Genomic DNA, 72089 nt, shown 5'->3' with positions numbered 1-72089 from the left:
AAAGTCCTTCTTGTGGCGAAGCCCAAGTGTGCAGCTGGTGCAGTCCTTCAGAGTGCAGGATCCAGGTGCAGGCCAGGGGTCCAGCAGGGCAGTCCTTCTTCTCCAGTGGTTCTTCCTTGTTGGAATCTGATGGTGATCTGAGGCGTGGGTGCAGGTCTGCCAGTTTTATCCCTGCTCCTGGGTGAAAAACAGGGGGTCCTGGCTCTCCAATCAGGTGCAGGGTCCTTCCCCCTGTGATGACCACTTCCTGGGAAGTGTGTCAAAAATCAATCCCAGGAGGCAACATTCCTCAAAAATCCATCATGGATGAAAGTGATTTTTGGAGGTTACATCTGGCTGAGCCCACCCACTGGGGTGGCTAAAAATCCTAAACACACCCCTCTCCTTCCCTTTCCTAATCCAATCAAGGGGGCACCTAACTGTCTGGCTTTGCAGGATGTGGGGGTGTTGCTTGGTTGCTCCAAATGTCCTTCTCTGCCTTTGGATACCAGTTTGGCAGCCCTCCCCCTTCCTGCCTCACCATCTGCTGAGGGGAGATCTCCTCCTACAGGCACATCTCTTTGTGTGAAGCCAGGCCACTTCACACCTCATCAAGGCAGCCTGGCCAGGCTGCAAGAGGCTGGCCAATCAGAGCACAGCAGCAAAAACACTGCAGGGCTGAAGTTGGCAACTTTTCAGGTAAAGTTTAAAACTCTTTAACTGAACTAGTTATATTAAATATAACAACTGGAAGTTGTGGCAGTTATTATAACAATTAATTTGATACCAAACTCTTTGTATCTGTTACTTGAGGGGAATTTTAAAATTAAAATAAAGTCTCCCCATTATAGCCTATGGAAGCCGTTCATTACAATGAGGGAAAAACGGATTTGGCCATTTTACCTCACCAGGGCTTATAAAACTATAAGGCCTCTGCTTATAGTTACATGGCACCCAGCCCTATGTGACTTATATGTAAAAATAAGGTAGTTTAAGACTTTGCAACTACTTTTAATTCCAATGTCAAAATTTCATATAACTTTAATTTAAAAGCAGCCAGGAAGGCAGGCCTGCCTTAAAAATGACACTGGGCACCTCAGCAGTGCACCTATGGGTGCACTACCTATGCTGGGGTCCCTAAACCTACATGCCCTACCATATACTAGGGACTTATAGGTAGGTTAACTTTGCCAATTAAAATTAGCCTAATTTGCATATCCACTTTACACAGAGCACTGGCCCTGGGACTGGTAAGAAGTACCCAGGGCACAGCCAAGAGTCAGTAACCACCAGTACCTGTCCAAAAAGTGTGGGGTGACCAAGGCAAAAAGGAGGACTTTCCTACATACTAATACAGTAAAAAGTGTCTTGAACAGGAACTGACAAGGTGCTCTGTTGGAAATCACACTGCGGGTTGAGAAACTGGTATATAGTCTTGAGGAAGCTGATACTCAGTCCTGCTTACTGCTATAAAAGGATTAGTGTGTACCAAGTACTTAGCCTAGTTCTTCTACTTCTCAGATTTTCAGCAAAATTCTTGAGGCCTTGATCAGGGAGTAACAGGGGAAATGGAGTAGCTGTGCAGGAGGTGGAAATGAAGGAGGAGTTTTGGGAGATGGGCCCATGGGAATCACCATTCAACTTGGACTGCAGAAGACCAGAGAGCTGCTCTGGCTGATTCTTCAGGTTTGTGGGAATGGTGAAGCTTGTTCTGCAGGGAGCTTATGTCAAGCAAGGACCTTGGGTTTGGGACTGGTATATATACACCATGTTAAGGGTCCAACAGATGTACCTGTTCAAGTGGGGCATGTGAAGAATGTGGCGGCATGATAGGTTCCCAAAGACTCCTGAAGCAAAAACAGATTACTACACTGGTTTTGATCTTACAAGAATGGCAGTTTCAAATTAAGGGTTGGAACCAATCAACCAGGAATCAAAGGTATCTCTGAAGCTCAAGTGTGAACAAAGGAAACCAACTCCGAGATCCTAGTAGCAGTGGCTACAAGGTAATCATTGGTTTATGGGCTCTGGGGGACACTTGCTGTGACTCAAGAGCAATGGAATCCCAGGTTTTTGGGAACAAAGGTTGTGAAATCATAAGTGCCATACCATGCCACAGAGGTACTACAATACACTTGAGTGTAAAGGAAGCTGAATAATCATCAGGCATGCTATATTAGCACACCATTAAGTGCCACAGAGTAACAAAGCATGAACCCTTTGCGCTAGGCCCACTACACAGAGGGTGCATGAGGGGGTACTCTCAGAAGGCACAAAAAATATAGCAACAGCTCATCTGGTCATAACAAGATGACGTATGCCATCTGAGAGTTGCATGAGGGGGTATTGAAAATGAACTAGGAGCCTGTCTTACATATGCGGCTCACAGTACAGTCTATAAGATGTCCTGTGAGTGGAAACAGAGAGGAATATAATGGGCAGGACCACACAGTGCAGAGCAGAATGTGTTTTCAAGCACATAGCAAGAATTGTAATGTATCTAACACAACACTTTAAAATGTTACCTTTTGACCTGTGCAGGTGCTCTTTTGGCTACCTCGGGCCTATGTAGGCACACTTGCTCCATGAGTCAAGGCTGCAACTGTTATATGCAGGAATGGCTGTGACCATAATGGTGCACCTTACTGATAACCTAAATATGCTGTTAGCCCTGGTGCTCCATCTATGTGTGCTGCTGCACACAGGACACAAATAAATGGTAAATAAAAATATTATGTTAAAGTCGAAATACTTGTCATATCACTCTGGTGAAGGAAGAAGTCACTGACGCATTGCAGGTTTGCCTGGTGTCATCTGTCAGTAAACGCACATATTAGCATCTGATGTGAATCGCTGCCAACATGCAAAATTCAAGGAATCCCACTCTGGTGCGGAGTAATGCAATGCAGGAAATTGCTATATATGTAGTGCCACTCAGGATCCATCACATTTGTCTGGCCTATTCAAGCTGGACTCAAGAAGCTCCAACTCTAGCCAAACACATTTAGCAAAGACATTTTCCAAGGTGCATGGTGCATGAACCACACATATTGACTCAGACACAAAGCCCTGACATTAGGGCCCTCATTACAACCTTGGCAAGGTTGAACCGCCGGACGGACGCCAATGCGGCCGCACTCCCGCAGTGTCTATTATGAGATCCTCGCTGGGTTTCCGCCCTCCTGCCCAGCGGGGATCTCGGCTGCAACACGGGAGCAGGCTCCAAATGGAGCGGCTGCGCATAGCATACAGTGAAAAGCTCCATGGGGTTGTGGTAGGGGGCCCCTGCAAGGGCAGTGCAGGGACCCCCAGGGGCCCCATGACTCCACTTTCCGCCATGAAAAGGCTGGCGGGAGGGGGACTCGTAATCCCCTGGGCAGCACTGCAAGCAGCGCTGCTCTAGGGAATTTAAACCGCCGGGACCAATGTGGCGGGAAACACCCACGGTCGTAATTCCCCTGGAAGCACCGCCAGCCTGTTGGCAGTGCTTCCTCCAAAACAGCCCTGGCGGTTGAAGACCGCCAGGGTTGCAGTGACCCCCTAGGTCTGTCTTTACCACGACATTCCATGGTAGAAGTTGGCTAGTTTAGTGTGCTAATTGATGTCTGCCCAATAATCACAGATGTCATATTGGCCTCAGACCATACCCATCCTAGCTATAAAGTTAGCGTCACATGTACAAAGCATTGTTCTAGTTGTAAACGGGCCGATTTGCAGAATCAGCCCGTTTGCGACTAGAAAAATGCTATTTGGGATGTACAAAGCCCAAACTGCACTTTGGTAACTTGTTACTGAATCACAATTTTGGTTTTGTGATTCGGTATTAGGAAGTGGCGTGTCCAGGGCGTCCCTTCCTAATACCAAATCTAAATGGTATATATGATTGTTTTGTGACCGTGAATGCGGTCACAAAACGATCTCAGTTAGCACCAATTTCAAATTTGTGCTAACCCATAACGGAACCCTTCCCCTTTGTGAATGTGTGTGCAAATGTTTTTCAAGAGCAGGCAGTGGTCCCTCAGACCAGTGCCTACTCTTAAAAAATGAAACTGAATCATTTCATTTTTTTTCTTCTTTTAACGCAGCCCGTTGTCCTTTCAGGAAAACGGGCTGCACTTAAAAAAATGATTGCTTTATTTAAAAGCAATCACAGACATGGCGGTCTGCTAACACTAGCAGGCCACCATCCCTGTGATTTTTGCGATTCCCTGTGGGTCGCAAATTGCAACCTACCTCATTAATATTAATGAGGATGGTCTATTTGCGACCCGCTGGGAATCTTACATTTGGAATTGCAATTTTCTAATTGCGATTCGAATGAAATCGAAAATATGAAATCGCAATTCCAAAGATTCATACTTGTGGCCCTTAATTGATAAATAGGCCAGATCCAGCCAGTCTCTGTGCTTCCCTGAGTGTGTATTGCACTCACACATTTGAAAATATAAGGGCCTGTCAGGTCAGACAAGAGGAGCGAGGAAAGTGAGCCCAAGGTGTGTTCACCAGCATTGTACAATTCACTACAGTATATCACTCAGAAGGCCAATTGCGTAGGTCAGAACCCACGCATTTACCCATTTGTGCATCACAGTGCAAGCATTGTGTTGGTACTAAGCTGTGCATCTGCAACAATGCGTTGAAAAAGCATTCTGGCTAATGTGTTGTGCATTAATCACTAATTGGCCATGCCAGTATGATGCATCAGAAAAAATTATTCATTTGTAAAAAACGGGTAGGATACAGCCAGGAAATTATGCATTGGTGTGGTAGTCTGCAAACTAGGAAGTGTGAAGGTGCTTTCACTTTCACTTGCTCTCTGTTAGTCTGCGCATGGTGAAGGAGGTTGTTTGAGAGTATCTGAGAGTAAAAAATGCCTTTTGGTATTGTCAGTCTGTGTCGTGTTCATATTTTGTCCCTGTCCCATACATATATTGTCCTGTGTCATTGTTTTGTATTGTTATTTTTCACTGCACTGTCGAGAGTAGGCCTAGTTTGGGGTTGTCTGTTGGGTTAGTTTGTTTGTGGGGGGTTAAATTTAGGATAGATTTTTGTTATTTTAGGGTAGGGTTGGGAATATGTCTGGGATGGAACACAATTTTTCACAGTCTGAGTTGGGAGGGCTCATATGGCTCATTGCTCACTACCTACTTCTGATGTTTTTGGCTGGTTTGCAGGGTGATCCAGGTCTGCCCTGCTCATGACAAGAAGATCAGATGGGAACGGTTGCACAATGAGCAATCCTTCCAGGTGGCATAGACAACTCACCCAAATAAAACACCGAAGGGTGGACGTCATCTACAGGGATGCTGATGTGACTGCGTTCCTGGGACTGGAGATTCCATTATCCAGAAGGCAAAACAGAACCATGGTTTGTATTTAATTTCTGTTTTTCAACAATATATTGATGCACGACATGTATATCAGCATTGATATATATGAGGAGATGCTATAAAGTAAGGGAACTTAGGGCCTAGGTGATGTGGATTTGGCTTAGACTCGCACAGCAAGTAGCTTTGCTTCACTGCCCGACGCCTAAGTGCAAGGGCAGAAATGCATAGTTTTCATCCTAGATCATGCATTCATGTCCCTTCACCTTCCACTGGCACTGTTTTACAGACTAGAGTCATTACACACACCCTTGCACCATGGCACAAGGATGCCTGTGTTGTTGCAAGGAATATTTTTTGCTGTAAGGAAAAACTACCTGCACCAATGCAATCCGGCGGCCCTTTCTCCTCTTTCTATGTGTATTTCAGAATGCAGCACAAATGTAAAGAGGAGATAACAAGGCAAAATCAAGTGATATCTTCTCATTGTACCTACCCTGGGGATCCATAAGGTCTTTGTGCATTTCCATGTCTACATGGTTTGGATAATTCTTGGGAAGCGTAAATATTCATGGGTGTTGCATGGAAACAGCCAACACAAGGCCCATGTAATGCCTCCCTAGCACAGAGTAAAGCAACACAGCTCTTTGTGCTGCCTTGCCTTGCTCTGTATCTATGAGGCCACACTAAGCCACCAAAAGTGGCTTAGTGTGCCCTAATATAAATGATTTTGTACTTAGCACCACTGGAGCATCACTAAAAGTGATGCTAGTGCAGTGCAAAATGGTCATTATTATGTTCTGTAATTACTTGTAGGGTCAGTCATGTCACCCATTTGTCATAGTACACTATACTCTGCAAGTATACTGACCAGCAATACTTAATCATGATGCTTCAAGCATGTTATGTTGGGTACATCTGAAGTCCAACCTGCTTAGGCCTGCAAACAAACTAGATGTGTACAATGAGCTGATTGGAGCATATTGCCATGTGGGTGTTTCTGATGTTGTGAACTTCTGACTACAGGGATATAATAGCTTAGTTAAGAAAAATTATAAAATGTGCGAAAGCAAAATTTACAATGCTATGTCCTCTTTCATGTCTCGTAGGTGGACATCTTCCATTCTTTTTGGGAGAGGTGCAATCGTTCCAGGACTCTAAAGCTACCAGTAAATGTCATTTGTACATGTATTAACCTCTTTACCTGTTTTTTGCCTTAAAAAGCCACATTTCAGAGTGCGTGACAAGCAGTAAATGTAATTTGTACATGTGTTTACCTGTTTACCTGTTTTGTGCCTTAAAAAAGCCACATTTCAGAGTGCACGACCAGCAGTATTTCAGTTTTTGTTTTTAAACAATCTCTCCCTTACCTGGAAAGTAGACTCTGCTAACTTGGAAGTGTGGATTTAGCCTGTCTCTATCCAAGGAGATTCTGAATAGAGCAGCAGCTGCCTCCTCCCTTCCCACAGGGACTGGGCTTCAGTTAACTTGCCCCTTATATAAGTTTTATTGGTTGTTGCATATGCGTGACAAGTAGTAAATGTAATTTGTACATGTTTACCTGTTTACCTGTTTTTTGCCTTAAAAAAGCCACATTTCAGAGTGCGCAAGAAGCAGTATTTCAGTAGGGCTGAGATTCTGATTGGTTCCTGGTTTTAGGGCTGGTCTTGTGATTGGTAGTAGGGCTGAGATTCTGATTCGTTCCTGTTTTTTTGGGCTTGGCTTGTGAGTGATCGTAGGGCTGAGATTCTGATTGGTTCCTGGTTCTAGGGCTGGGCTTGTGATTGGTAGTAGGGCTGAGATTCTGATTGGCTCCTGGTTCTAGGGCTGGGCTTGTGATTGGTAGTAGGGCTGAGATTCTGATTGGTTCCTGGTTCTAGGGCTGGGCTTGTGATTGGTAGTAGGGCTGAGATTCTGATTAGTTCCTGGTTCTAGGGTTGGGGTTGTGATTGGTTGAAGGGGGTTAGGGGTATGACTGGTGATTAGGGCTGGGTCTCCCATTGATTGTGAGATTTAGGCTACAAATTTGATTGGCTAGGGTTAGCACTATGTTTCTATTGGCCAGAAGGGCTATTTAAGCCTAGGGCTCAGGGCGTCAAGGGCATTTGACTGTTTGGGCCTGTTCGGGTCTGGTACGGCCTAGGGCCAGAATTGCTGCTCAAATTACCATTTATCAGAAATTACTTTACATCCTACACGTACATTAACATGCAAACACATTATCTGCAAAGACATCCATCTCCTGCATCACAAACTGACCGCAGTCGGGTTGCAATGTCCCATCATCCAACACGATACCCCTTATACAACACATATACACATATCCACCACAACTACAACAGTCAAACTCCTTCATTCTCACAGCAAACACTACCCTATCCACTCCCAGTAACATAACCTGCCATCACCCACACAACACAAACCTCACTCTACATTACTTTCAGCCTTCCAGATACACACTCCCTGTTCATACAAACCAACAACACTATCCTCTATTTACTCCACACAGACCACCTTTCATCATAACAATTCCCAAACCCAGCCTTCCAACACACCATCTACAAACGCCCTTCCCCTCTCTTCACCAATTACACACAACCATACAATCCTCACACTCTGCTCCAACACACATATTACCTTTTCTAGTCATCACAACTAACACAAACTCCACTGGCACACATCCATCCCTCTTTCACCTCATACATTCATCTCCAAAACACATCAAGACCCCCTGTAAGACTTTTCTTCTACTCACCAGCACTAACTCACACACAAATCCCTCACTGAAAACAACTACAGTAATATCCTCTCACTATTCCACAAAATCAATACAGACCACACACATCAGCACATCAAATCAATACAAACTTTCATTATACTTATCATCACACCCACTCCCACCCTCATGACTACACAAAGAATACAAATCCCATCCTGTATTTACCCCTACATTCTCACTCTTCACAAACACCTACCAGAAGCACCCCAGCCCAGCAACTTTCATTCACCCGCCTCTCCTCCATTGCACAATTTAGAGCCTTACATCATGATCCAGGTGCTCCTCAACCACCCCTAACCCATACTCCATATACACTCAGCAGACACAATCAAAATAAACAACATGCCACTCTTAGCAACTTCGCATCCCCTTGTCTGTTACATAAGAAGGCTACCCTACATAAAACAGTACACTCTTCATGTCTCTCTCAGCTATCAAGTCCACCACCCACACACACAGACCCAACAAAATGCCTCCTAAACCTGCTGGAAGAGGAACACTATATTGAAAAACAAGACTATTGTGACCCTCACACAGTTATCACAATTAACAACACACCTGCTACAAGCTCAAATTATACTGCTTACCCTTCTCCTAAGCAAAACAACACTGCCAATAACACACTTTTTCCAAACTGCCAGCTCAGAAATGCTCGGTCACGTTAAAAAAACAAACACCACATCTACGACCTGCTCACAGACACACAACCTGACTTACTATTCATAACGGAATCATGGTTGGGAGATGACATGGCCCCAGTGTTGCACGAATCCCTTCCTCCGGACTATCAAACCATCACACAAAACCTTATAGGCAGGAGAGGAGGCGGACTAGCTATTATATTCAAACAGGCAATACATTTCAGTAAAAAAGACAACATTTCCAAACAAGGATGTGAAGCCTTCCTCACCAGATGCCACCCTACTGAATTGGCACTCATAGCAATCTGAGATGATCTTGAAAACACAGTCGACCACAATAGAGTTGCTGCACTACTTCTTTTGGACCTCTCGGCTGCCTTTAATACGGTTGACCATGACACCCTAATTTAAAGACTTCACGAAGCTGGCATAGAAGGGACTTCTCTCGACTGGATTACATTTTACCTTGAAAAAAGAACTAATATCATCTGTTCATCCCCCTTCTCATCCAATCCCTACCTCACAAAAGCAGGGGTCCCCAAAGGATCAATCATCTCACCTTTGCTTTTCAACATCTACATGATATAATTACCAGAACTGATCAATGATTTTAATCCCTCATGCTACAACTATGCAGATGACACACAAATACTACCTAAATTAGAATGCCCCAAAAACTTTGAAAACTCAGAAATCTTCAGATGCCTCAGAGCCGTTGATCAGTGGATGACTTAGAGCCATCTCAAACTAAATGCCTCCAAAACAGAAATACTCATATATGGTGACTGGAAAAATTATGACCCACTGTGTGCCTGGCCTGATGATCTCTGACCACCTCCTCAATTATCCAAGGAAGTTAAAAACCTTGGAATCATCATGGACTCCAAGTTACCTATGAATGCCCAAGTGGACAAATTAGCCTGAACAAGCTTCATCACCTTGAATACTCAATGATGCATCTTCCACCACCTCGGATTTCCAAACAAGGTGCAAACTACTATCTTGCTTGTACTATCCAAACTGGATTATGCCAATGGCCTCTACCATGGATCATCTTTATCTATTATGAAAAAACTACAACGTATTCAGAACTCCGCCGCCAGGCTACTATTACATGTAAAGCCACAATCCCACATCTCCCCTGCCTTGAGAGCACAACACTGGTTACCCTTTGCCAGAAGATGCACCTTCAAGCTGCTTTGTATCACCCACAAAGCTATACATGGAACAGGGCCACTTTTTATCAGAAACAAAATAACCAAATACATTCCACAAAGAAACCTCTACTCAAGATTGGCAGCCCGCCTTAGAACACCACCATACAAGAAAAAGACTATAGGTGGTACATCTTTCTCCGTTTAAGCAGCCAAACTATGGAATTCATTACCCCCAACTACAAGAGCCACTGATAACTATCTTGTCTTCAGAAAACTACTCAAGAGTTGGCTCTTTCCTTCATAACCACCATATTCAAACAGCTATGGACTGCATATGCCTATGTTGATAAATATTTTTTATCTGATAATGTGTGTATTCTAATTATATATAGTTCTTTAGAAAATATGTATCGCTATTATGTCATAATAATAAACTACACAAGAGTTGGCTCTTTCCTTCATAACCACCATATTCAAACAGCTATGGACTGCATATGCTTATGTTGATAAATATTTTTTTATCTGATAATGTGTATATTCTAATTATATAAAGTTCTTTAGAAAATATGTATCGCTATTATGTCATAATAATAAACTACACACATACTCTTTAAACCTGTTTAACTAATGTATATTTACTCATGGTTTAAATATGTATAGGTATGTACATATATGTGTGCATATGTGTGTGTATTCATGTGTGTATGTATGTGTGTGTGTATATACATATCTCTCTCTCTCTCTCTATATATATATATATATATATAGATATATATATATGTATGTTATTCTATGCTTAACATGTTCATAGGTCATTGCATAACTCCTAGATAAGTTGTTATACTGGAGACTTATGAATCCCTGCTCTCATTTTATATCACACTTTGTCTACACATCACCATATGTCATGTTTCTATCAATCTATCCCCCATTCCCACTCTGACTCATCCCAAATTCATTCTACTACTTTCATCTCCTAAATAACCCTGCATAAGCTCTTCCCTGCTCTTCCACATTTAACTCACCCAAAACTCACATTACTACAATGATCTCCCAAACAACCCTACTAAATTCTCCCTCATTTATCTCACCCTGCTACTACGATCTCTCTAACCCTTCCCACAGACTCATCCCTCCTCCATCCCCCCTTACTCATCCCAAGCCTAAATCCTATTACCATAAACTCCCAATTACCACTTCTGGATTCCTCCCTCCTCTACCCCTCCATTACTCCGGTCATTCCAACTAACAAACTCACATATCTGTGCCTCAAATTAACTCATGATAATACTAAAACTGCACTCATATTTCTCTATACTAATCCACCACTAATTCCTTTTGGGTTCTGAAGTAGTGTGCTACTCAACGAAAAGCGCTTCGACTCCTCGTCAGGCGTAGTAAGCGCTATATAAATACTATTACAATACCATACAATTATAATATCTGTGTTTGATCTTTGTGGAAATGATCATGTGTGATGCAAGGTTTGTTTAGGAGAACTCATGGACTAAGGCCCTCATTTATGGGATTTTGGCGTAGGACAGCAAAGCAAGTCACCAAACTGAAAGTCAGGTATGCACCATATTTATGCAGTATGGTGCATTCCTGTCCTTTCTCCATGTGCTGGTGCCATTTTGGCATCCTAGCACCAACGTAGGCACCACTGGTGCCTGCCATATATGGATGTGTTGCCATACACATGGGTGCCTGCCACTTACGCAGTCACCATTGCTCCATTGTACTGGTAGGTCACTGTTGTTTGCTGGTTAATATCCATGAACGTGGCCCCAACTTGCCTGGAAAGGTCAATCATTCTTGGCATTGATTGCATGCTATGTGTGGCACTTCCTGCATGTCAGTGTGTGCAACTACTTGCTAAGTTGGTAAACCGTGACTCTCCCACTTCCTCTAACCCTAAAGATGTGTAGCTTGGTCCCTGGGTCTGTGATCTTGCTCCTAAGAATTGATATGTGTTTATGCTGTGCAACTGATGTCATATATGGTTACACTCACACTCAGGTGGTAATTTTGACTTTGGCGGTCTTTACCGAAGACCGCTGTGTAAGCGGATGCCGAAAGACTGGCAGTGATGGTGGTCTGAAGAACACCATATTACGAGTCACTAACACAACACCACCAAAAAAACACCAAAAAACAGACACCGTCGGCCTGAACAACGGCATGAAAGAGGCGTCTTCACCATCAACACAGCCACACCAACAAAATCCCGCCCTCCAAATTACGAATCACAAATCAGCACCACAGTCTTAGCATGGCGACAATCCATTGGCAGTCCGAACTGTCACAGAAAATAAAGCACCTCCAGCAGAACACTGCACCACATTGGACAGTACGATTACCCCATACCCGATACACATACACACACCACACACACCTGACCACAGCACTACAAAACACCCCCCACACATAGCCAGAATCCTTTGCACCCAGAAAGCCTGACATAGCGAGGCAAGAGCACACTGACAGAAGGCACTGCACCTAGATATCACAGGCACATCATACTGAACACACATAACACAACACACAAAATCAAGAGCAACACAACATGCACATCACCACTGCGCACAAACACCACAAACCACATGCACATCCTATCACTGAAACTCACACCAACAAACAGCACACCCAGCATCCCTGCACATCCCACACCCCACCACCCACAACACAACAATTCACAGACGAGGAGCTGAGGGTCATGGTCGATGAAAATGGTCAGAGTGGAGGTGTAACTGTTTGGAGCACAGCTTCAGCAGACATCCATAGCCCGGAAAATTGACTTATGGCAGAGGATCATCTCCAGGGTGAACGCAGTGGGAAACCATCCATGTACAAGGGACGACATTAGGAAGAGGTTGAAGGACCTACGGGGGAAGGTACGGGCCATGGCATCACAACACCAAATCGCCGGCATGAAGACTGGTGGTGGGCACCCACCACCTCCCCCAGAATTATCATTGTGGGAGGAGAAGGTCTTGGCCCTCCTACATCCAGAGGGGCTGACGGGAATACCTAGTGGACTGGGCACTGATAAGTCAACTACACCCACCAGCCAACATGTACCCCTGCACAGCATATACCCCCTCGCACCCCCAACACCATGCTAATGTGCACAAACTCACCATGGACCCAATATTCACCCTTGCATGCCACAGCCTACTAACACGATTCCCTCACAGGCCCACCTAGTGCATGTATTCTCCACACTGCAGCAAGTACTACAACAACCACAATGCAACACTCCCTACCCTTGCATGACTGCTAAATCCACTTCATATCTATGCACCTACATACAAAACCATTTCACCCCCCCCTTCACAAACAAGAAATTAGAATGCACATCAGTACCTGGCAATGACAGAAGCACAACCAATTTCAACTATTGATCAAAATAGGACCATTGCAACATTCTACTGATGCAAACACAAGCAGTAGTCTAGTGACTGTTAATGCCATTACAGCTCTGCGAAGCCAGACAATGATGGCATACAACCATGTGTACCACTTGTATAGTACCATCATGTAACACAATAGCTCTCATTCCACAGGTCTCCCAAGTACTGCCACATTGCAGAAGATGCCAGTGACAGAAAGCCCAGCCCTGGAAGCAGGTCCAATAGAGGAGGAATCCACTGGATGTCTGGATAGGGATGACGTACCTGGCTCATCAGGCATGAGTGATCAGTTTACCACCACCAGCCTCACCCTGCCCACAAATGAATCCACCTTCCCTGTGGCATCCATTGTGCAGCAGAGCCCACCTTCCCAAACCTGTGTCCCAAGGTCACATCAAACAACAGTGTGCCCCACAGTACAGGGGCATGAGTCAGCATTGAAATCCCAAGACAATGACGGTCCTGCTGTCAGTGGGTGGGGCACACTGCACCAGGGGCACAGGCACAGGCGTCAAGGGCCAGTGGGAGGGCAATCATGGGCCGAAGGACAAGCCTGCAACAGGACACGATTGTCCAGGAGGCCATCTCCAGAGTCCTGGGAGCCTACCAGCAATCCCAGGACAAGATGGGCCAAATACTCACCACCTTGCAGGAAGCCCAAAGGCTGCAGGGGGAATATCACCTGGAGGCCATGCAGCAGTGGCAGGTATTCAATGCCACCATGGTCTCCATGTGAGGGGAGTTCAAAGAACTCAACACCATCCTGCACACGTCATCCACCCCAACAGCAGGCCCCATCCAGTAGTCACACAACACCTCTGCCCTCTACATCAGCACCTGCTACTAGAATGGAGACCCAGCAGGAGGACCCACAGGCCACCAGAACCCCTACCCCTGCAGCTGAGGGACCCCCTGTAAAAGAGGTCAGTCATCCAGACATCCTGCAGGACCTGAGGCAAAGAGCAATCCCCCCACCAGGAAGTGATCCCTCTCCTAAAGTGTCACCCTTTTGTGCCACTGTTACAGCCTGTTGGCTGTCCAATGCCAAGTTCCCATCATCCCAAGTCTAATGGATACAGGACCTGTGAAACATACAGCTGGACCACCCACTCTGATCATCACCTGAAACATGTCCCCGCTCCTCTGGACTGTGATGTGAAACACTCAATAAACACCAATTAGCACAAGTCATAGTGCATGTGTCTTCATTGTTTAAAGTGGCATTTCTGTTTACAAGCAACAATCAAATTCACATATGGGGACTACAAGAATGTAAAAGTGAAAGATGTAGTAGGAATCTCCAGTAGGTGTGTAAGTACATCCATATTGTAGTAACATCCAGTGGCAAAGGTACCAACAGGCACATCAGTAATCAGCTTGCAAACAGACATGTGACCTGAAGAGGGAAAATGACGTGGAATAAGGCTCAATGTTGTAAGGCATGTAGGCCATATCCATACATCAACAGCAGTAGAACAAAAACACAGGATGATTGCCCGAGCAGCTATGATACCACATATGTAAGGGCCTGCCTTGTCAGGGTCAGAAACCAAGATGGAATGCCGTAGTCTCCACACACACCTTGATGCATGCAAAATTCTAGTACAGACTAGCTTTTCCAATACATATTCCAAGTGCATATAACATCCAAATCACACATGCTTGTTAATCATCAAAAGTAGTGACGAATCAGGTCAGTCCTGTTGTCGTGTCTCATCTTTATCTGCCTCCTCCTCAGTCGCTGAGTCACCGACCTCAATCACTACTCCAGCATCAATGTTCCCCTCCTCCAACAGTGGGATGTGCCTTCTGAGGGCCAGATTATGGAGAATGCAGCATGCAACAAAGGTCTTACTGACTTTCTCTGGTCGGTATTGTAGGGCGCCACCGGACACATGGAGGCAACAAAATCTATCTTTCAAGACTCCGAAAGTCTTCTCAATCACCCACCTCATCCGGCCATGTGCCTCATTGTACCTGTTCTCCCCTCCTGTAGTTGGTTGTCTAACAGGTGTCAGGAGCCAGGGCAGGTTGGGGTATCTGGAGTCACCTGTGTGAAAAAGGAGATATGACGACAGGTAACAATGCTAGGCATAGTGCAGACTGTGAGGGAGGGATATCAAACGTCTGACATAGACAGCAAGACACATACCTATTAGCCAGGCCCTTTCTCCCTGTAGCTGTAAGATCAATACAGGGACACTGCTGTTCCTCAGGACGTAGGAATCATGTACTGAACCAGGGAATTTTGCTGTTACATGTGTTACGTACTCGTCTGCAAGAAACATCACATGTACATTGAGTGAATCTGTACTCTTCCGGTTTCTGTGGACCTGTTCAATGGCCCTCGGAGGTACCAAGATGATATGAGTCTCATCAACGACCCCTTTTACCTACGGGACATGTGATATATTGTAGAATGCTGCTTTAACAGTGGGCAATTCAGCACGCTGTAGGAACCTTATGCACCTGTTCACATGCTTGAGTAGGGCACCCAGCACATCCTGTTACACCTTACTGACCTTGGGCTATGACATCCCTGCAGCCAGTCCCACAGTCACCTAAAAGGAGCCACTGACCAGAAAATGCAGGAATGCCAACACCTGGACTGTTGTCGGGATGGCATGGGGATTTCTCAAAGCCGGCAGGAGGTCTGGCTCCAACTGGGTGACCAATTCCCTGATTGACACACGGTTCAGTTAATAGTTCATGATGATGTGGCGTTCTTCCATTGTTTCAAGATCTACTAGGGGCAGGTAAACTGGTGCATTCCTCATCACTCTATTTTGGGGGTATATAGGCAGGGAGACAAACAACAATCTGGGCACATCTCACAATGTTGTGAACCATGTATGACATACAACAATCATGAAGTATTGGTTATATAAGTTGGCTGTCATGTTGTGGAAAGACACATTGCTCCACACTCCATTCCTACCCAGACAATGCCACATAATGCCATACCTGTGACAAGGGATGCGTACAGGACATGTACTGATGTACAAACTAAGACTTTCCATGTGTTCTCCATACGGATTGTCAATACAAACATATGTAGTGACAAGTGTGGTGATGTCGCCTGACACCCACTGCATATGTGATTGTTCACAAAGTATAACCTGCATGAATCAATTTGTAACAATATGCAGGTAACATTGTGAACCCAGGACAGTCATGTAACATACTAAAATGGCATCCACCTGTCCTGCATGCATAAGAGAGATGGAAGGGACCTCATTCCGCTGACGGCAGTCTTCATGGCAGAAGGTGGTCGGAACCACCGTACAACTCCTAATTGGTTAACATTGACATCTATGGGAAACTGGGACCAGTGACGATCACCGCCGGCGCTAACGGTCATGACTGCTGCGGTCATGACCACCATTTTGTATGGCCAAGCTCACTTGCCTCGTGGCACTCTGGCAAAGAAGACCTCCACTTTGTGTGCTGCTGTGTCCTGAATATTTGAGCCACAATGGTGCGCACTGCAGAGGATAGGGCCCCAGCCTTCACAGCTAAGGAGCTCGAGAAACTGGTGGAAGGGGTCCTTCCCCTGTATGGGAATTTGTATGGGGCTCCAGGGATACAGGTAAGTACAACATCCTTTGTCCTACATTTTGGGTGGTGTTTGATGGCGAATATGTGTGCACCTTGACATGTGATGACTGATTTGGGGTTTTACATGCACATGATTTGTGTAGTGTTTGGTGTATTGGCAATGTGCATTGGCTGTGTATGTTGTGTGTCGCCAAAGGTTGCAGTTGTATTGGTGTAATTTACATCATGTCATCCATTTTCTCAGTGTTTCCCATGTAGGTCAGCGCCCACCAGAAAAAAGGGTTGTTGAGAACCATCGCCAAGGAAGTGAGGACCCTGGGGGTCCTTAGCCTGTGGAGCACCCACAGCAGGAAGTAGTGGGAGGACCTGAGAGGCTGAGCCTAGAATAACGCAGAAAGCCTATTTTGGGACAGCCTCCCAATGTGGAAGTTGTGCCCGTCGGACCCTGACCCCCCTAATGGCCGACATACTGGAGGTGGCCTACCCAGAGTTGGATGGGCACTTGAGGGCAGCACAGCAGCCACAGTGGTGTAAGTGTAGACTGTTAGGTGACTTCTGCATGGTTGTCTACTGTGACCCTCACTGGAATTGGGATTTACAAGATCAGATGAAATTTGGGGAGTGTACAGTCCTGGTTGTCACACCAATCATGTTGCAGTGTGATACGTTATCTGTGTAAAGCCATGCAGGAACAGAAGTGGTGGTACTGTACCATACATTCTACTGTACATATGAGTTACTCAAGTGTTCAGGCATTTTAGTGGCTTCATACTCCATCTATGCATTTACTGTAGTAGTCCAAAGTGATCTTATTGGCACTGTATTTGGGTATTGACAAGTATGTTTAGTTTACATTGCAATTGATATAATTTGCAATTTCAATGAACATCTGTAATAAATGTAATCAACACATACCTGTCATTTAGTTTGTGTGCACAGTATCTCTGAGGTCAGATTTGTTTCATCCTATCATAACTGACATGTAGTTGGGTATAATCATGGATTAGGTTGTTGAATTAGTCAGTTGACAAGCATGTAGGCGTTTTCAATCAGGTTTCTAGGCTGCAGGGATGAGGTAATCAGTGATCAGTTTGAATATGGCTTGCAGGACTCCATCATTCATGACTGCATTATGGGCTCTTGTTTTCCTGACAGGTGCAAATGTGTGTATTGTTTGTATGTGAAGTGGATGTGTAGGTTTTCACCATTTCCTACTTTTCGTTTGCTCCCACCCTCCCTCTCTGTCCACCACTGTCTATGTGTGCATTAGCATCATCTGGCGGAGGAGGAAGGGCACCGGTGAGTGGGGATATAACAGTCCACAGGACCCAGGAGGCTGGCACCAGGAAAGCCTAGGGGACAAGTGGGATGGAGGGAGAGGGGAGAACCACAGGGGAGACTGGAGATCCCACAACATCTGATTTAGATTCCTCCTCCGACATCGGCTCCCTGGCGATGGCGGACCCATCTGGGACCACCCCAGCACAATCCTTGTCTGCCACCCCCCTTACCAGCAGCGCCCTCCCTGTAGCTCCCCACCCAGTTGCCCGTGCCCGCTTACCCAGGAGGGTGGGCATCTATGCCGCAGGTACCTCTGTCCCTGCCCTATTCAGCCCTGCTGACCACAATGAGTAGGCTATTGACCTTCTCTGTAGGGCAGACAACCATGTGAATGCCAATCAAGGGACTGGCATCCAAGATGCAGCAGTCCAATGCTCACCTGGAAGGCTTTCATTGTGCTTTGTCTGGCCTACAGAGATCGTTTCAGGCTCTGGCCTCCTCATAGACGGCAGCCAGTGTTGCTTCATCTTCCATCACCCCTCCAGCTTCCTGTTTCCAATCCACAACCCCTCTCCCTTCACCCATCCAGGGCACACTTACAGACCAGCATGCACCCTCTACAACAGACAAGGTGCGCAAAGACAAACATAAGCACCACCAACTAATCCACAGGCATGCACACACAAAAACCATCTTGATACACAACAACAGACACTTCCCACATCACCAGTCACACCTGCCAGCACTACATCATCACACAATGGTCCTGCCAGCATTCCTGTCAAACTTTCAATCACCACAACAGCAGACTCACAGACACCCATCCCACACACCACTTCTGCACTCACCACAGCCAGCTTCTCAACCACCTGCAGCACATCCACCTCACTTGCACATATCACCCCAACATTCACTCCCTTGTCTTCCATTCCCTCTTCGTGCATCTCCCACTCACCCACCCAACATACACCCAGCACACACATGCACACATGGCACACACTAGAATCCATATACATCACACTAACATGCCACACGAGCACTCCTTCTACCTCCACTCCCACCCCGCATTCATGTGACAGCCCCAGTGTACCTAAAAAGTCTTCCTTGCCGCCCTTGACCTCTTCCCTACTCCTGTCCCACCGTGTGTTACCCCTAAACATCATGTCCCCCTGTCCCTTCCAGGCTCTTCTCCCTCCCATTACTCTAGTCCCCCCTCTGGAGTTTCCCCTGCTCCTCCACCCAGCAAAAAGTCCACCCCTCCCATAAGCAAATTCCCTCCTCCCAAGCACAAACAGAGACACCCTTCTTCCAAATCTAGCCACCTGCACCACCAACCCCCAAATCCTGAGGTGCCTGCATGTCCAATTGATGCCCCTATAACATGGAAGCCTATTTGCTTTCAGGAGTCAAGTTGGGGCCATGGTATGTGGACTATGTGTTATGTGTAGTTCTGCACGTTGGACTTGCCATTTGGCATTCTCTGTATATAGTTCATTTTTAATGTTATGTTTTCTATTACATCTGCACACATTACAGTGATTGGGAAGATGAGATGCTTGTCCTGGTTTCATTCTACATGGTGGTGTGACATCTGTGTGCAACAGTGTGTGAGGTTTGTATATGGGTTGTGCCTTTGTTGTTGCATTTGCTGGGTAGATGGGTTATACCATGTGCATGTTGTAATGTGTCTGACTGCTTGCTTGTGGAATTGTATGGGATGTCGTATGCATCCATGTGTATGGGGCTGCATCTGTTGATTCCTTTCTATGTTAGTTGTATGTGACGTCTCACCTGTGTCATTGTTCGGATGTGTGTTTACTGATATTGATTGTGTGTCATTGCTACATACAGCTTTTTGTGTTTGTGGATGTGTGGCGTTTTACAACGTGCCTGTCTATGACTGCATTGAAGTGTTTGTCATCTAGCTGTTGTGTGATTATGGATGTGTATGACTGTGTTGGTGGTGTTTGTGTGCATTGTGCTGTGTGTTTGGCACATGTCTGCTTAGCTTTGTGTGTGTAGTGGGTACTTGGCTTTTTCGTATTTTGTGTGTGCATATTTATCTGTAGATGTGTGTGCTGGTACGCTACGTTTGTATGCATGTGTGTGTGGCCTTCCCTGACTGTGCCGGGAGTGTGTGTTATATGTGGGTGTGTATCACTGCCATTTCCTCCACCATGTGCTTGGCGTACTTACGGTTGCCATCTTTGTAGTTGTCGCTGCCCCTGAAAGTGTATGGCAAGATATAATGCTGGAAGGACTTGCAGATTGTTTGCCATGGTGGCCGCGGGCGCATCTATGTACCTGGAGGTGAGTGCCTCCTTTTGTACTTTCTGTTTCCGCCAAGATTTTCATTGAGTTTGGCCCGCCCCCATATCTTGGCGGTCTGGTGACTCGTAATATGGTGGGCAGGACATTGGTTCCCGCCATCCTGAAGATGGCTACCACCACCAGCTGCTGCTCATCGGCGGTGGCAGTACTGGCGGTAAGTTGTCTGTGTTGTGTTTGGTTCACCACATTACTCGTTATATGGCGATCTCACCACCACCGCTGGCGTGGCAGTCCAGTTACCACCAAACTTGTAAATGACCACCTCAATGTATGTGAGGACTCTCAGGGGCAGATGAATTCATTGACCCTACATATATCAGTGTGCCTTACAACAACATTTATCAGTTGACAGAGGACCCCAAATACTTACTCACACTTACTGACATACAAGGTGTAGCACTGAACTTCTACATCCTTCAGTAGCATTGGAATGATATCTGAATGGGTCTGGCCATTAGTATCTGCATGTTTTCAGTGAAAGCATTAATATAGTACTTATGTTGTATCTTCTATGTAAGCATTGAGGCTGATATTTTTGCATGATGACGTTCTGATAATTGAGCAACATATCTGTGGATGTGTGAAAATGTGTCAGTGGATCACATGCCTCACTGGACACAATTTGTGCAGATATGCAAATATGTGAATATTTGGGTGTTTTCACTGTGTGCAACACAAATGAATGATGCATATGGTCACACCATGATGTTACATCATTCAAAGAGACTTTCCACAAGATGCCATGGCAGTAAAGGTACATGATGCTTGGCCATGTCCAACCAGAGCATGTGGTAGGGAGTGTTGAACAATTACCTTGAGATGCTGAGAAGTGTAGCCCATCCCCCATGGTCTAATTATACCTATTTATCTGCAACAGACATAGAACACACAGGTTCATAGTAGTACATTTATTTACAGATGTGCAAATGAGCAATTTTGTAAGTAGCAGTTATTGCAACAACAACCCCAACATTGTTTGAGAGCAAAATGATGTCAAGGCAGAGTCCATGGGCATGTCAAGGAGGGGTGTATTCCAGATAAGAGGAGGGCCAAATTGCCATTATGGAAGGTAGACCACATCCACAATCCACAAATGGATCCAATTAACAGGTGGCCATACAAAAAGGGGACAGTACCAGGTGACATGATGAGACACACAGGTCCAATGAGGAACTGGCCAAGAGACACAGACCAATGTTACTGGGCAATTCTCTACCAGAAAGTGGTGGAGTCCACATATACATCCTCTGATGTATGTTGTACCTCCCCTAAGAGTGATGGTGTTTGTGCAGGAGGCATCTGAGACACACACACATCAGGGGCAGAAGATGTGTCTTCCCTGTCCCTGGTTACAGTTGTCTATGCCAGCAAGGAAGGCAGCACAGCACTGACAAGAGCCTGATGGAATGCCAACCATCCAACAAGGTTGTTGTGTAGGGCACCCATGGTTGCAATATAGAAGTGTGTGCTTCATAGATCTGAGTATAGTGCGTTTGATCCCTAGCTGTGTGGCAACCTCACTTGTGTCACAATGCCTCTGCAATGTAACCTATGCTAGATGTTGGAATGAGAAATGTTGCTGACATACAGAATTTATTCTCATGAACTTTCAATTCTACATTGATGTGTAAGACATATGTTACTAGTAGTAAAAAAGGCAAAGTTGCACTTTAGTTGCCTTTCAATGGCAATATATTTCCATTGTTAACACAACTACTGTGGGACAAGTGTGAATGTTTGTATCCTAACACCCATAGCAACAGGTTGCTGGCCTGCCCTGCCTGTGAGGGTGAGTTGAAGTACATTGTACATCTGTCTTGTGGACTATCCTTTTTTTACATGTAGGCTATATTCATTATTGTTTCACTTCTTGACACCAATACTGTGCAAATTGCACAAAGTCAGCAGGGTGCCTGCTTCCCCTTTAGCCATTACCTCAGCCCACATCACCAGAGACAGTGTTGTCCGTTTGTTCTTACATTTGATTTTATTCTGCAGACTGCCTTCCACACTGTACACCTTCCTAGTCTGCCATATTGTACTGTGTACAAGCGGCACACATCCATGCAACTCTACCCAGCTATCAACCGGGCTACAGTGCAGGTATGTCTAACAGTATGTACATGCAATAGATTTACCTAAATGTAAAAACATTACACATACAGTTGTCATCATAGCTCAGAAGAGTAGGCACTGTGCCACAACTCTGAGAAGATAAACCCAGTCAATCTGAGAAAATTTCAAACACTGACACTCAACCAGTTTTGTCTTTGCAAGAGTTGGTTATCTGAAGAGTATCATACATCCCTTAACTCAGGCCTGCTCACTTGTACCTGTGCATGCATCCTCTGACACTTCTAATTTAGAGGACTCAACTTACTGTCAGGAGATATTTGAGGAAGAACGAAGGTGGAACTTTATTCTTACAAGGACCTACAAATAAGTATGTGGGAATGGGTGGCTGCTTTGCCTCAGAAACTGGAAAGTAAACATCTTCATAAACTACTGCCATCGCTTGTCATATGTTCAAATGACTGTCTCCTACCTCCACAGACAACAGTACATCTGCCCTTTTTTGACATTAACAGACTAAAGCAGCAACACAAACAGACTAAAGATTCAGCACATTTTTGTGAGCTGCAGTGGCGGCTGGTGGCATTTGAAAGTGGAGGGGCGTAAAAAAGTGCAGGATGAGTGCCCTGTGGTGAAAAAGCATAGCGATCGAGCCTTGCTGCTGTAAGTGGGTTTGTGGGGGTGGGTTTATTACCCTTGTTACTGTCAGTCATACTTATTTGTAGGTCCTTGTAAGAATAAAGTTCCACCTTCTTTCTTCCTCAAATATCTCCGGAGCTCCTTTAGTCACCAAGGTGATACAACAGTGCCTAAAATGCTGGCTCTAGCAGGGGACTTAAAAAATACTGCAGATGCAACAGAAGTCACGTCGAACAAGCGCACTGCACCATGCAGAGCTCCAGTGCCACGGCAGCTCAGTTGGTTCAACGATCGCTGCAGAGCCAAATCTAACCTGCGCCTTTCATCTCTGTGAAGGATGGAAGAAGTGCAGCTTTAACCCTACTCAGTCATTCACAGAAAGATCAAAACAGTGCTACTCTGTCAGTTTCCAAAAACCTACCTGTTAATAAAACACAAAGGGGCATAATTAAAAACCCCTAGTGCCACCTTAGAGCTACCATAGCATCATTTTTGTGACGCTAAGGTGGCACTAGAGTGGCATTTTACAAGCACCATATTTACAAAGAGGCGCAATACATGTATTGCACCACTTTGTAAACCCATGCGCCCCATTATGCCTCTGCCAGGCATAATGTATGCAAGGGAGGCGTTCCCCCATTAGTTGGCCTGAAAAAATGGAGCAAGGGAATCTAAGAGATTTCCTTGTGCCAGTTTTTAGCACTTTTAACGCCTGCTCAGAGCAGACGTTAAAAGGGGGCACACTATTATCTATAATGGGTCCCTATGTTCTCTGCAGGAGTGTAACAGTGTAACCTTCAACATCTGCGCTCCTTGGATAAATATGAAATTTCACTGGCTTTATGAATAAATATAGTTTTGTGATACCTCAGTAGCACCCACTCCCGGCTCCAAAGAACACACACTGACCCTTTTTGCACCAGTTAAAGTCGTCCAGAATTTGCACCTCCATTCCCATGTTTAAAAGAAAATCGCATCCTGTTAGTATTTTACTTAGCGGCTCAGGCTGTGAATATTTCTGGATTACATCATCTCAGTGGTGGTGCGAAACACCAGCTGGAAACACAGAAAACACGAACCTGACACTACAAAACATGCACACACATTATATACACTGCGCAGCAGACAAAAAAAAAATACACAAGCCTGTGTCTGAAGCATTGTAACCTCTGAGCCAGTCTTCCGCAAAACAGGTTTCTAAATTCCAACAGGACACACAATAGAGTTTTCAGTTTGCATCCGTGAATAGGTCAAGTCCAGTTTTTATAGTTTGCATTCTGAGACTTCTATTTCAGGCGATTCCATTATAAAAAAAAGTATTACAAGTCCCAAAATGCAAATAAAAAAACCTCTAAACTGGTGGACTTATTACACATGAACCTGAAAAGCTTGAGAGTGCCTCAATGTAAGGAACTAGTGCATTCTGGGATGGCTACGCATTCTTCTTACAAACCTGATATTTTTTTTTTTTTTTTTGGAAACACAAGTACTGGAGACGGTGTCTTGGGGACATGAAGCAATCTGACAAAGCCATATAATGCATTCATAGCCGAACAATTACTATTCTGTACACAAACTTCTCCAAATTTAGAGTGCAATCTCTGCTGACTACCTTTCCAAATCCCCACTTGAAGTAGGATTAAAAAGTAGATTTTTTAAAAATAAAAGTCGGAGAACAAGAAGCAAAGTTTGTGGGAGAAAAAAGGTGTACTTACAGGTCAGCGAGATCGACTCTGGTGGGGTGCCCAAAGGGAGTGCTTTTGGCATGGTACAGCCTGCCATCCCAGGAAGGGAGGCTGCTCCAGGCCAGCCTTGTCTGAGATCGGAGGTCTGAATTGAGGGGTCACAGGTATGAGGATTGCCCAGCAAGCCAGAGATTCAGGGACAAGATAAAAGAAAGGCTTATGCCCCAGAGTTCAAATGACGGAGCAAGATAACTGCAGCGATGTTACAGTCCCTCACCAATTCACCTTGATTAATTTTCTTCAGAAATCTTGAGCAGAACAGCAGTTGTCACCTCTACAGCAGTGTCCAAGTCTTCAGTTGGCACTGAGGGCTCTGGACCGGTGAACTGTTTGTCTCCCTCCTACAACTGAACACTGCAGCTATGCCAGTAATATAATTTCTCTGCTGAAAGCCCCTCTGGTTCTCTTTCACGCATTTCAAACCATGCAGTGTGAACAGTGAGTAAGCCCCACAAAAAGCTGTGCTTGCTTCAAATCTATACCAGTAATGCCTTTAGAAACATTTGGGGTTCTTCTACAAGAGTATAATCCAGTATTAAAATGCCCTTGTCCATCTTCCCACTCCAGTTTCAAGACTGAGGGCCTGATTACGACCTTGGATAAAGGGATACACCTGCCATTTTACAGGCTCCCAGACTCCCGACCCCTAAGCCAATCCAGACGCTGCACTCAAGCTGGTAATACTACTTCCAGCATGAGAGAAGCACCAGGATTGGTGTGAGCAGTCTGATTTGATGCTCACACTGGGACAGGGAGTCTGTGCTTGTTCTGCACCCCAAGATGTGCAACACAGCTCGGGTTGGAGAAATCTAAGTGTGCATGTCGGTTTGGCGATCCTAAAGCAGTCAAGCCAAATTGACATGCACATGTACAGTGCACACCACTCCTCCTCCCCCTGCTGCAGCTGCTGCTGTCTGTCAGGAAGGCCTCGCCCCCACTCAGCTCAATTTGCTCACTAGCCCTTCTTATCATTTTAATTGTTATGCTTGAATTTGCAGTGAGGCGACGCTCCTCCGCCCTAAGGAAGGAGCCGCTGCTGCTTAGCTGGAAGTGGAAGGGTTGCAGTCCATTATAAAAATGCCTCTTTAAGTAAATTAAAATTATTCCTTCATCCAAATACAATAAGGTTCCCTTCATTTTATGGGTGCCAAAGCTCTAGCCAAAAACATAAATAAAAATGCAAATGTGGGAAGAATTGGCAAAAATTCAATTAAAGCAGTGGGATAGGAGGAAAACAGTTTTTCAAGCAGCTTCAAGAGGGTCTTGGGAGCACCATTTAATAGCAATCAAACAATTAAAACCAAACAACATGTCAGTAATTGAAGGAGTGACTTTATTACCAGTTAATTAGAAGTCTTGAAGGGAGTAGGTTAATATCATTCAAGAATCCAGGAAAACCATACATGAAAAGGATAGTGCAAGTCACATCAGAGAATTGTAACCTCATGAAGGCTTTCAACGTTTTCGTGCCTCGGTCGTGTCCCAGCACCCCTCTGTACCTTGCAATATTCGCATAATTTATAATTAAGGTTATCAGATTAGAAGAAATAAAGAAAAAATCCTCAATGATTTATGCAGGTACGTTGCTATATTTATACACCACTGAAACTACATACACAAGAATATAAAACTGTGTATGCACCTATTAACTAATCGAACTGCATTTCGTATTTGTTGTTAAAAATATTAGACGTATTGATAAATGTTTTGACTTTCGATTTAGGACCTCGATAGAGTAGAATCAAGGCAATATGGAACAGTTAAACAGCTCTATGAAGAAAGAATATAGTCGTTACCCAATATAAGAAGAGTAGGAAAGGTATGGCTAAAGAAATGCACAAAATAAAATTAGGATTAAAAAATGACGCACGTTTAACATGAAGTTACTCCAACGAAATATGATAAAGAAATGGATGGCACACAGAAAGGCGAAACGTGTATTTCATCCGCAGCTTCCCTGGTGATCCTTGACTTTTGTTGGTTAGCTTGGTTTAGTGAATAATATGTATGACTAAAAACATACAATGAGTTTTCGCTGTTTAAAATAAACATTTGTGTCGTCATGTTATTAGTTTATTTTGATATAGGACAGAGGTGTACGTAGAAGTAAAGGCGATATAACAGTGTGCCGCTGTGTGCTGCAGAAATTCCAATAGAAAGCAAAGGTGTACTCCTTTTTGACATGATTTAATTTCCACACGACCACTGGACTACAGGAACAGCTGGGAATAAAGCCGGAGTAATCGTGTGTGTCTGTCTTTGTATTCCAATGAAACGCACACAATTTAAAAATTGACAGAGCTCTCAAAGCCTTCGTGACTGTACCTAGCACCAATGTTATATCCACCTATTTGTCAAGTAAATTTCTGTTTCCTTTGAAATAAACAAAATCACACTAGCTACCCCTGGCATTGTTATTTTCTATCTGCTTTCAACGTCGGAACGTGGGTTAGCTTTTAGAAACTGTAAGGGGAAGATAATCATTACTGAAGCAAAACGGGATCAATGTTTCTTGTTTTTTCCTTAACCCCTTCGCTACCAGGCCTTTTCCCCCTCCTGTGCCAGGCATTTTTTTGCTTATTTGGAATAGTTCTCGCTTAGGCCCTCATAACTTTTTGTCCACATAAGCTACCCATGCCAAATTTGCGTCCTTTTTTCCAACATCCTAGGGATTCTAGAGGTACCCAGACTTTGTGGGTTCCCCTGAAGGAGGCCAAGAAATTAGCCAAAATACAGTGAAAATTTCGTTTTAAAAAAAAAATGGGAAAAAATGCATGTATTGCGCCAACTTGTACCATTTGCACTAAATTATGCCTGTGCCAGGCATAATGTATGCTAAAAGGGCTTTAGGGGGTTCAGAAATATGACGCAAATAGATTTCTTTGCATCATTTTTTTCCTGCCTTTTAACGTCTGCTTACGGTAGGCATTAAAATGGGGCACACCATTGTTTAACATGGGTCCCTATGGGCTTTGCAGGATTATCATCAATATTTTTTACACTAATCCTGCAAAGTTACAAACTAGCGTCAAACATTTTGATGCTGGTTCCGCTAACTACCCCCGTGGTGCACCGTATCGTAGACTGCGCATGCATGGTGGGGTTATGGGGGCATTAAGGGGTGCAAGAAAAAAGCCATTGCACTGGGTGCAGCACCACTTTTCTTAAATCAGGCCCTTTGTAGCATATTCATGAGCCCCTAGCAACACTGGAGAGTCAGTTTACGTGACGCTCTAGTGGTGCTAACCTCTGCTCCATATTCACAAGGAGGTGTAACACCACTTTCTGTGGCATTACACCTCCTTGTGGGGGTGTGCAATGGGTGTTGCTGTGGGCGTGCCACAGCAACACTCATTGCGTCTTGACGTTCCCTAAGATGTACAAGATTTCATAAACCTGAGACAGCACCAAAATCTAACACCACCCCCAGGGGTGGCGTTAGCAAGGTGCAATGAGGAGGAATACTTTTCTTCCTCCTCGTTTTTTTGCTTTTTCTATGTGTGCTGCATTCTGCAGCAGGTATAGAAAGAGCAAAAAGCCCGAAATGATTGTTTATGAGTGGAAAGGCGTCCCTTCCTGCACATAAAAAATCATTTGAAAATGATGCTTTGGCACTTCTGTGTGTGCTGCATTTTGCAGCACACACAGAAGTGCCAAACTGCCATTAGTGATTGTTTATGTGCATGAAGGAACACCTTCATGCACATAAACAATAATACCCCTCAACGCAGTCATTCTTGCACAATGGTGCAAGGATGCCTGCATTGGCGCTGGCAGCTAAATTTAGCACCACTGCAGGTGACAACACAGGGATCTGCCCTATTCACTGAAATACAGCGCATCCCTGCGTTGTGAAAATAACGGAGCGCAGAGCTGCCAATTTTAGAGCAGAGTCACACTCCATCATTTTCCCATAAATATGGGCCTTAGGCCCATATTTATACTCTGCTTGCACTGAATGTGCGTCAAAAATGTTAAAGCACATTTGGTGGAAATCGTGCACCATATTTATACTTTGAGGTCCGAGCCCGGGAATGCCAAAATTCCACCGTGTGCGTCATTTTCTGGATGCGGGAAAACACCTTGCGTTAATGACATGCAAGATAGGCATTCCCGTCCAAAAAATGACTTAAACACCTGTGCGCTATATTTATGCTACCACGCAAAAATCCCACATGGCCAGGAGGAAGAGTCTGAAAATGACGCACAGCCCGATTTGCATAAAAAAATAATGTCTGGGTCAGGGCAGGCGTTAAAATGGGGCAAACGCACCAGTACTTAAGGAAAACACACACAAGCAATAGCAGAGCTCGAAAAGGAAGACATGGAGGTGCTTTTCATCCAGCATGCACGCCGACACAGAGCACAGGACCAACAACAGCAGCTTCTACAACACCAGCAGGGACCCCAAAGGCAACGCAGAAGGCAGGAGAGGATATTCTGCACCAGGACAACCCATCTAGGACTCCGGCAACAAGACATCATACAGAGGTACAGACTCAACTGGCAAGTCATTTAGCAGCTGCTGCTCAACATTGAGCCACAGTTGGCACCCAGCTTGCAGACACCCCACACCATTCCACCAGAAACCAGGCTGCTAGCTGTACTCCACATGTTGGTAAGTGGCTCCTTTCAAACCACTTGTGCCCTGGTTGACAGGATCTCACAGCCCTCATTCTCTGCCATCCTACCTAAGGTACTGGATGCCATCATATCCATCACATACCGCCACATCAGCTTCCCCAACACACAGCAGAAGCAGCAGGAGACCAAACAGGGCTTCTACCAAGTCAACAGCTTCCAGCATGTGCTTGGTGCCATTGACTGCACACATGTACGCCTTGTGCCACCTGCTGCAACCAAACATCTATACCGCAACAGGAAGCACACACACTCTATCAATGTGCAGACCATTGTCGATCACTGGGGATTGATCACCACCATCGTGGCAAAGTATCCTGGGAGTGTACATGATTCATTCATCTTCTGCCACTGCACCATCAATCAACACTTCCAGGATGGACAATATGGAAATGGCCTACTTGTTGGTAAGTACAGAAGCCCACTTATATACACACTGCACAGCAACCCTCTAGGACAAACAACACATACACCACTACATTAACACGTGCCCAGGAAGACACTGAGGTTGTGACACCGCTAGGCATGTTTGATATATTCACCCATGTGGATACACACCTATGGACAAATGACAGATCCAAATAACAACAGATGACACTCCACAGACACAAGGGAACAATTTAAAACAAAACACTGACAATGACATGGCCTTAACTGGCAGTACAACTTGGAAGATTAATCTTTCAATATCACATCAATAACACTCAATCAAACACCCTTCCAAGCAGTAAGTACTATATAAGGGGTGTGTAATGTGTTTTGCTGCAGGTCAAACCCCATGACACACATAGCATGATGATGACTACAATGACGGTGACATGGAATCATTGATGCTGTACCAATATCTCACATCACTCATGCTCTCACATTGCCCACTACCAATAAGCAAGTGGACTGTATTGATGTGACAATATTGTAAGTGCACATTCCTGAACATACAATTTCACACACACACACAACAGATGTACAGGCATATGGACCTTCAAACACTCAAAATGACAACCTCACAACCAAGTTAGCCAGCTGAACTAGAACATGTTTAGTAGTATAGGTACACGTTTGAACCTGAGTTGACTTGGCAAGGGCAGAGAAATAGGTCTGCAGAGAATTTGTCACACATGGGATATTTGTGCATAGTCAATTGTCAACACGTCAGTGCTGAAAACTTATGGAGATGTGTTGTACATTGTCACCTTGCCAAATCTAATGGCCTCACTGATGTTTAACTAATTCTATTGCATATGTTAAATTGGATAGGATTTCCAGGCCATATAGATGCAACCGTGTTACCACCACTGTGGAATTGAATCTGTGTATGGAAGTATCATGTCACCCCCAGATAAGAAACATGGACACCTCTTTCAAATGACATAATGCAAGGGAATACACAATGTACTGCAAGTCTACAAAAATACCACTGGCATCCGGTCAATGAGCCAAACACCAGTTCAGATAAAGAAACAACCCAATGCTGATGGTACATCCTATAAGCCTAGGATTCCAAACAATAACACAAACACCGATGAGTCACAGACAACACAAAAGAACAACTGCCATGCAAAGTGAGAATTATTGTGCAAGCAACATCAACATTTCCTCACTCATTTTCTTTTTCAGCTGATCAGGGGTATGGGATCCAGCCATGGATCATGACCCCATTTGCAAACCCAAGCACAGCATCAGAGCGTGCCTATAATGAGGCACAATGGAGGACATGCACCATAGTAGAGAGGACCTTTGGCATCCTGAAGTCAAGATTCAGGTGGCTCAACATCACTGGAGGCAGCCTCCTATACTCACCTGAAATGGTGTGCAAAATCATTTTGACCTGTGCCATCCTGCACAACATATGTTTAAGGAGGAACATTCCACTATAAGAACCCGACCCACAAATGCCTGAAGAGGAAGAAGAGGAGGGTGCTGTCCATCAACATGAGGGGCACCATCCAAACACAGCGGCAGGATTGCGTCGGCGACAACATGTTGTCCAAAAGTTCTTTAAACTCCACTCACCAGCACCACCGTATTACCATATGTCAATAAACACCTACTCTAATCACTATATCATGGTGTGGTTAATCATGTTTGCATAACATTATCCCTAAGAATCATAATCAGAGTGTAGCCTCATGGAGCATTGCAGAAATACAGATTAGGATACAGAAAAATCCACATCAAATTTGATGGGTATGAATGTACACCCAACTTCACACACACACACTGTAAATTACATATATCCTGTCCATTTCACATTTGAAGGGCAATATCACAGGAGCACAGCTATTTCACACATCCATGTTGGCAACATGGTTCCTTGCAGCATATTGCACACAACTAAGACAAAATCATTCAATATGGAAAAAAAAATACCTCATACATGAGGCAGTGGATGTGCCATTGCATTGGTAACAAGAAGGTATGACCAGACCCTTGACATCAGTAAGTGTTACATCAGCTATCTTTGCAAGGAGTATGTGTGACAAGAATTCCATATAAGCAGCATGTTTATAGCACGAGTGACCCAGGTATGACTAGCATTGCTCACAAGACATTCCCAGTACATGCAAGCTCAGGTCATAATTCCTGTCACTGCCATGTTCCCTGTCTCACCCCACCCTTCTTCAGAGTGCCCTGGAAATTGAATATTTGTACCCAGACAATCCAGACAATAACTCATCTACACACACCCAGACTCACATTCTGAATCCAGTGTGCTTCCCTCTTTAGTTTGGTATTCCATAGTCATTGTTCTTCTGTATGCATGGACCTCTGGTTGAATAATGCACTGCCTTGTAGTCTGTAGGACCTGTAATCACCTGTACATTGCTTCCCATGTGAAAGGTACAGTTGGCCCTTTGAACTTGATTCTCACCTACAGGACTTGTGAGAGACTGAAGCTGCACACACCTGTGAGCACCTCCATGCAGACAAGCCATTTGAACATGCACTACCCTTGCAGCTGCCTGGAATAGCATAGAAACTGCCATTATATGTAAAACACTGTTATGCATTGCCGTAAAAATAACTTGTGTAACACAGGCCTTGGGTTATAGTGTTACGTTCCAGCACACAGGACAAATACAGTTTTCTTTTTCCACAGTGTTGTTCCATCTTTGACCAGTCTCAGTCTGCTCACTGTGTATTTGCCTTGTTCATTTTTGTTCCTGATTGACCCTGCATCCTGTTAGCCTGAATCCTGTTAGCCTGACTGGTTCCTGTCTTAGATTCACCATAAAGGTTTCCTGTGGCTACATTTGTCTCATAGTTGCTTTCCATGCCCTCACTTTCCTCCTGGGGTAATGTGTCATGTAGGTCTACAATGAATACTCAAATACATTGTATAGCGTAATCAGTATACTTATCGTATCATGGGGTGGAACTTGTCTTCAAATAGCCTAATCATGGCCCATCCCTTGTCTGGGTTTCATGTATGCATGAGTGACAAATAGTGATAGTGTACCATGGCTGTATGCATGGATTGGGTATGGTGCCTCCAGCACAACAAACAACATTAGATAATGTGCATGAAATGTCAACACATGTTAGTACCCTGACAGTCGATTCACATTCCCCGCAACATATTGATGGGACTTGCGTGGTGAATAGCTGTGAGATTTATCAGCACAGAGGCACTGATGTTCCCGGCTGCAGTGGGAATTGTAGAGGCCACCCTGTGTACAAATGTTGTGAGGAAACCTGCTGGTTTAAATTCCTGATCCATTAACTTTGTCAGCACACCAAGGTTGCCTTGTTGTCAGTCTCATAACACGTCTGCAGTGCCATAGCTGCACGATCCCAATGTGTGTTCTCAATTCCTCTTTGGCTTTCCTTCAATTCAGCTGTGAAGGATACTTTGTAAATGCAGGGAATGGCTCCACGGACTCATGACTAGACCTGCACATAACTGTGACAATATTGACCCCAATAATGACTCAGGCTACACATGGCCCCACACACTTGCACTGGACACCTTTGTGCAATTATCCACTGAAAATATGTTCATACGTGCTGCTTGGTCTACTGGTCTTCCACTGCCACAGGAGAAACATGGCTCCTTTATATGACTCAAACTGTGGCGTGACATGACGTTTGTGGATTGTTTTTGGGACTCGGTGTCACAAACACCATACCCACATAGTATTTTCCAATGCCTGACTCATGGGTAGTATACAAACAAGTGCCTAAGATGTGGTATCCAACATTCCAGGACATGTGATGGCTTAGTCTTGGAACATTGCCATGATCAACCGTTTTCTATCTATCCTGTGCATGGTTTGTCATTGCTGATGCTTATGTCCCCAAAACCTTGGAAGTTCACACAGCATTTGTTGCTACGTGTATGACAAACATGTTTCCTTTCTCATTTCCACACTGAATAGCATCTGATGGTTGGACACATTGACTACACATGCATTCAAGCAGATTTGAGAAAACGCATCTTGTGATGTTCACACAGTGGGACAACTACATTAGTAAGAGCCAATTCACACACATTGACACACAGGCATTGAGTTGCTGTATTGTGTTACATAGCCTTGCTATCCTCTATTGATGCAAAACATGCCCAAAGTGGGTAAAACCTATTTGTATTCCACATGTTTGGCCATCTATTGCGTCAGTGAAGAGTCCAAATCTGGTACAACAACTAGAGGATCATGGTCCGCAGTAGCATGATCTGTCACATGTGCCCATACACCGGAATGCACAATGTAGGTGCAAACAGCATATCTCTGTATTGTCACACCTGTCATGTACTATAAAAAATGAGATATGACCCAAACCCAGTTAAAGGTAGAAAATTTGACGCATACGCTTCAAAAAGACGCACATGCATCAAAAAATAACGCATATGCGTTGAAAAATGATGCTCACTGCCATGGTACATCCATTGGCCCTGAGCGGTAATTCCCACACTATACCCCATGAAATTGGTTAAGTATAAAAAATATTTGAAAATATGGATGTCGGGTAATTTCTAAGCATGTGCGTCAAACAAAAATGACGCACAGACTGTAAGCGTTATAATATTTTGATGCATAAGAATAAAAACGCACCGCATTTGAGGCAGGAAGTGATGTGATTGATATCCTGTTTACAGAATTGGTACAGTGGGTGTACTTTCACTTTCATTTTGCAGTCTGTGATATTTCCTGACTGTGTGGCTGTGTTTTGACTTGTCTCTCTGTGCATTTTGTGAATTTGTCTCCTGTGTGGTCTTTAAACTGTCTTTTGGTGTTTCCCAAATGTCTGTGGTATCCGGTGTAAGTGTATTTTTGTCATTTCTGGTGTATAAATTTGTCATTGTACTGTTGGGAGTCTGTTGTGGGTAGTGTTAGTTTGGGGATAGTTGGGCTGTTCTGTGTTAATTTGTTTTCATTTCCCTCTCCTACATTCCCTTCATTATCCTCTGTACCCCTTTATCACTTTTTTTTTTTGCAAGCATGTTGGGTAGGCCTGGTCTTGGCAGGATGGGAGAGGAGGAGCTGGGGGGATTTATTTTGCTGGACCGACCATCAGCGGAAACACCGTTGGGCTGACCTGGTTGCCAGGGAGCAAGTCCTGCTGGACCACCTGGGGTTTGTGATTGGTGGCCCTGTTGGTGAGTACAAATCAGAGTAATGTGCACATTTAAATGCTCTGTAGTGACAGTAGCAGATTTGTTCATATGCTGCAGGCAATGTTTTTGGACATGTGGAATGCAAGTTGAACATACAGTTGCTGTAAGTTATACAATAATTCCTACACATTACCGTCATTTGTTGACGCAACAGCTGCACTAAGTTACAAAGCACAACAGGAGCCTGTAAATTAGTGCTGCTTTCACGTCAATAGGTGATGCAAACGTGGCTCTAACATGTGTTTTATGCATGGTCTGTGAGTGTACCTGGAAAGACATATTTTTAATCCAGATATTTTCAAGAAATAATGTGTCTCTCAATTGTTTCTGATACATGTCCAAATTTGATTCTGCCACATACGTAACAAGTTATAGCTGACCTCAGGGAACATCTTAGAGTGATATTTGGACTTTGTTGTGCCACAATTAAATTAGGGATGGATGCCAAAAGTAACACACACGGGTTCATATCAAAATGTTTGGTGCAACTTACCATAGCTGTGGCACATAAAATTAAGCAAATTATATAAATTGAGGGGTAACAACTATCCCTGGCCCTCTGTATATTGTACCTGTGTGTTTTACATTGGTCTTAGTCATAATAGCTGGGTGACTGGTATTGCAGTCCTCCAGAAAAATGGCTGTGTATGTCTCTCATGGATACACATGATGAGAGGAATACACTCCATGAATGAGTCTGTAAACAAATGATGGAGCATGTTTGCCACCACATGATAGTTAGGGCCACTGACATAATGCAAGGGAGAGATGCCACTGTATCACTCACTGGAGTGCCCGGGTCTGTACATGTTTGAAGTGGTATGTCGGATGCAGTATCATAATGTCCGAGAGGCTTGACTTTCTGATTTAATCATACACATAGTAATTGTATTTGGAAGTGTTATACAGTGCACAGAAATTGAGTACTTTTCTCCCTTCTATGCTTTACAGGTGGACCTGCCCCCTACACCATCGGAGAGGTGGCTCAATTTGCAGACCCAGGCATCTCCAGTAAGTGTTGATATTTCTGTTCTGTGTTGTGTTTGCTGCTGTTGTGTGATTGACTCCTGTGTGTTGGACACATGGCAAGGTATGATGCACTGGTCAATGATCGGATATGTGCCTTGAGTGGAGTATCATTTTTTTCCATCTTTGAGTTGGGCAATCATTAGCGTGTAGTCATATTTTGGGATTGTAGGGCAGCCCTGTAGGCACGGCCCTGTGAATAGGGTGACTTTTGTGGATAATACTTATATTAAGAAAATGTAGCAGAGGACCATATTTGTGATTTAGGCCCTCATTATGAACATGGCGGTTTGACCTGTCATGCCGGCAGTGGCTCACACCAGTGGAATGCACCGCCGAGCGTCAAAGTATAAATTTGACACCTGAGTTGTGCAAAGCGTTAGCCAGGGGTAAACTTTTTGACGCAAAACTGCGTCGGTGCAGTTTTGCGTCAAGAAGTATAAATGTGGCCCTCAGTGTTTTAAATGGTTGCAGACCTCCGGATTGAGCGCCAAGGAACCCAGTATAAGAAGCCTTGGTTGACAGAATGATTACGAGTAAGGGCTCTTTATTCTACTTCCTGGTGTCCTTATCTCTGAGGAAAGCATAAACTTGTGTAAGTTTAATGATGTCTATTCAATTTACTTTTATGAGACATAAGTATTTTTCTTTAATCACTTTTAACGATGTTATTTAATCTTCAGTTGCTAATGTTTAATGAGATACCAAGAAGCATTTTACAACTCCACACAAAGTCAGACCCTGTAATGCATGCATGGACAATTTATTGTCAACTGTAATATTATGGTTTACAACCTTTTTGATATAGCATTACAAGGCTTCTTGGCTACAGAAATATGTTTTTTATAAACAAGTGTCAAAAGGGTGGCTATGCATTGACACAAGCAAGATATTCCCGGAGCCCTGGCTAACTTCATTTTCAATATTTCCAGAAAAAAAGGGTTTTTTGTCATACCATAATGCTTTTCGTGCTTATTTCAATAAATTAAGATTAAAAATATTAATGCATCTTTGAATGTTCAAATCATAGTCAGCGAAAAGTGGCTTTTACGTAGGCTGGTATTACGTGTACTCTCTAGGGCAGAAATATGTGCTATTTTATAACACACATTTTTGAAGTGTTAAACAATTATAAAGAGATTTGAGGCAATGTGTATTTTACACACAGTTTGCGCACTTACAGGAAAGCTAAGGCAGGAATTCGGTTATGCCTATGGGGGCAAACACAAACATACGCATATTTGCTATAATTATTAGCTTCGTATATTTTTCTGCTGAAAACTATGGGTACAAGCTGTTTGCCTACCGCGCTATAAGGAATGGAGTTCTCATTTAAAATACATATATAAACAGTTACGTGACACCTACGCCCCAACCACAATTCTAGGTTCTAATATTTACTTACAAATGTAGTAATTTATATGCAGTTAATGCCTTTCACCTATCAAAGATATGTTCTAAAGGCGCACTGTCAAAAAATGGTCACCGTTGGCTCCCTAGCAAACCCTTAGCTCCTCAGCAATCGTTTATTTACTACTGAAGGGCTGTGGGAAGGGCGAGGAATGAACTCTGTTTTTCTTATTGATGCAGCCATCATGAACCCAAGAATAGGGGTACTAAGGACAATGTTAGCGTAATAAAGGACGCAACAGGGAGAGCAGCTAGTCCCACTACTATTCCTAAATAGAAATCGCGTAAATGTTTCAACAATTACATTTGCCTTGAAATTGTCTTTTTACATACTCTTGTCCAGCTTTTTGTCTAAATGTTTATCAGGTCAAAACATTATCATTGTAACCATCAGTGCTGAAGATTAATGGAAATACGCATTGAAATTAAAGATGTGGGTGAGTGAAGGAAGATACCTGTATGCCCACTTAATCCTACGTGCATTTTAGTGTTCGGAAAGGAAGCAACCAGAGAAATGACAATGAAACAGACTGACTATAGATCAAACCCTTCAAGAGGGGTCAAATTTATCCCAAAGTCAATGAGTATTTATGAGATAATGGTGAATCGGTAGCCCCTCATTACATTATGCAGGGGAGCCCTATCATTTTGCATTAAGTCAACGCCCTACTAAAGAAACCTACGGCTGACCCGAGCGACCTGAAAAACTTCTGCCCATCTCTCTCCTGCCCTTCCCAGCCAAGGTAATAGAGAAGACCGTCAACAAACAGCTGACCACCTTCCTGGAAAACAGCAACCTGCTCGACCCTTCACAAACCGGATTCCGAACCAACCACAGCACGGAAACCGCCCTCATCTCAGTCACAGACGACATCAGAACCCTGATGGACAACGGTGAAACAGTCGCCCTCATCCTCCTCGACCTCTCGGCTGCCTTCGACACCGTCTGTCACCGCACACTAATCACCCGCCTCCGCTCCACTGGGATCCAAGACCATGCCCTGGACTGGATCGCCTCCTTCCTCTCAAACCGTTTCCAAAGAGTTTACCTCCCACCGTTTCGCTCAGACCCCACCGAGATCATCTGCGGCGTACCTCAAGGCTCATCGCTCAGCCCGACACTCTTCAATGTCTACATGAGCCCCCTCGCCGACATCGTACGCAAGCACGACATCATCATCACCTCCTACGCTGACGACACCCAACTTATACGCTCCCTCACCAAGGACCCCGCCAGCGCCAAGACCAACCTACAAGAGGGTATGAAGGACGTCGCAGATTGGATGAGGCTCAGTCGCCTAAAGCTGAACTCTGACAAAACGGAAGTCCTCATCCTTGGCAACACCCCATCCGCTTGGGACGACTCCTGGTGGCCCACGGCCCTCTGCACCGCACCGACCCCCGCAGACCACACCCCCAACCTCGGCTTCATCTTGGACCCTCTTCTCACCATGACCAAGCAGGTCAACGCCATGTCCTCCGCCTGCTTCCTCACGCTCCGCATGCTCCGCAAGATCTTGCGCTGGATCCCCGCGACACTAGAAAAACCGTGACCCACGCCCTCGTCACGAGCCGCCTGGACTACGGCAACACCCTCTACGCTGGGACCACCGCCAAACTCCAAAATCGCCTGTAACGCATTCAAAACGCCTCGGCCCGCCTCATCCTCGACGTACCCCGCAACAGCCACATCTCCGCACACCTGAGACACCTGCATTGGCTCCCAGTCAGCAAAAGGATCACCTTTCGACTTCTCACCCACGCACACAAAGCCCTCCACAACAAGGGACCGGAATACCTCAACCGACGCCTCAGCTTCTACGTCCCCACCCGCCTCCTCCGTTTCTCTGGCCGCGCGCTCGCTGCCATCCCTCGCATCCGCCGCTCCACGGCGGGTGGGAGGTCTTTCTACTTCCTGGCAGCCAAGACCTGGAACTCCCTCCCCACCAGCCTCAGGACCACCCAGGACCACTCCGCATTCCGGAGACTCCTAAAAACCTGGCTTTTCGAGCAGCAGTAACCCCCCCCTTTTTCCCCTAGCGCCTTGAGACCCGCACGGGTGATTAGCGCGCTTTATAAATGTTAATGATTTGATTTGATTATGCCATTAGACACGTGGGGATGTAACTCTGACATCTGGTGCAAATACACCTGAGGACAAGCACATGGGCAAAAAGTAAACCCTTTAAAGTGATTCTTTCTGCATTGGTTTCCAAAACTTTAAATGTTATTGAGATCATTTAGACCTTTGCTGTCTGGCTGGCAGTCATCATTGATTTTCTACACTGGCTGATTCATCAGCAACAACACATAACGTCTTTGCTGATTGACCTCTAGCGTAATTGATGTTGCATAAGCCCATGGAGCTCCTTCAACCTATTGAACAGAGCTAACATCTGAAGAGATCCATATGACTCAAAATTGCATTGTGAGTCAATAGACTAGAGAGAAATTTAGAGCACTTGATATCAGATGATAGACCAACCTCAACAAGTCTCCATATTTGCAACAATCACCCTTCATTAGGGATTCATCCCATAATGGATCGATCTCCTTGGCGCCTTCATCAGACCCCACGACTGACTACATCTTGGTTTACAAAGCAGCCCACTTTTTGAGACTGTTTTCAAACAAAGGCTCCTCAGGCGGGAAGTACAGAAAACACCAAACCCACCCACAATACTTGTTGGGCACAGACTTGTTCACTCTCCCATTCAAAATGTAATGGAATCATACATCACCATTACAGAGTTCTTTACCCAACAACCTCTCACAACCACAGGCATGATTACGGCAATTGTGATTATCAGCAATATTCCTAAAAATGCAAAATTTTCACCAGTCAGTTACAAATAGACTGAATACATGAAGTTGATCCTCAGTTATAGAAAGAGGGTGAAGTGGAAATTAATGCCAGCTCAGTATTGCAAACTAATAATCATCATTTGCAGCATGGCTCTCTTGCTAACTCAATGGATAATACTGACTTCATGGAGGAGCTTCCAGGTCTAAATCAGTGCTTAACGTGTGCTTGCTGTTTCCGGTGTGGATCACCGGCACTTATTTTTGGGGGCCAGTACTTATTTGTCTGCATCAAGCATTTACTGAGAGTAAAAGACACAAAAGGGGAAAGATGGAGGAAGAGAAAAACAAAAAAGCGTCACAATGGGAGAAAGCAGAGTGAGCTGAAGGAGAAGGGAGTGGCTTTAAATGGATTGAAGAGGCCGAAGATGGCTTCAGGATTACTTTGCCTCAATATTCTGTGTGTGCACATTTAATTGCAGCAGCCGTATGTTTAAGAGGAGGGCTTTTGGCACTGGCACATTTTTATTTACAAATTAAGCACTGGTTTAAATGGCCATCCAGTTTCATTCCAGTTCATGTCTCCATAATTCAACTGACCACGTTGACCAGAAAAATACCACTGCACCAGTGTATACCCCATACCACAGGCTATTGAGGCAGTCACAACAACTCTTTCCAAAATGGCACACACTATGGTGAACGAATCATCCACTCATAGAGAACAAACATTTTTAATAGGAGACATTAAACAAGAACTCTGTTTACTCAGTTCAATCCATGCATCTCACCAAATGAGATATTTAAGCCCTAAAAAAGATGGATTCATAATTCACAGATATGGTTAGTCGTGATGATATAGTCGATCTATTGCAACTTCCTTCCCAGAAGTTAACTGTAGCAAAGCCTGATCTTTTTCTGGTTACAACCTCTCCCTCAGTAGTCGTAGTGTCTTGATTGTAATGCTCAGAACAGCCCGTAGAGGACACCTTAATAAAAATAGCATTCGTAGGAAACATGATCATGTAACCATATAGTCAGCTTCTAGAGGGCACAATAACATGAAAACAGAATAAGAGAAAGTAATGCAGTGTAACCATATATGTACCCCTAGAGGGCATAGTGCCTTACACATTTTGAGACCTAACATGCCTACCTCAATACTATTACAAAGAAGGCCCCTAAAATACAAACTACTTCCATCTGTAAAACAAAAGTTCCAGCAATGACATAGCTTAAAAAGACAATGAATGGTGGGGGAGGTTTCTATATTGGGGTCTCCCCCAACCTCCTGTGGGGACCAAGAGGAAACCTCTACAGAAGGAGTGTGTCATGCTGAACATTTTGATAGTGGTCCTATTGTCCCCGGACCACCACAGGCTGAGTTATGAGCAAAAATGTTTTGAAAAAGAAATGTGTTTACCCAAGTGCAGTGAATATTGTAGTAGCTTGACTGTAATGCTCAGAACAGCCCCTAGGATGCACCATAATAGAAATAGCTTCTGTAAGAAACATGGTCATGTAACCTTACAGTCAGCTCCTAGAGGACCTGCTGAATGTTTTGATGGTGGTCCTATTGTCCTAGGACCACCAGAGGCTGAGCTGTGGGCAAACATGTTTTGAAAAAGAAATGCCCACAAAGCACTATTGGGCGAGGTTCCCCGAGGGACTTACAGGCCACCAGCACCCCTCCCCCTGCAGAAGGTGAACCACCCCACAAACATTTGCTGCGATCCAGACAGAAGCCAGAGACACTTTCCAAGATCCCTGCCAGGCAATGAGACTCTCCTGACTGTCACCCTTGTGTCCCACTCTATCATCCTGTCCACCTTGAACTGCCATTGCTCCCCTTCCTCTACCCCCATGGACAATGTACCTGTGCTCCAAACAGACTGGAACAATACCCTGGACTTTCCTCCATCATCACCCAATCCCATTGCTCTTGCCACTCCCTATATTAGGACTTCAATAAACACCCTTTGGAAAAAACATTTTGGACTACGTCATGTATATCAAATATGTATTCATTGTAACAGGTACAAACATTGCAAATCCACTGTACAGAGAATGAGCATAGATTAATGACCTGTAGCTGGCTGTAGTGATCACACCAGGAGTATATATCAGGTCATCAACATCTGCAAAATGAATTGCCTGAGGGAACAGTAAGTGGGCCTAGAAGTTGTAAATATCAGCATGCCATTGCCTCACAATTTTAAACAAATATAATTGAAATGTGAAGTAAACCTTTCTACCTGTGTGTCATTGGAAGTATTGTTGGATCACATTTGTTCTGTTATCCTCATCCTCATCCTTTGCCTCCTCATCCTCACTGTCCACAGGGTCTACTGCTGCCACATACATGGTCATCTCCAGCCTCCTCCTCCTCCTTCTGCAGGAATGGGACATGGCGTCTGAGGGCCAGGTTATGCAACATGCAGCATGCCATCACTATCTGGCAGACCTTCTTTGGTGAGTAGTAAAGGAATCCGCCTGTTAGATGGAGGTACCGGAACCTGGCCTTCAGGAGGCCAAAGGTCCTTTCAATGATTCTTCTGGTTTGTCCATGTGACTCATTATAACGTTCTTCTGCCCTTGTCCTGGAATTCCTCACAGAGGCAGCAGCCATGATAGGTTTGGGTAACAAGAGTCACCTGGTAATTTTGAGGGACAACATTTAGCCACACACTATGCTATATGGCCCACACCATACCCATACACCAATATATACTTGGTGGGAACCAGCGCTCACCTATTAGCCTCACCTTGTGCCTCCGTAGTCATGCCATCACATTTCCGATTCTGCCATTCCTCAGGTAAAAGGCATCAGGCACCAAACCAGGATTCTTAGCATTGACGTGGGAGATGTACTGGTCCGCCAAGCACCCCATCTGAACATTCATAGAGTGGAAACTCTTATGGTTCCTGAAAACCTGTTCATTCTGGCAGGGGGAGACAAATGTAATATGTGTTCCATCAATCACCCCAATTATGATGGGGATATGTCCCTTTGCATAAAACTCTGCCGTCACTGTTGCCAATCCTCAAACTGGGGGAAACAATGTAGCTGTACATGTGCTTTATCAGGGCAGGCAACACCCTTGTCAACACTATTGATAACATTCCTGCTGCCAAGCCCAGTGTCACTTGGAAAGAACCAGTTGCCAGGAAATGGAGTACAAATAGCAGAAATCAGGTCATGCTCCAATTGGGCACACAACTCTGTGACTGTGGTCCTTTCAAGTCTATAGGTCAGGATAATGTGCCTGTCCTCCAGTGTTGCCAAGTCCACCAGGGGTCTTTACACGGGGGTATGTCTCCATCTCCTATTCATCAGCAGCAGCAGGAATCTAAGGGACACAAGAGTGAGGAGCCGGTCACAAACTGAACAATGGAACTAGAACAGATCTTTGCATCCTGTACACATGAAATGGGTCATTGTGATTTGTCCAGTATGTGATAGTATCTCCTGTGATGCAGCATTAGTCCAGGGCCTGCCCCCACCTTTAAATTCCATCCACCTGTACTGTGTGGAGGTAAGGGACAGGAGAAAGTGAGGTAATTCCGCTGACATTATGCGCCGTTGCGGGAGGCGGTCGGAAACCACTGTGCAGCTCCTCATTGGCTAACATTGGGCCCTCTGGGTTACAGTGGCCAATAGTGTTCTACACCGGCGGTGAGGGTATGCACCACCATGGACGTGACCTCCATTTCCTATCATATTCATCACTTGTTACCTGACCTTCCATAGGAGAGGACCTACACTGCATGTGCTGCTGCGACCTGTGTCTGGAACCTACCATGGAGCGTATAACCGGGGAAAGGACCCCAGCCTTCTCACTGGAGGAGTAGGAGAGACTGGTGGATGGGGTCCTACCCCAGTACGGACTGCTGTAAGGGCCTCCAGACCAACAGGTGAGAACGCTGTGAGCACAATGCATGTGGCATGAGTGCATGGAGTTGTGTGTGTGAAGGCCTTGTGTAAGGGGGTAGGTGGATGTCCTCTTGGCGGTATACATGTTGTGTGTTGCTCCACGTGTGTGTAAATGGTGATGTGAAGGGGTATGGTGGGCCATGTGTGTAACAGGCAGGACTGTTTGTCTAATTCTATTTTCCTGTGTGTATTGGCTCTGCAGGTCAGCGCCCATCAAAAGAAGGGTATATGGCATGCCATCGCCCAGGAGGTGCGGACCCTGGGGGTCTATGACAGGCAGAGCACCCACTGTCGCAAATGGGGGGAGGACCTGAGACGCTGGGCACGGAAGACGGCGGAGGCACAGCTGGGGATGGCCTCCCAATGAGGAAGGAGTGCCTGTCGAGCCCTAACCCCCTGATGGCCCACATACTGGCACTTGCCTATCCAGAGCTGGATGGGTGTTTGAGGGCATCACAGCAGCCACAAGGGGGTGAGTACAGTGCCCATCACTACAAATTATGCATGGTAGGGTGGTATCTGGGTGAGGGATGTGTGTTAGTGGGTGTCTCTAGGCCAGGCCTGACATTGCCACGGTTGGTCCCCTGGTGGCTAGGGATCAGAAGGAAACAGTTTGCTACCTAGCTTGTAGGCATCCACTACTGGTCAGGGCTGTGTGGGTCCCAGGTGTGCTGCATTTGGCGGTGTGTGCCCCTCCCCATGCCTTGGTAGCTAACTATTTCTATGGAAGTGCAATGCACATTGTGTAGGCCTGTTCCCTGTGTGTGAGTGTGCTGTGTACACCAACAGTGGTGTTGGTGCAGCCATTAACCCAGTGTATCCTTTGTCTCTTTCTCCCCTTTCTTGTTTTGTCATTCTGTCCTTAAGTGCATTAGCATAATCTGGCGGAGGTGCAGAGGCACCAATGACAAAAGGAGCTGCATCCCACAGGACCCAGGAGGCAAAGTCCACCGACGGTGAGGGCACCAGTGGGACGGAGGGTGAGGGGAGTACCATGGTGGAGACAGGAGGGGACAGTTCTGACACAGATACCTCCTCCAATGGAAGCTCCCTGGTGATGGCGGACACTTCTGTGACCACCCCAGCTACAGGTACAGCCACCACCTCCGTACCAGCACCGCCCTCCGAGCAGCCCCTCATCGAGTTGCCCGTGCCAGCTCACCCAGAGGGTGGACATCTCCTGTGCCCCAGGCACCACAAGCCCTGCCCCAGTTAGCCCTGCTGCACTGAGTGAGGAATCTATTGTCTTCCTGATATCCATCTCTGTAGGGCAGTCAACCATTGTGAATGCCATCCAGGGGATGGCAGCCCAGATGCAACAATCTAATGCATTCCTGAGGGGCATTCACACTGGATTGTCGGCCCAACATTGATCGATTCAGGCTCTGGCCTCCTCTCTGATGGCAGCCATTGTCCCTGTTTCTACTGTCCCCCCTCCAACTTCCTCTGCCAAGTCCCACTCCCCTCAACTCAAACATATCGCAAGCACACATTCAGACGAGCATACACACAAGAAAACACACAAGAGTGTGACAGGCAAACACAAGCAACATACTTCATCCCACAGGCTTTCACACAAACACCATCCAGTTGCAGACACACCTACATCTACTGTTACTACTGTCTACCCCTCCTTCCCCTCCACCACCTCCCTCCCAGCCATGTCTACACTCACACCTGCATGCACTACATCATCATCCACTACCAGCTTCATCACCACACCAAGCAGAACACACACATCACTGACAGACGCCTCCACAACAGCCATGCACACATCCTCTGTGTCCTCTCCCAATGTGTCTGTCCCCCCATCCTAAGGTACACAAATGATAGCACTCAGACACACAACAGCTATCCACTTCACAACAGCATATAGCCCATGCACCTGCACCCAAAACAGCAGACAGACAACTCCAACAACCACTCCCTCATCCTCCACTCCCTTTCCTTCTCCCTCTTCCCACCCCAATGTCCCTAAAAGCCTTTTCCTATCCATCATTGACCTCTTCCCTACCCCGCCCCCATCCTGCACGTATGGCAGGCTATCACAAACTTAACAAAGCATCTCAGCCACAACAGTCCACGGGGCCAGTCCTAACCACATCTCCTCGTGGTGGAAAGGTATCCGGGCCACATGTACTGAAGGGGAAGAAGCCTGCACCAGCCAGCCTAAAGGGGAGGGAGGTTGCCCCAGCCACCAAGAAGGGCAAGGAGCCTGCATCTGCCACACGAAAGGCCAAGGAGTCTGCCACAGCGGGCACAAAGAGCAAGGAGCCTGCCCCAGCAGGCAGGAAGAGCAAGGAGCCTGCACCAGTAGGCAGGAAGGGCAAGGAAACTGGACCAAGAACTGTGACCGAGCCCCCACCACCAACCATGGTTGTGCAGCCGTCCGAGGTTGCAGGGGATGGGCAGGAGCCTCTCCCCACCAATGGCACCACCACTGTGCAGCTGTCCGATGTTGCAGGGGATGGGCAGGACCCTCCCCCCACCAGCAGCACCACCACTGTGTAGCCATCCGAGATTGCAGGGGATGCGCAGGAGCTTCCCCCCACCAGCGTCACCACCACTGTGCAGCCATCCGATGTTGCAGAGGATGGGCAGGAGCCTCCTCCCAGCAGCAGCACCACCACTGTGCAGCCATCACCGCAGACGGACGGTTTGTATTCATGCCTCCATGGGCTGCTGTGTGGCCTGTCCACTCCAGAACCAGTAGGTATGACACCCACTCCAGAGACTGTGACCTTGCACTCACCAGGATCAAGCACAGGGCATGTTGACCCCTCCAGACTCAGTGGGTATGACACCCACTTGAGAGATTGTGGCCCATCACTCGCCAGGAACAAGCACAGGGCAAGATGCCCCCTCCAGAACCAGTGGGTAAGACACACACATGCCCATAACTCCTCAGGATCAAGCACAGGGCACGTTGCCCCCTCCAGAACCAGTGGGTAAGACACACACAGGCCCATCACTCACCAGGAACAAGCACAGGGCACATTGCCCCCTTCAGAACCAGTGGGTAAGACACCCACATACCCATCACTCCACAGGATCAAGCACAAGGCACGTTGCCCCCTCCAGAACTAGTGGGTAAGACACCCACATGCCCATCACTCCCCAGGATCAAGAACAGAGTACATTGCCCTCTCCAGAACCAGTGGGTAAGAAACCCACATGCCCATCACTCCCCAGGATCAAGCACAGGGCACGTCATGGTGGAGCAGAACGTAGAATATCATAGGAAAAGCATGCAGTTCGGGTTCCATGGCGGCATGGTTGTTCCCTGTGTCTCCAATGGTGAGTCCTTTCACTCTGAACTCAGTTTCCACCAGGCTTTTGATGTCGTTGTTACCGCCCTGGAAAAGGTGGCAGATTGTGTTGTTGTAATATGGTGGGCAGAACATTGATATCCGCCGATGGCGGTCGGTGTGGTATATTGGCTGTCTTTTGGAGATCTTTCTGCAATGGTCATAATTTAGCGGTAGTTACCGCTAGCCTGTTGGCTGTATTACCGCCATTTTATCACCAACCGCCAGGATCGTAATGAGGGCCATGGTCATGTAATCATAGAGTCAGCCCTAGAGGGCCTAACGATCTGAAAACAGATTGGCAGAAAAGAATGCAGTATGATAATGTATGTAGACCCTAGAGGATGTAGGCTATCATTATGACAGCGGTGGTAAAAACCACCTCCCGCCACAGAGGCCAAACACCATCGTCGTGGCTAACAGCCGACGACCATATTATGACCGAAGCCGGAATTCCACCAGAAGGATGGCGGAATTCCGGCGACGGTCATGGCTGTGGACGGCGGTAAGGTGGCACTTCTGCGAGCAGCAGTGCCATGCCAGTAGACCGCCACAGACCGTATCATGACCCATGATACATCCTGGCGGTGTTCTGTTGGTGGACGGTGCTGCAGGCATCAGCGCCCTATCCTGTCTCCTGCCGGAGGACCCCCTGCAATCAGGTAAGTTGGGTTCTCAAACAGGGGAGGGAGGTGGGGTGTGTTGTGTATGTTTGTGAGGGTGTGTGTATGTGTGTGAATGTGGGTGTGCATTGCGTGTGGTATGTGTGTTCATGTGTGAATGCGTGGGTGATTGTATGAATGTATGTGTGTGTGGATGTGTGTGTGAATGGATGTATGCATGCTTGGGTGAATGTGAGTGTGTGTATGCGTGTGTATGATGGTGCGTGAACTTGCGTGTATGTTGGGGGGTCGGGAGGGGGAGGGTGAGAGAGGACTCTGGGGAGGGGGAGAATGGTGGGGAAGACCTCTATCAGTGACAGGGAAAGGGTTCCCTGTCACTGATAGTGCCTACTGCCATGGTTTTCATGGCGGTAAGGAAGCCACGACAACCATGGCAGTAGGCGGGGTCATAATCCCACGGGTGTGACAGTGACGGGCGGAGTGGTACATTGGCGGTTTGGCTTGAGCCAAACTGCCAATATCATATTTTGGGGAAAAGTCCCGCCAGCCTGTTGTCAGTACTTTTCTCCAAAATACCGCCGTCTACCAGGGTCATAATGAGGGCCGTAGTGTCTTATACATTTTAAGGCTTAGCAGGCCTATTTCATTACTATTCCAAATAAGGCCCTTAAAATACAAACTGCAGCTGTAGCTGTAAATCGAAAGTTCCAGCCATGAGAGAGCTTTAAAAGACATTGAATGGTGGGAGAGGTTTCTATTTAGGAGTCCATCCCAACCTAGTGTGGGAGACGGAGATGACATAGACATAAAGAGTGTATCATGTTGAACATGTATATGGTGGTCCTATTGTCCTAGGACCACCACAGGCAAAAATGTTTTGAAAAAGGGATGCCTGCAAAACAATATGGGGTGAGTTTCCCTCAGTGTAGTGAATATTGTAGTATCAGCCCTCCCGCTCTACCAAGAGAGCCGCGTTGAGGATTTCTAAGCTTTTTACTGTTCTAACTGCTCCAGTTTGTATATGTGCAACTGCTAAACTGGTGGTAGTCATTTAAAGTGCTCCTTAGATCAAGTTCACGCTGTATGAAACTTCACTGCAATGTAGAGCGCACCTCAGATCAAGCGCACGCTATATGAAACTTCACATACTCATGTAAAGCGCTTTTACAATTGAGTTTGCACTCATGAACCTTTTTCAAAAATATTTGAAATAAATGTGAAATAAATAAAAAAGAAATGGCTGCATGCCCAAAACAAAGAAGAGAAAGAAACAACATACATCCGTACAGTGTGAAGCAGCGAGGCAAAGGAACAAAATTGTGCGCTACACCAAGGTATCTCGCCAATCATGCAATAATCCATGTAATAGGGTCAGTCTCCAAGGCAGTAACAAAGCAGCCTCAAGGTGGTACAATTGTAAGGTGTTTCCCTATGAAATCAAAGACATTTTGTAAATTTTGAAAGGCAGGCCCATGAACGAATGAAAGTGATGGGTATGGGATGAGTGTGGTTAAAGCCCATAGAATAGATTACAACAGGTCAACTATGCTATGCTGGAACTAAAAATGGCTCACTCTGGCAAAATTGAAACTGAAACTGTAAGGAACACCTGTGGAACTGATGATCTTTTAAAGGTTTCTCCACCAAGGGCTTCAAACAAAGAGATCAATTCTTACATCATTAAGCGTTGCTTAAAAAAGTTAAGGATGTTAAATTAAAAATCTAACTTTAAGGAGCCTAAGCTTCTTCACACAACAGTCAAGTTATCCAAGTATAATTCAAATCTTTTTTGCTAGTATTATATAAAAGCCAATTCCACCAGGGTTGGCAAACGTACCAGTGGTTCACTTGTGAAAGATAGTGGCATCACACCTGAAGGCAACCCACCCAATGCAACTAGTTTTCCCTCTAAAGGCAACTGATTTATTACTTCAAAGGAAAACAGCAACGCACAGGGGAAGGACTCATCCTCCTAAAACAATCTCGTTGGGTCCTTCAATCTTTTTCTGGCACAGACAATTCTGATGACCTAGGGCTCATTAATCCAACAAGCCATGATGTTATTATGCATAACAATGGCTCTCAAAATAGTTCTCACTTCCCAGTTCCACTATGTCCTACTGATTATTCAAAGTCAAACTTAATATGCCTAAAGAAAGCAACAGCAGATGGATTTGCTTTCTCATCAAATAACTCAACAAAAACAATGAAGCTAAGGGGCATATTTACAAGTTCCGTGCGCACTGAGGGCATCACTTTTTGTTCATGCTTCGGTGGTGCATTGTGCAGACCCGTGTCTATGAGGGCATGCAAACCCAGTTTGCTTCACTTTTCATGGCATCATAGATATGGTGTAAGGCAACGCGGCACAAGTCACTGCATTGTCTTGCACTACATCAGGAGGGCATTCCTTGGGCATGGCAGTTGGTTTTCACATGCACTACCCTTGGGTTTTTACGCATTCCCAGATTTACAAGAGTCTGTAATCCTGGGAATGTGTCAAAATATCAGCCTTTCTAGGGCAGGTGCAACGAGGAGAAATATCTTTATTTATCCTTGTTTTTTTATCTTTGTATGTGTGCTGTAGAATGCAGCATCCATAGAGGAAAACTCCTCTCAGGATTATTGTTGTGCAGGAAGATGCCCCTTCTTGCACAAAAGCAATCCCGCATTCAACTCAGGCACTCTTCCACCATAGTTCAAGGGTATCTGCATTGGCGCTAGGCAGCACACTTTGCACCAGCACAGGACTAATGGACAAAAATGTACCATATCTTGTAAATACGGTGCATTTCTGTGGTTTTCCTGTGGCACATGTTAGTGAAACAAGGTCACTTACTACGCAGTCCTGTGCCACATCCTTGTAAATATGCCCCTTAGTCTGTTATGACAGCTATGCAATTTTCTTGTTTATGTCAAAAAAGCACACAGCACGATCTAAACGATGTCCCAATAGTTTATTCCATCAACTGTTTCCACATGTTACTATTGTAATAATGTTACTGTGCATAACATGGGCTCTCAAAAGGGTCAATTTGACTTCTCAGTTCCACTGTGAACTACTGATTATTCAAAGGTAAACTCAATATGCCTAATGAAAACAATAGCTAATGGCTTTTCTCATCAAAGAACTCACTGAAAACAAAGAATCTTAGGCCCAAATTTATACTTTTTGATGCAAAACTGTTTTGCATCAAAAATTTTAATGCAGGCTAACGCCATTTCATGGCGCCACCCGGGCGTCAAATTTATACTTTGACGCATGGCGGTGCAAACCACTGGTCAGAGTCATTTTACTCAAACCAATGTGCCACGTCGTAAAGAAAAACGATGTTAGCGTGGCGAAAATGACCTTAATCTGGTTTATGACATCGCAAACCGGATACACACCATTTTTGGACGCAATAGCATCAAAAAGCGTTGCAAACATTGCAAAATGTGTAAATGAGCCCCAAAATGGATTCCAGAAGCTATGAGAGACCCCAGGAAGATGACAACTGACCAGGAACCAGCCAGGAGGACCCACACAAGACCCAGGAGAGGGGGAAGAAGAAAAGGAAGTGTTGGTTTAGTGCAGAGGAGCATTAAATACTGGTGAAAGAGGTGATGGAACACCAGCACCAACTTCTTGTCAACTCTAAATTGCCAATTGGTAGGAGAGAGGCAATTTGGCAACAAACTGTCGATAAGATCAACAGTGTGGCAGAAGTACGGAGAACAGTCACTGAGTGCAAGAAACGCTGGCATGACTGCAAGCGCAGAACCAAGGAAAAGATGGCCAGCACTGCAGACGAGAGGTGGGAGTCTAGCACCGCAGGAAGCCCTGGACCACATGGAGGAGACGGTGGCAGCCGTCATCCCTGAGGAGATAGTCACAGGGATTCAAGGACAGGACAGCGCAGACTACCAGGAAACAACACAGATGCAGGGTAAGTGGCATGGGGAAAAAAAATGCATAATTGTTAACTGCAACCGGGGGGGACATACCTACTACACAATGCATGTCAGCCATGATAATCAGGTAGTGGAAAGTGCAAAGGGGTACGGCACAGGGGCATGGGCTGTGGAGGGGAAACCTGGGGCACAGCACAACACTACACCAACAACATTTGCATGGGGGTACTCTGCCATCCCAAGGCTGTTTGAAAAGCAAAGCCAGTTCAGGAGGGTAGGGTACAACGTAAAACTGGCCTGCTGTCACAAAATTGTTCCTACTTGAACTAGGCCACAATTTCAAGTCTCAGGCCATATCCACAAGTGGTATTTACCATTGACAACAGTTGCCACTACCACCTCTGCTGTGTGTGCAGGTCAAGTAGCCAAAGGCAGGTAGGTGGCCATGGATCAAACACACCATAAATAGAGGGTTCAGGATGACGATGTTATCAATACCCTGTAATTACCAACAATGTGCAAATCCTGTCAAATGCTCATGTCCATAGGTGCTGTAAACATCAGGTATTGTAATTACCATTATGAGGCACACAGCAGTAATGTCATACCCATGCTGCACATGTCAGGGCCTAGCCTGTGCCTGGGTCACTATATCTGCAATGCCACCATGCAACATCTCAAGTGTCATAGTGCAAAGACAACTGCATTGAGGGGGAGGACATATGTGTGTAGGAAGGCGAACACACCCCCACAGTCATAAGAGGAAATGGAACAATGCCAGGACCATCAGTGCAATCCAATGTAGCACACATTTCCCAACATCAGCAGTACACACTACCAATGCTGACACCCGTATTGTGCAATGCCAATGCAATACATAGTATATGCTAGGTCTCAGCAACGTATAGGTGGATGTGAAATATCAGACAGTTCCAGATTGTTAAGTGTGGTGCAAGTGCAATCAGAACACCCATAGCCAGTTCAAGGCCATACCATGATAATGGAAGTAGACGGAGAGTTGAGTAGGACGATAAGGTGGCAACATACAATTTGGGCAGAACCTACACCTAGAGGATGTGACGCTGACATTCCCCCAAACTGCCCACACTACATGTGACATGCAGGTGTGGCATAGGCCTGGGAGAATGCTAATATTAATGACAGGAACAATGAACAGGAACCAAGATTACAATGTACAACTAATAGGAAGTCAGGCATGTCACATTACAAATGTCACAACACAGACACACTAATTGTACAATATCTCATTGCAGAGGACGATGGCTGTCCTGGGGATATGCCTGTCCTGGACTTCCCTGATGACATGGATGACGAGCTGACAAACATCAGCCAGCAGACCCTCCAAGATGTCCTTGGAACCCTCCAGACCCCAACTTCAGTCACAAGGAGGAGCACAGAAGTAGAAGCCATCACAGAGGACCCACCCACCACCACAATTATACGACCTGCCAGCTCCAAACCAGCTGAGGACACTGACCACACTGGCACCAGCTTTGAGAGGACTGTAGTTGGAGTACAGCAGGAGCTGGTCAAGGAGGTGTGGATGGAGATGCAAAATTTGGCAGCCAGCCTAGAGGGGGTGAGTTTGTGCATGATGTCATCTACAGAACAGGCAGCAGCCATTCAAGGGCGAACATCTACCTTGCAAGAACTTCAACAAAGTGTGAAGCAAATCAGCACAGCAGTAAGGGAGTTGCCACAACACCTCACACACAAAACCTTTCACTGCGTGCACAAATGTAATATTGACCCCACAGGGCCAACCTGGCTGCCTACCACAGTGATGAAGCTGCTATAACTAAGAACCAGCAGCTCCTCCTTGCTGCAGTACTGCCCTTAAAAGCCCCACAGTTTGTCAGCTAACGGGATTTCTGACTCCACGTCTGTGTTGCTCTGTGATCACCTTCACCCGTAAGAGTTCCCGGTAGCACAAGTCCATGCCAAATGGGCACTTATATCCAAGGTCCTGTGCTTCTTAACATGCCAGTGTGCAACAGCTGCTCACATGCACTGTTCTCCAGCCCACTGTTTACCTTGACACTATGCTCTGTGATTGTCTCTCACTACCTCATTGGCAATTCATGTTCCTCTGCACTGTATGACACTTCACCCCAGCATGTCCAATGACATGCCCCTTTGCACTTGTGTAGTATCACAATAGAATGCGTAACACTAATGGACTCACAATCCTGGACTATATAAATATAGCACTACAGCACTTTAAAATAAATAGCACTTACACAACCACTTTGTCTTTGTGTAATGTGACACATCAACCGTGTAGGAGATTAGTGATGCATGTCTCATGTCAATGGCCATAGAATGTCAATAAAACTGCCTTGAAAGATTGTGGGCTGATAACTATGAACTGGGGTCTGGAGTGTACCACCATCTGCCCTTCCTGAGGGTTATTTCTGAAGTAAATAGAAAAATAACAGTATAATGCTGTGTTGGACAGAATAAGTCAGCTTCAAGGGATGTTTAAGCAGAAAATCAATGTGTTCACATTTTTCTTCTAGACAATCCTTAGGTATGTGGCATCTGACTCTAACATTTCATCATACACACACACCATACAGCAGGAATGGATGTGTACTAGTGTATGGACAAATATGTAACCTGGCAGTACAATGTAAGAAATGATAGGTATGAGTTATATTTACTATACTACATAAGGTTATACCATCACTCACTTTATCAGGGTTCACATGAACATCAGGCTGCAGGGAGACGTACCACAGTGCCCAAGATTCCAAATCTGGTCTCAAAGTATGACAGATTGAAAACATACATCCAAACTTAACAACAGATTGGGAACCATAGTAACCTTGAGTGGTGGGTACAATGGATGGCAGATGCATAGAGAAGTGGCTTTGGTGTAGCTGCCAATGTGACAGCTCAATTGGGATTTGGATTCAGGATGGAACACAGATGCAAATGCTAAATTGACACTGTTCACCCATGGCAAGGCCCTGATCCCCAAGCATATGACACGTAGGTGGTCATTACAACCCTGGCGGTTGGTGTTAAAGCGGTGGTAAAACTGCCAACAGGCCGGCGAAAAAAAAAACATTGAATCATGACTATGGCGGAAACTGCCAACAAAGACAGCCACTTTAACACTCTGACCGCCATGGTGGTACAAACACTGCAGCGGTAACTGCCAACAGACAGGTGGAAGACAATGTACCGCCCACAGTTTTACAACAGGCCAATCCGCCACCTTTTCCGCGGCAGTTTCACCGCAAACAAAAACACGGCGGAAACAGGACTTGGAAGGGGAAACGCTTCAGGGGCATCAGATAGAAATACAACAGGAACCTCAGGGGGAAGGAAAAGGGGGGCACTTCAGCCAGATGAGTGCACGACGCCAGATCCACAAGGGGTCTCCATGCCCACTGCTGTATCCTGGGGAATGCAAAGCCACAGTCTCTCAAGTCTCTCAAGTGGGTGGTTTGCCCACTGCTTTATCCGGGGAGTGCAAAGCCACAGTCTCTCAGGTCTCTACAGTGGGTGGTTTGCCCACTGCTTTATCCTAGGGAGTGCAAAGCCACAGTCTCTCAAGTCTTTACAGTGGGTGTTTTGCCCACTGCTTTATCCTGGGGAGTGCAAAGCCACAGTCTCTCAAGTCTCTCCAGTGGGTGCTTTGCCCACTGCTTTATCCTGGGAAGTGCACAGCCACAGTCTCTCAAGTCTCTTAAGTGGGTGGTTTGCCCACTGTTTTATCCTGGGGAGTGCAAAGCCACAGTCTCTCAGGTCTCTACAGTGGGTGGTTTGCCCACTGCTTTATCCTAGGAAGTGCAAAGCCACAGTCTCTCAAGTCTCTACAGTGGGTGTTTTGCCCACTGCTTTATCCTGGGGAGTGCAAATCCACAGTCTCTCAAGTCTCTCAAGTGGGTGGGTTGCCCACTGCTTTATCCTGGGGAGTGCAAAGCCACAGTCTCTCAAGTGGATAACAGTCTCCACTGGTTCTGGAAGGGGCTTGGTGCCCAGAGTGCTTCATCCTGCCAAGGACAGAGGTAGTGGATGCCTTTCTCCACTGGTTCTGGAGGGGCCTTGGTGCCCAGAGTGCTTTATCCTGCTTAGGACAGAGGTAGTGGATGCCTTTCTCCACTGGCTCCGGAGGGGGCTTTGTTCCCAGAGTGCTTCATCCTGCCAAGGTCAGAGGTAGTGGATGCCTTTCTCCACTGGTTCTGGAGGGGGCTTGGTGTCCAGAGTGCTTCATCCTGCCAAGGACAGAGGTAGTGGATGCCTTTCTCCTCTGGTTCTGGAGGGGGCTTTGTGCCCAGAGTGCTTCATCCTGCTCATGGCTGCCTCAGTAGCAGTGGTGCTTGTGGCGCTCATTGGCCTGCGGTGCTGGTGGGTGGCTCAGTGAGCGTGCTGGTGGCGGCGGTGTCCTGGGCAGCGGTGCTGGTGGTGGCGCTGTCCTTGGCAGCATTGCCAGTTGCGACGGTGTCTTAGGCAGCGGTGCTGGTGGCGGCGGTGTCCTTGGCAGCGGTGCTGGTAACAGCGGTGTCCTGGGCAGCGGTGCTGGTGGTGGCGGAGTCCTTGTCAGCGGTGCTGGTGGCGGCGGTGTTCTGGGCAGCGGTGCTGGTAGCGGTCTTGTCCGCTGTGCAGGCTGGCGGCGACTTCCCTTTCTTTCTGTGCCCCTTTCCCACCTTGGATGTTGGCGCAGCTTTCTTCCCACTCCCAACTGTGGTCTTGGGAGGTCCCTTGGTGGTAGGTGTTTTACACTTATCCCTCCGGGCAGTGGCCAACTTCTTATGCTTCTGAGGTGGGGGACTGTCCGTGGTCTGGCTCCTTGGCACACAGGCTGCCCTGCTGTTTGGCGCACTCCAGAAGCTGGTTACTGCTGGCACCACTGTTCACGCTGATGTGTTGGTTGAGGTGCTGGGTTGGGACCTGGAAAGGCGGGCCCTAGGGGACTGAAGGGGTGGGAGAGGTGAGGGGAAGAGGTCAAGGTTGGACAGGAAAAGTTTTTTAGACACACTGGGATGGGTAGATGGAGGGGGTTTGGGAGTGGAGGAAGAGGTAGTGGTTGTAGGAGGTGTACGTTTGCTGACTTTGGGTGAAGGTGCATGGGCTGGAGGCTGTCATGAGGTGGATGGCTGTTGGGTGGGTGTGTGACTGCGTTTGTGTACCTTGGGAGGTGGGCTCACAGACACACTGGGAGAGGACACAGGGGATGTGTGAATGGTAGTGGGGTGTGGTAACTGCACGTGTGCGGGGTGTGGTGATGGGTGTGCTGGTGATGGACGTGGTGGCTTAAGATGTAGTGCATGCAGGTGTGAGTGGAGACGTGACGGGGAGGGAGGAGGGAGACGAGGAGGAGGGGGGCACAGTGGAGGCAGTGGCTGTTGGTATGTCTTCATACGTATGATGCTTGTGTGTGTGCCTGTGGGATGTGTGGTGCTTATGTTTGCCAGAGCTTCCCTTGTGTGTTGAGGTGTGTGCATGCTGGTCTGATTGGGATAGGCTGAGGTACAGGGGTTTGGGTCTGGGTGGAGGAAGTTGGAGGGAGGAGGCTGGACACAGGGACAATTGCTGCCATCAGTGCTGAGGCCAGAGTCTGAACAGCTTGCTGTTGGGCGGCCTGACCAGAATGAATGCCCTCCAGATGAATGCCCTCCAGGTATGCATTTGTCTGTTGCAACTGCCTCTCTACACCCTGGATGGCATTCAGAATGGTACTGCTGACACCACTGTTCACGCTGATGTGGTGGCTGAGGTGCTGGGTTGGGACCTGGAAAGGCGGGCCCTAGGGGACTGAAGGGGTGGGGAGGTGAGGGGAAGAGGTCAAGGTTGGACAGGAAAAGTTTTTTAGACACACTGGGATGGGTAGATGGAGGGTGTTTGGGAGTGGAGGAAGAGGTAGTGGTTGTAGGAGGTGTACGTTTGCTGACTTTGGGTGAAGGTGCTTGGGCTGGAGGCTGTCATGAGGTGGATGGCTGTTGGGTGGGTGTGTGACTGCGTTTGTGTACCTTGGGAGGTGGGCTCACAGACACACTGGGAGAGGACACAGGGGATGTGTGAATGGTAGTGGGGTGTGGTAACTGCACGTGTGCGGGGTGTGGTGATGGGTGTGCTGGTGATGGACGTGGTGGCTTAAGATGTAGTGCATGCAGGTGTGAGTGGAGACGTGACGGGGAGGGAGGAGGGAGATGAGGAGGAGGGGGGCACAGTGGAGGCAGTGGCTGTTGGTATGTCTTCATGCGTATGATGCTTGTGTGTGTGCCTGTGGGATGTGTGGTGCTTATGTTTGCCAGAGCTTCCCTTGTGTGTTGAGGTGTGTGCATGCTGGTCTGATTGGGATAGGCTGAGGTACAGGGGTTTGGGTCTGGGTGGAGGAAGTTGGAGGGAGGAGGCTTGACACAGGGACAATTGCTGCCATCAGTGCTGAGGCCAGAGTCTGAACAGCTTGCTGTTGGGCGGCCTGACCAGAATGAATGCCCTCCAGATGAATGCCCTCCAGGTATGCATTTGTCTGTTGCAACTGCCTCTCTACACCCTGGATGGCATTCAGAATGGTACTGCTGGCACCACTGTTCACGCTGATGTGGTGGCTGAGGTGCTGCTTTGGGACCTGGAAAGGTGGGCCCTAGGGGACTGAAGGGGTGGGGAGGTGAGGGGAAGAGGTCAAGGTTGGACAGGAAAAGTTTTTTAGACACACTGGGATGGGTAGATGGAGGGGGTTTGGGAGTGGAGGAAGAGGTAATGGTTGTAGGAGGTGTACGTTTGTTGACTTTGGGTGAAGGTGCATGGGCTGGAGGCTGTCATGAGGTGGATGGCTGTTGGGTGGGTGTGTGACTGTGTTTGTGTACCTTGGGAGGTGGGCTCACAGACACACTGGGAGAGGCCACAAGGGATGTGTGAATGGTAGTGGGGGTGGTGACTGCACATGAGTGGTGTGTGGTGATGGGTGTGCTGGTGATGGACGTAGTGGCTTAAGATGTAGTGCATGCAGGTGTGAGTGGAGATGTGACAGGGAGGGAGGAGGGAGACGAGGAGGAGGAGGACACAGTGGAGGCAGTGGCTGTTGGTATGTCTGCATGGGTATGATGCTTGTGTGAGTGCCTGTGGGATGTGTGGTGATTATGTTTGCCAGAGCTTCCCTTGTGTGTTGAGGTGTGTGCAAGCTGGTCTGATTGGGATAAGCTGAGGTACAGGGGTTTGGGTCTGGGTGGAGGAAGTTGGAGGGGGGAGGCTGGACACAGGGACAATTGCTGCCATCAGTGCTTAGGCCTGAGTCTGAAAAGCTTGCTGTTGGGAGGCCTGACCAGAATGAATGCCCTCCAGGTATGCATTTGTCTGTTGCAACTACCTCTCTACACCCTGGATGGCATTCAGAATGGTAGACTGCCTAACAGTGAGGGATCTGAGGAGATCAATGGCCTCCTCAATGAGGGCAGCAGGGCTGAGAGGGGCAGGAGCTGAGGAGCCTGGGGCGAAGGAGATGCCCACCCTCCTGTGTGAGCAGCCACGGGGCACATGCTGAGGGGCTGCAGGGAGGGCAGTGCAGGTAGAGGGGGTGGCGGCTGTATCTGTAGATGCGGGGGGCACAGAGGGGCCCGCCACTGCAAGGGAGCTCCCATCAGAGGAGGAGTCCGTGTCACTGGTCTCAGCTCCTGTCCCCACCGTGGAGCTCCCCTCGCCCTCCGTCCCACTGATGGCTTCAGACTCCGTTGTCTCGCCCTCCAGGGCCATGTGGGATGCAGCTCCCTCCTGCTCCGGTGCCACTGCTCCTCCGCCCGATGATGCTATTGCACACAAGAACAGTGAGACCAAAAAAGGGGTGGGGGAGACAGAAGAAAGACATGTTGAGTGCATGCAATACTGCTACCATTGGCGGACACTACAGACACAGAAGACCTCTGCACTATGGCGTGCACTTAGAGTTCCCTAATTAATCACAGGGACATGGGGTACAAGGCCTATGCCCGATTGATGCACACATGGAAGTTACACAAGCAGGACTAGGTGTAGTTGCCTCTGAACACTGGTGGGGTGGGGTGCCACATGGCCTGCCTTACGAAGGGACCTTGCCAACTAAGCTCGCCCTGGCCTAGGGGAACCCACAGAGACACCTTGTAATGCGTGCTGAATCAGCTGAATGAGAGTGTACTCACCCCCTTGTGGCTGCTGTGATGCTCTCAAGCGCCCATCCAATTCCGGACACGCCACCGCCAAGATCCGGAAAATCAGGGGGGTCATGGTGCGATGGGCACCCCTCCCACGTTGGAAGGCCATCATCAGCTGGGCCTCTGCCGTCTTCTTGCTCCAGCGGCGAATGTCCTCCCATCATTTCCGGCAGTGGGTGCTCCGTCTGTGGTAGACCCTCAGGGTCCGGAGTTCCTTGCCGATTGCACACCAAATATCCTTCTTCTGGTGGGCGCTGACCTAGAGGAATGGTATAGGGGAAAAGGATAAGATATACCCGTCCGGACCATCACAGTCATTGGCCCGCGTTCCAACCCTTGCCATGACGTACATGCACTCCCCGTCGCTTCATGCATGCCTCATTCTCCCCCCACTATCTTCCATCCACACCACTCCACACAGGCATTGCCCATACAACATGCTCACAGTGTACTTACCTGTTTGTCTGGAGGACCGTAGAGTAGCGTGTACTGGCTGAGGACCCCATCCACTAGTTTCTCCAACTCCTCCGTGGTGAAGGCAGGGGTCCTTTCCCCAGACACATGAGCCATTGTCTCTTCCAGACTGAGGTCACAGCAGCACTTTCAGTGTAGGCCCTCTCCTGTCAAAGATACAGTATCAAGTGAGTGAACAGATAGAAAATGGCAGTCACGTCCGCGGCGGTGCGTACCGTCACCGCCGGTGTACATCGTCATTGGCTCCTGGGACCCATAGGGTCCAATGTTAACTAATGCAGGATTGTGCTGCGGTCTTCGACCGCCTACCGCGATGGTGTACAACGCCAGCGCAGTTACCTCATATTCACTTGTCCCACATTACAGGTCAGGCAGCCGCCATTTCAGGGGCCACATGGCATTAATTTTAAATGTGTCACACATATCTAGGCCCTGCATACACATTAAGACAGGGACATAGTGGATTTAAAAATGTGTGCAATAAAGCAGTGTTGGCTGACCCTCTGATCGCTGTTCTCCTCCATTGAGCACGTCCGCTGGGGCAGGTGAGGAGAAGGTGGCATCCTCCGGTGTACAGACCGTGGTGGACCTGTCGACAATGGAAGAGCCACATATAATTGTCACCTACACACTGGACCATGCCACAATCCTGGAACTGTGTGCCCAGTTGGAGCCGGACCTGATGTTAGCTATCCACCATCCCACAGGTATCCCCACTCTAGTGCAGGTGCTGTCAGTACTCCATTTCCTGGCAAGTGGGTCTTTTCAGACGACAGTTGCCATAGCATCAGGGATGTCCCAGCCTATGTTTTCCAACGTGTTGTCCAGAGTGTTGTCTGCCCTGCTGAAACACATGCACAGCTACATCGTTTTACCTCAGGTGGAGGATTTGCCAACAGTGAAAGGTCACTTCTATGTCCTAGGACATATTCCCAGCAATATAGGTGCCATTGATTGGACACTTGTGGCCTTGTTCCCCCACCGCAGGAGTGAACAGGTGTACAGAAACCGGAAGAGTTACCATTCTATAAATGTGCAGATGGTGTGTTTGTCCAACCAGTACATCTCCCATGTGAACGGCAAATTTCCTGGCTCAGTGCATTACGCTTACATTCTGAGGAATACCAGCATCCCTTATGTGATGGGGCAACTCCAGAGGCACCGTGTGTGGGTATTAGCTGAGGACATGGACCCTATACAGTGTGAATAGTTGTCTGGGTCTGGGTCTGGGGCTGTCCCTAAGGGTTAGTGTGTGTCTAACAGATGTCCCTCGACATTTGCAGGTGACTCTGGCTACCCCAACCTGTCATGGCTACTGACCCTTGTGAGAAATCCCAGGACAAGGGCAGAGGAACGCTACAATGAGGCACATGGGTGAACTAGGAGGGTTATAGAAAGGACTTTTGGCCTCCTGAAGGCCAGGTTCAGGTGCCTCCATATGACAGGTGGTTCCCTATTCTACTCCCCAAAGAAGGTGTGCCAGATCATTGTGGCCTGCTGTATGCTTCACAACTTGGCTTTGCGATGACAGGTGCCTTTTCTGCAGGAGGATGGTCCAGATGGAGGTCTTGTGGCAGCTGTGGAGCCTGTGGACAGTGAAGACGAGGAAGCAGAAGAAGACGATATCCACAACAGAAACACGGTCATTCATCAATACTTCCAGTGAGACACAGGTAAGAAGACATCACTGCCTGCTACATCTGATACACTTGTTCTACCTCTCATCTGTCTTTCACTTTCACCCAGTGTATGGAGCCTGAGTTGTCAATTTCCCTTTCGATTTCACAGATGTGGGCCCCACTGTGTGACATCTGCTTTGTTTCCTCATGGACTAGAGCTGTGTGACATAGGTATGTTGACAATACAATGGATATATCTTTTTTGCTCAGTTTTTGCAAATACACATTTTCAAAAGCACAGACTGACTCCAGATAGTTTTGTGATTTGAGGGTGTTTATTCAAGTGCTAAATAGTGGAGGGGGTTGTAAAATGGTCAGGGGTGATGGTGGAGGAATGTCCATGGCAGAGTCCAGTCTATTAGTCTCACAGGTGCATTGTCCAAAGGGGCTTAGGAAGTAGAGCTGGGGCAGTTTAAGGATGGACAGGGTGACAAAGTGGGACAAAAGGATGACAATCAGGGTGGTCTCATTTCTTAGCGGGGGTCTTGGCAGTGTTCTCTGTCTTTGTCCTGGATCTCAGGGACCGCTTTTGGGGTGGTTCTCCATCTGCAGGGGGTGGGGTGCTGGTGTTGTGGTCCTGTAAAAGTGCCTCCAGTTCACTAGCGCCGGCAGAGGTGGTGGGCAGTTCATCGTCCAGGCCAGTGTCAGGGGCACCTTCTTGTGCCACAGTGTCCCTCCTGGTGTTCACGAGTTCCTTCAGCACCCCTACAATGGTGCCCAGGGTAGAATTGATGGCTTTGAGTTCCTCCCTGAACCCCAGATGCTGTTCCTCCTGCAGCCGCTGGGTCTCCTGAACCTTGGCCAGTACCGTTGCCATCGTCTCCTGGGAATGGTGGTAGGCTCCCATGATGTTGGAGAGGGCCTCGTGGAGAGTGGGTTCCCTGGGCCTGCCTCCCCCTGTCGCACAGCAGCCCTCCCAGTTCCCCTGTGTTCCTGGGCCTCTGTCCCCTGAACCGTGTGCCCACTGCCACTGCCCCCAGGTCCCTGCTGTTGTTGGTTTGGTGGGTTAGCCTGGGTTCCCTGAAGTGGTGGACACACTGCTGCTTGATGTGTCCAGGGGACAGAGGTAAGGGCCCGCTGGGTGGGTGCTGTGCTGGTGTTTCCAGAGGGGGAAGGCTCTGTTGTGGCTTGTGCCAGTGTGAGGGGAACTGACTGTCCTGATGTCCCAGATGGGCCGGGCTGGTCATCTAGATCCAGTTGGACAGAGCTGCTGTCATCACTGTGGGCCTCTTCTGTGGGTGGAGTGGACATGTCTGGACTCTCCTATCCGGTGACGTTGGGTGGGGGTCCTGCAGGGGTGTAAAGGCATGATTATTGCATCTGTGTGTGCCATGGTGTGCAATGGGTGGGTGACCGTGTACCCCAGTGCTTGCATTCTTGTGTAGGACCTTGTGTGATAATTGTTTAGGGGTGTGTGTGGGTATGTGCAGTGGTCATGCATTGGTGATGGATGTCCATGGTTTGTTGTTGCATGCAGGGCTTGGTGTTTTGGAATGGGTGGGTTGTGATAGAGGGACATATGTGAGGAGTTGTAGTGATAGGGGTGAGGGCGAGGGTGGGGGTATGTGATAGCATGCAGGTAGGGTGGGGGATGAAGTAGTGAAAGATTTGACTTAACAGAGTCCATTCCTCCAGCTACTCCTGCGAGGCCCTCAGGATGCAATATAGCCAAGACCTGCTCCTCCCATGTTGTTAGTTATGGGGGAGGAGGTGGGGGTCCGCCGCCAGTCCTCTGAACTGCTATGTGGTGTCTTGAGACCACGGCACGCACCTTCCCCTGTAGGTCATTCCACCTCTTCCTGATGTCATCCCGTGTTCTTGGGTGCTGTCCCACTGTGTTGACTCTGTCCACGATTCTGCGCCATAGCTCCATCTTCCTAGCTATGGTGGTGTGCTGCACCTGTGATCCAAATAGCTGTGGCTCTATCCGGATGATTTCCTCCACCATGACCCTGAGCTCCTCCTCAGAAAACCTGGGGTGTCTTTGCGGTGCCCTGGGGTGGGGTGGATGATGTGTGAGGTGGTGTGTGTTGTGATGTGTGGGGTGATGTTTAGTGGTGTGTGGTGTTTTGTGCATGGATGTGTATGTGTGATGGTGTTGTGTGCCTCTGTATGGTGGGGTTGTCTTTGCTGTGCTGTGTCTCTGGCCTTCATCTAAATTTCTGATCGTAAGGGTTTGTGGGTGATGTAGGTGTGTGTTTTATACTGTATTGAGTGTGTGGGAGTGGTGTTTGTATGTGTATCAGGTGTGTATTTAAAATTGTCCAATGTGGTTGTTTTTTGTAAGAGTGTGTGTATTTTGAGCGCATAGGTGTGTACCACCAATGAAATACCACAGTTGAAAGACTGCCGCGGGACACCGTGGCACTCCAAGGGGCCCCTGACACTAGCCAGGATGATGAAATGCTCACCACCTCTGCCGGCGCTAGTGGACAGGAGGCCCCGCCACAGGACCAACACACCAGCACCCCATCCCCTGCAGACGGACAACCACCACGAAAGCGGGCCCTGAGATCCAGGAACAGGACAGAGCAAGATGGCAAGACCCCATCAGGAAATAAGACCAGCCTGATCGTCCACCCACTGTCCCACTTTGTTACCCTGTCCAAATCGGAACTGCCCCAGCTCCTCTTCCAATGGCCAGATGTGCAATGTACCTGTGAGACTAATAGACTGGACTCTGCCATGGACATTGCTCCACTATCACCCACCCCCATTTCACAACCCCCAATCATTGCTATGCACCTAAATAAACACCCTTGAAACACTAATAAAACTGGAGTCAGTCAATGATTGTGAACTTTGTATTGTCAATGACAGTGTTAAAAAAGGTTACCCATTGGAAGGCCAACATACCAATCTCACACATCACAAGCCTTTCAAGGGTGCAAGCTGTTGACACATAGGTTACCACATTAGTGAAACTGAAATGGAAGGGGACAATTCAGTTAACAAATAGGGAGTGAAATGTAGGTACAGGATAGAGGTAGACGTCTGAAAGTTAATAATACGTGAAACATGAAAATGTACTCACCTGTGTCTCACAGAAAATATTGCTGTATGACTGACTCCCTGTTGTCGTTTTCATCTTCATCAGCTTCATCCTCATCACTGTCCACAGGCTCCACAGGCTCCCCCGCTGCAACAACACCGTCATCTGGATCATCCTCCTGCACAAAAGGCACCTGGCGTCGCGATGCCAAGTTATGGAGCATGGAGCAGGCGATGATGATGTCGCACACCTTCTTCGGTGAGTAGAATTGGGATTCACCTGTCATATGGAGGCACCTGAACCTGGCCTTCAGGAGGCCGAAGGTCTGCTCGATCACCCTCCTAGTCCGGCCATGGGCCTCATTGTACCGTTCCTCTATCCTGGTCCTGGGATTCCTCACTGGGGTCAATAGCCATGACAGGTTGGGGTAACCAGAATCCCCCAATAGCCATACACAGTGCCTCTGGAGTTCACCCATCATATCAGGGATGCTGCTATTCTGCAGGATGTAGGCGTCATGCACTGAGCTAGGGAACATAGCATTTACCTGCGAGATGTACTGGTCTGCCAAACAGACCATCTGGACATTCATAGAATGATAACTCTTCCTGTTCCTGTACACCTGTTCATTCCTGCGGGGGGACTAGAGCTACTTGGGTCCCATCAATAGCACCTATGACGTTGGGGATATGTCCAAGGGCATAGAAGTCACCTTTCACTGTAGGCAAATCCTCCACCTGAGGGAAAATGATGTATCACCTTATGTGTTTCAGCAGCGCAGACAACACTCTGGACAACACGTTGGAAAACATAGTCTGGGACATCCCTGATGCCATGGCCACTATTGTCTGAAAAGACCCACTTGCAAGGAAATGGAGCACTGACAGCACCTGCACGTCAGGGGGGATTCCAGTCGGATGGCGGATTGGTGACATCAGGTCTGGCTCCAACTGGGTACATAGTTCCTGGATTGTGGCATGGTCAAACCGGTAGGTCACGATGACATGTCGCTCTTCCATTGTCAACAGGTCCACCAGCGGTCGGTACACCGGCGGATTCCGCCATCTTCCAATATGTCCCAATTGACGGTGCCTAAGAAGGACAACAGCGAATAAACTGTCAGCATTCCTCCAGGTATGTACCCACAGTCACACAGAAGACTACAACAGACTATTAACCCATCCGGGAAAGGTTTTGAGTGTAGGCCTCGGTATGTGTGGCGCAGAAGTAAATGAAGCCATGTGGGCTGCCTGACCTCTAAACTGGGACAATGGAATTGTGGGGTAACTGTGCTGGCGTTGGACACCATCGCGGTAGGCGGTCGTAGAGCACGGCGCAATGCTGCATTGGTTAACATTGGACCCTATGGGTCCCAGGAGCCAATGAACAGGTGCGCTGGCGGTGATGATGCGCCCTGCCGCCGATGTCACCGCCGCGGACGTCACCACCATTTTCTCTCTTCAATCACTAGATACCTGACCTTCGACAGGAGAGGACCTACACTGCTAGTGCTGCTGTGACCTCGGTCTGGAAGCGACGATGGCTGCTGCGTCTGGGGAAAGGGCCCCTGCCTTCACTGCACAGGAGTTGGAGAAACTTGTGGATGGGGTCCTCCCCCAGTACACGCTACTCTACGGTCCTCCAGACCAACAGGTTAGTACACAGGGAGCACATTGTATGGGCTAGGCTTGGGTGTAGAGGACTGGGTGGATGAGGGAAGGGGGCAGAATACTTAGAACAGTTATGCATTGGGATGAATGGGCCACAGGGATAGAGTTGGGAGGGGGCCAATCACAACGACGGTGCAGCAAGTAATGACTGTCCTCTTTCCTTGTGCATGTCATGTAGGTCAGCGCCCACCAGAAGAGGGACATTTGGTGTGCCATCGCCAAGGAAGTCCGGACCCTGGGGGCCCACCAGAGACAGGGCACCCACTGCCGGAAGAGATAGAAGGAAATTCGCCACTGCAGCAAGAAGACGGTGGAGGCTCAGCTGGAGATGGCCTCCCAATGTGGGAGGAGTGCCTGTCGCACCATGACCCCCCTGATGTTCAGGATCCTGGCGGTGGCCTACCCGGAGTTGGATGGGCGCTTAAGGACATCACAGCAGACACAAGGGGGTGAGTACTACCTCATCATATGGACTTTGCGTGCAGTGGAGGTGTCTGGGTGGGGGTGGTGGGCTGTGGGTGTCCCTAGGCCAGGGCGAGTTAGGTAGGCAAGGCCCCTCAGTTATGTAGGCCATGTGGTACTCTACCCCAGCTCAAAACAGAGGCAAGTTGATGTATAGTTGCCCCTTTGCCATCCATGTGGGCAGATTACTACCATTGCCATGTAGGCCATATCCCAGAAATAGCATGTGCAGAGGGCAGGAGCACGGCGTAATGCATGGGGCTCCTGCGTCTGTCTTGTCCGCCAACGGTAGCGGTATGCCATGCACTAAAACTCTCTTTCTTCTGTCTCCCCCCTTTTCCTGCTCTCCCTGTCCTTTTGTACATCAGCATCAACAGGCAGAGGTACAGTGGCACCAGAGCACGAGGGAGCTGCATCCCACATGGACATGGAGGGCCACACCACAGACTCTGAATTCACCAGTGGGACAGAGGGCGAGGGGAGCTTCACATCGGCCACCAGATCACCAACCAGCGACACAGACTCGTCCGCCGATGGGAGCTCCCCTGTGGTGGCGGCACCATCTGTGCGCCCCACTTCTACAGGTACAGCCGCCACCTCCCCTACCAGCACCACCCTCCCAGCAGCCCCTCAGCGTGTGTCCCGTGCCCGCTCACCCAGGAGGGTGGGCATCACCTTCGCCCCAGGCACCTCAGGCCCTGCCCTAGTCACCCCTGCTGCCCTCAGTGAGGAGACCATTGACCTCCTCAGGTCACTCACTGTTAGGCAGTCTACCATTGTGAATGCCATCCAGGGTGTAAAACGAGAGTTGAAACACGGTAATGCATTCCTGGAAGGCATTCATTCTGGTCAGGCTGTCCTTCAGCGAACCCTGCAATCTCTGGCTTCAGCACTGATGGCAGCCATTGTCCCTGTGTCCAGCCTCCCCCCTCCAACCTCCTCCACCCAGACCCAATCCCCTGTACCCCAGCCCATCCCAAGCACACCTACAGACCAGCAGGCACATAAGTCAACACCCAAAAGTAGCTCAAGCAAACATAGGCACCACACACACCACAGGCACTCACACAAGCATCACACCTATACAGACACAGCAACATCCACTGTCTCCACTGTGTCCCCCTCCTCATCTTCTCCCTCCTCCCTCCCAGTGTCGTCTACACACACACCTGCATGCACCACATCTACAGGCACTAGGACTCGCACCAGGACACCCAGCACCACAAGCCGCTCACCTTCACTCACCACCTCCACTGCCATTTACACATCCCCTGTGTCCTCTCCCAGTGTGTCTGTGACGCCCTCTCCCAAAGTACACAAACGCCGGCAATCACTCACCCAACATCCATCCACCTCACGACAGCCTCCAGTACCTGCACCTGCATCCAAAACCCCTAAAGTGACACCTCCTACAACAACCTCCTCTACCTCCACTCCCAGACCCCCCTCCAACTACCCATCCCAGTGTCCGTCAGAAACTGTCCCTCTGTCAAATTGACCTGTTTGCCCCCACCCCCCCTCCAGTTGATCAGTCCCGTCATAGCGCCTCAGCCAAAAAGCCTCCAGTACCAGTGGTGCGTGTTCCAGGTTTTTGGAGTGCACCGTCCACCAGGGCAGGCAGTAGGACCAGGAGCCAAGGCACTGTCAGCCCACCCCCTGTAAAGGCACCGAAATTGGAGAGTGGACGACGGGACTGTGTCAAGACTCCTGGTGGGACAACAAGTGAAATGGGATCGAAGGCGATTGGTGAGTCAGCAGTAACTCCAAAGAAGGTGGGGAAGGTTCCGAGGAAGTCTGCCCAGCCTGTTGTGAGTGTCACGGCGGAGAAGTGCGCCATCATTTCTGGCGGTCCAGACACAACCGCCAGCACCGTCGTTACTGGTCCAGAGACCACCGCCAGAGTCATTGCCCAGGAGGGCCCGAGTATCGTCACTGGTCCAGAGACCACCGCCAGAGTCATTGCCCAGGAGGGCCCGAGTATCGTCACTGGTCAGGAGACCACCGCCGGAGTCAGTGCCCAGGAGGGACCAGGATCCCACAGCCCCGCTGGGCGATGATGGAACGTCATGCAACACCCCAATGTCCAGTGTGGAGTTCGTCATGCCACACCCCAATGTCCAGTGTGGAGTTCGTCATGCCACACACCATTGTCCAGTGTGGAGTTCGTCATGCCACACCCCAATGTCCAGTGTGGAGTTCGTCATGCCACACACCAATGTCAGTATCTGAACCGCCATCTCAGGCTACCGCTGAACAGTCCATGTCCAGCCATGGTAAAGCACCGCTGAACAAGGCCAAGACCGCCATGGCAAAGCACCGCTGAACAAGGCCAAGACAGCCATGTCAAAGCACCGCTGAAGAAGGCCACGACCGCCATGGCAAAGCACCGCTGAACAGTCCATAGCCAGCCATGTCAAAGCACCGCTGAACAAGGCCAAGACCGCTATGGCAAAGCACCGCTGAACAAGGCCAAGACAGCCATGACAAAGCACCGCTGAACAAGGCCAAGACCGCCATGGCAAAGCACCGCTGAACAGTCCATAGCCAGCCATGGCAAAGCACCGCTGAACAAGGCCAAGACCGCCATGGCAAAGCACCGCTGAGCAGTCCATAGCCAGCCATGGCAAAGCACCGCTGAACACGGCCAAGACCGCCATGGTGAAGACCGCTGATCAGGGCAAAGACCGTGTAGGTATGAATAGGCCGCCACATCAGGCATCCTTCTCCCATGTGCAGCTGGGACAGTGACAGGACAGGAACCTTCACGGGGAGACTCATCCAGTCTGGCCACCAGTCCCACCCAGTACCAGTTGAGAACTGCATCTACTTGCGTCAATGTGGCTTTGCACTCCCCAGGATGGCACAGTGGGCAAGCCACCCACTGTAGAGACTTGAGAGACTGTGGCTTTGCACTCCCAAGGGATGGTACAGTGGGCAACCCACCCACTGTAAAGACTTGAGAAACTGTGGCTTTGCACTCCCCAGGATACATCAATGGGCATGGAGCCACGTCGTGGATCTGGCTTTGCAGTCATGTGGCTGAGGTGCCCCCCCTTCACTTCCCCCTGAGGTGCCTGTAGTGTTTCAATCTGATGCCCCAGCAGTGTTCTCTCGGATTTTGGTCAGGTATCTATTGTGGGCCTCGCCCATGCATTTTTGGACTGTTGGTGCACAGACATTGTTGTGTACATATCTGCACTACTTCTTGTATTGTATATATAAATATGACAGATTTCGAGATATGATTCAGTATATTTTTATATGACATGTATATTGGCACATTACAATATTTGAACGGATCTCGCTTTGTCTTAGCATTCTTCCGGGGGGATTGTGGGTTGTTATTGTGATATTTTTGACTGCATTGGTGTGTATGTTGTAATATGCGAGGGTGTGGCTGGGGGTGTTTGGTGGATGTCCCCCTAACTTTTGCCTCCCCCCTCCCCCATGTCGTTGATGCAGTACTCACCGGTATGTTCTGCGCCGACGTCGCTGTTGTTCGTAGAGGAGCAGAAAGACAAGGGCAGGTAGTATTTGGAGTTCCGGCTCCATGGAGTCATCGTTACTCGTGGAGTGTGTTGAGGTGAGCGTTTTGCCATAGTAAAGGCTGTTTCCACCGTGTTTTTATCCACGGTGAATCCGCCCCGGAAAAGGTGGCGGATTGGTGTGTTGTAATAGTGTGGGCGGTACTTTGTCTCCCGTCTGTCTGTTGGCGGTGACCACCACGCTGTTTGTCTGTACCGCCGTGGCGGGCAAAGTGTTAAAGTGGATGTCTTTATGGCGGTTACCGTCAGGGTCGTAATTCCCTTTTTTTGTCCGCCGGCCTGTTTGCGGTATTTCTGCAGCTTTAACACCGTCCGCCAGGGTCGCAATGACCACCTATATCTGATAGACCAGCCCCTCAGGCATGTAGACAGCCCAACGGATATACGACTGCAAACATGTAGTGACGCTGTCACTCCAGTGAGTGATGCACACACATATGCACACATGCATTGGCCCTAACAATCATGTGATGACAAACATGATTACTCAATTGGTTGCAGATTTATTTATAGAAGGTACTCCATTTATTCATTTATTGTTATGAGAGACATGCAAAGCCACGTTCCTGGTGCACTGCAATACCAGTCACTCAGGTAGTGTGGCTTGTGCATCAAGGGACAATCAGTTACTGTGTGATGCTTATGTGGGTTGAGTTTAGCTCATGAATTATTATGCTTTCTATGGTCCATTAAATGTGTGCCTGTGTTGTCTGTAGGTTACATATGTCACATTGCCAGTGTACCCAGAGCCAGATATGCCTCCTATGACACCATAATGGCAGGGATCCTGTGTGTTACTTGATGACAATCTTACGCTAAACATGGATTGGCCATTTATCTAAATCAAAACAACAAAGAAATATATGCTGACAGTGTCTATTTTGATCATCTGTGACAGAATGCATGGGCACAGGTGTAGTCATTGCACCT

This window comes from Pleurodeles waltl, chromosome 4_1, assembly GCF_031143425.1.
Source record: "Pleurodeles waltl isolate 20211129_DDA chromosome 4_1, aPleWal1.hap1.20221129, whole genome shotgun sequence".
Lineage (NCBI taxonomy): Eukaryota > Metazoa > Chordata > Amphibia > Caudata > Salamandridae > Pleurodeles > Pleurodeles waltl.
The sequence above is the reverse complement of the archived record's forward strand: the minus strand, read 5'-3'. Positions refer to the sequence as shown.